At 37.5% G+C, this 72,089-nt stretch overlaps 3 protein-coding genes across 3 annotated transcripts; all 3 read right to left on the reverse strand.

Moving 5' to 3' along the window:
* Nucleotides 1-20,588: 20,588 nt before the first annotated feature.
* On the reverse strand, nucleotides 20,589-21,850 carry LOC113293689. Its single transcript, XM_026542246.1, has 4 exons — nucleotides 21,760-21,850; nucleotides 21,323-21,423; nucleotides 21,132-21,224; nucleotides 20,589-21,044 (listed from the first exon to the last, which is right to left on the reverse strand). Exons 2-4 carry the CDS (start codon nucleotides 21,404-21,406, stop codon nucleotides 20,856-20,858), a joined length of 366 nt encoding a protein of 121 aa, XP_026398031.1. The 5' UTR covers nucleotides 21,407-21,423; nucleotides 21,760-21,850; the 3' UTR covers nucleotides 20,589-20,855.
* A 1,215-nt stretch (nucleotides 21,851-23,065) lies between these two features.
* Nucleotides 23,066-24,299, reverse strand: LOC113293690. Its single transcript, XM_026542247.1, has 3 exons — nucleotides 23,995-24,299; nucleotides 23,800-23,899; nucleotides 23,066-23,604 (listed from the first exon to the last, which is right to left on the reverse strand). The coding sequence occupies exons 1-3, from the start codon at nucleotides 24,297-24,299 to the stop codon at nucleotides 23,122-23,124; spliced, it is 888 nt and encodes a 295-aa protein (XP_026398032.1). The 3' UTR covers nucleotides 23,066-23,121.
* On the reverse strand, nucleotides 24,299-25,311 carry LOC113296444. Its single transcript, XM_026544752.1, has 2 exons — nucleotides 24,394-25,311; nucleotides 24,299-24,321 (listed from the first exon to the last, which is right to left on the reverse strand). Exons 1-2 carry the CDS (start codon nucleotides 25,253-25,255, stop codon nucleotides 24,299-24,301), a joined length of 885 nt encoding a protein of 294 aa, XP_026400537.1. The 5' UTR covers nucleotides 25,256-25,311.
* Between the last annotated feature and the right edge of the window lie 46,778 nt (nucleotides 25,312-72,089).

Genomic DNA, 72,089 nt, shown 5'->3' on the forward strand with positions numbered 1-72,089 from the left:
TTATGTGAATATTAGTTGTGGGACCGTTGATCTATCGGCACTCACAATTTGGCGCTAAAAACAGAGACATCTAGTCTCAGTAAAAGATTTATCTTTCCTTTTTACACCTTGTTTTCGACAACCATATATTTTAAGAGGACAAATATATGGACGTTGGTGCCTCCTATATATTTACAGATCAACTTCCTAGTTGGACCCTGTGAATAGATCGTATGGATCAACGCCCCTTTTCAAACACACAATGAAAGTAGACATAATGTTTGAAGTGTAGTCTGAACTCGGATGTGCACCCCCTTGAAAAGTCGACAAAATCCATGAAGATCTTCCATAAAACTAAGAGACATTGTCACTTTCATTCCAGCGCATTTTTCAAAACACCTACACCACAAAAACTTCATTCTGATTAGAGAACCCTTTCATACTTTCATTCGAGTGATGGAAAATACAGAAAATCTAATCACATTTTTCAAAAAAAAACTGGAATCAAATGATTATACCCCTACGTTTAATCTGCATTTTTAAAGAAAATTACATACTTTAAACTTCATTATCAAACCTTTGGGTTTAATAGACGGTGGGAAAACTATACCAAACATAAAACATGATTCATTCCAAACACTACTAGTGCGAATCACCTTTGGGAAGGTTCGCACTTGCAACATTCAAAATAAGTCACAAGCAAACCTTTTTATAAGCAAAAAGATGAAGAATCTTTGTAGCTCTGGTTTCGTGATCTAAACTACGAGCATCTTCATCTCTTAGTCAACCCAGCCACATGTATTCAGAGTCTTATATTGCAGCATTTTACACATTCATTATCCATGACTGACTGGTTGTCAGCCGACAAATATAATTTCACTTCCTTACTCAACTACAATAATGTAGAAAGTGGTAGGAAAGAGTTCGTATCCACAGAGAGGCTTTTGTTGTTATATAAATTTCAGTTTCTAAGATAACCAAGGGTGATTTTTGTTGTTTTAGTAAAAATAAAATAAAGCAAAGCAAAGCAAATAGTTGGAATAATCAATAAGGAGAAGATATTGGTCATGGGATGGTATCATTCACAAGCATGTATTTTTCATCATTGAATAGAATTGATAATTTAATCTCTTATTTATTGAAATTCCTAGAATACCTTGATCACAAGAATATCCCACTAATTCCCTAATTTCATCACAAGCACATTAAAAGATGCATATGTGAATTCTTCCTTGAAAGCAACCCAAAGTGTAAAAGCAAAATTAAGTTTAACTCCCTAAAAGCTTTAAGATTTATGGAATAAGACTAATCAAAGAAAACAAACGTGTAAAAGCACTAATTTGTTTTAACCAAGGTTATGATTCATATGTGACTAGTAGGATATATCACTACAAGCACTAACCACAATTATGCTACATAAAATCAGGGACAAACAACTTACGTATTGAAAATCCTAATATAGCTCTAGAGATGAAAGCAAATCGGATTGATTCCGGACTCAACTAATCAAACAATCAAATCATAAAACACTATAAACCATGAATCATAAATAATAAAGTTGAGACAAAACTATTCCATAGAATCAAATAACATGCATTGAGAAATCAACTCTTATCCCATAACCAATAAGTGTATTTAGTTACTCATAATAATGGAGTTCATCATCATCATAATCAATAAAATAATGAAAAAGATGAAAGCAAAGCATACCCTAGAAGTAGTTTTCTCCGAAGCTCCAAGAACAATAATAAAACGTGATGTCCCAAAAGTTGTATAAGTCTTCTTTTACAGTCCTTTGCTTTCCAAAATTAGGTCTTCAAAGCCCAAATTCCATTAGATGAAAATCCGCGTGGACCAAAAGTCATAAAAACCCGTGTAGAAACTCTGTCAATTTGGTAGCCGGAAAGTCGGTCGGAGATTTGCCGGAAAAAGCTCAGGTGAACGGCGAAGTCCGCCCAGTCAACGGTCAATGGGGTCAAATCGGTCGACTCAGTCAAACAGACCGAGTCAAGTGAGTCATCACTGGGTCACTTTGATTCATCTGGCTAGTCAGAGCATGAGTCAGCTGAAATCTAAGATGAATTGGCTGAATTGTTTAGGCCTGAACCATGTTGCAAACTTGCACATTTCAATTTCATTGTCAAGCAGCAATCAACATTCAATTCCACTGCAGCTCAGTCACCATCTCTCCCATACGACTGCACCTGCAACTCCTTATTGGCTGTAAACTTAGCCAACAACAATATCAGCTCAAATTCACCTGCGGTTTCAGTGCCACCAATTCTGCTCTGTGTTCATTTTACAGTCCCTTCTAGCCATCACCACTAACTCCATTTCACTTGTTTAGTTCACTGCATCTGTAACATTTCATAGCTTGCCACAAACACCAATTCCATTGCATCTCATCGAACCACCAGTGTCATAGCCTGCAATCCTCTCACAATCAACCAAGTCAACCACTTGCATCTTTCAGTTCTATCACAATACGTAGCTCAATCACATTGCTGCCAAGCTCAACTCCCTGCAGTTCACTGCCATATGCACCAGCAACTCAATTTCATTCAACTTCCCTGCTCAATTTTACAGATCCACCAGAGCCTGGAACATAGCCATCATCATCCACTTGCAATATAGACCTGCACATCCATTGTCTTCCATGCTCTGCAGCTGCTTCTTACCCATGTGGCTGCCATCTGCGACTGCAACGCCACCATCATTATTTCCATTTCAGCACCAGAGACTGCCATCAGCACATACCATCATCTGCAACCTGAGCCTACACCAAAATCATTTCCTGAATCTCTTCCAGTTGACAATGCTTGTAACTGCAACTGCCTAACTGCAGCCTTTGCACCAGCTTCTATTACACAAACCATCTCAACTTGCACTTTCTCATATCCATTTCTCTAGTTACATACTGCAACACCATAGTTCATACAAAGCCATGCTCCATAACCTGTTAGACATAACATTCATCTAGGTCTTCTCTGCAGCTCCATAACAAAGCCTAATTTCTCCATTGTTTCAACACACAAATCCCCTTTTCTCTTTTGCAACCCTAGCAACTTCAGACAACATCCATCCTTCATCTCTCTGCCTGCACCTGTAATTCTCAGTACCACCTACAACTGCAACTGCAACTCTTTCCTTGTACCAACAGCAACACCACATGCGATGCAGCATCTATACTGCCTTCAACATTAGCACCAGCTTCTCTGCTACTCTTTGCAGCATCACCTCAGCCCCTGCAATTAATTAACATAACCAGCACCCTCTTGCAGACTTCCATGACCTCACTTTGACAAACTGCTACTAGTTCTCAACCCTCGTTATTCACAGACATCTCCAATTGCAACTTAAGTCAGAGCTGACAACACTCCATCTCTGTATTTATAACCACCAACACTACTGTGTCTGTTTCAACTTCAATTTCATTTCTTGAATCTTAGAAAACCAACACACACATCTGTAACATCACTACCAAATCAGTTACCATCTTTTCCCTGAGTTCTTCATCTGCATCTGTGCTTGAATTCATCTTTTTGTGTTCTTGACTGCAACTGATTCAAACCTCCATCGATCTGTACCACATCTCAACCCATGAAACTCAACATATTCCACTCGGTCTTGTTACAGCGGCTACCAGATTCAAGACCCATTTAATTTCTTCTCGATCTTCTCAGCAACATCACAACAGCGAGATCGATCTTCCCAGTAACGACAACAACCTATCTCATCTCTGCAATTCTCGATCTGAGCATCAAATCTTCTCAGAAATTGAACCCAAAACTTCTCTTACTTTGCTGGAAATTCAAATTACAGTTAAACCCATCTTCTAGCTTCTTCATAAACTCTCAATTTCAACCTTATTTTATCTTGGATTCGAATTCAGAGGCAGCCGCGATGGCGTCTCTCAGTTTCAGATAGAAATAATTGAGAGATGATTACTCTCAATTCTAGGGTCTTGTAGGAATTTGTATTTACACACCACAGATGATAGGACCTGTTCAGAAATGGCTTGTCAGTTCCAGAAAACTGACAGTTCATTCTTCCATCCTCCTTGCATTTCTAGCTGGCTTCGTGTATCACTCGCCTGTGAATTGAACTTTTTGCGTTTTACGCTCCAAATGGACGATTTTTCCTTTTTTTGCTCCAAACGACTCCAAAGTACCTATAACACTCAAAAGCGAATATAAGATACATAATTTACAAGAAAATTTGCAAAGAAAGTATAAATACTAGATATAAAATTAGGTATTTTAGACACCTATAAGATTCCCCCACACTTAGACTTTGCTAGTCCTCGAGCAAATCAAACAAAACTTATTTTCAAAACGTACACACAACTCCGTCCCGTCGAGCCTACGGTCACTTTTAGCATAAATAAAAAAGGCTTTGAACCCCTAGGTGTCCCTAGTGGACGAGTTATAGTCTCGTGAAGGTTTACAAGAGGTATGCCTACAAAACCTACTTTTCCAACTTACTAGTTCTCCGTAATGATAGCATCCAACGCGCTAAGAATACATAGAAATTCTGAACATTAGCAATAAGAAGTTAGACACATAAATGAACACAATCGCATCCTTAAATGTTGAGAGAGAAATAACCATCCCTTCTCGAGAGAAAATCGGGTTCGGAGTGATCAAAAGTCTTGACTCTGCCTCACAATAAAGGGTTTTATGATATTGCTCTCAATAATAAATAGCTCTTTATGGGTCACACATGTGTCCAGGTAGGAATGAAGAGATAATCCTGCGACACTTTGAATGGTAGGAAGGTCAAAACCCTCCGAAGTGTTTTAAAAACCCACATCTTTTATCATTTTGAAAACCTTTTTTTTTCTGACGGTCTCTTAGAAAGGAAATCAACCACTTAACGAAGGTGGGAATATGTTTACTTACCTCGTTATTCGTTCGGCGTGCAGTTAGCACCACTCTCACAACATCCATAGAAACGTCTTCGGTCTTCAATCCTTGTCTTTATCTTCGTCTTCGGTCTTCAACACTTGATGATAATTCTTGAACTTCGTAGAATCTTAACAATGTGATTCTTTCCTCAATTCCTTGTCGCTTGAAACTTCATTATGGATATCTCTTCTTCCATTGGCTTTATTGAATAAATACAAAACCAAAAATGAACTAAACAAACCAAAATACATTACAAATGGATTTTTTTTTCAAATTTTTTTTTCCTTTTTTGTTTCAATTTTTTTTTTAACATAACACAAAAACAAAATAACTAATGATGAACCTAATAAATTATCTCTTGTTTTTTTTTTCTTTTTTTTAGACAAGAGAAAATAAGATACAAACTAACAAATAAAATTGCAAAACAAAGTCCATGGTGTAAGTAATTTACCACTCAATTCTTCACAACTTGTATATCTCGATATCATAAACTTCTCGAATTCTCATCTTGATAATCTTCACTCTTGTACAATAGTCTTCAACTTTTAATCGGAAATATGCTCTTTGTCTTGTTGCTATACTTGAATCTGAAATCTGCTCATTCCTGTACTGTTGCTCATAAACCTTGAACGTCTTCAACTTTCCTTCGAATTTGTGATGCTCCTCTTGTTAATGATGATGGTGTTTATATGGACCCGTTGGTGTAGAGAGAGATAAAGTGGATGGTGCTAACTGCGAACAAGAATACAAGTGGTATGTAAGTTAGCAATTCGATGTCACCATTCATGATTGATAAAAATAACACTCAAGAGATCAAAATAGTGCTTCTATTGTGGGAAGTTGGGTAGCTCACTATTCTACCCGGAGTTAACGTACGGTGACACACACTCTGAAAGCACATATTTAGACAGGTACAAAGAATTGAAGGTCGGTGCCTCTCATAATGTAACATAGGTAGTCTCCACTATAGGGGATCACAAATCTAATACCGAATTCAATCTGCACCTCATTTGCCACTGGGATGGTTAAATCCAACTTTAACTCTTATACAAGTAAGAAACGCGATCATGTTCTCTGTCATCTCTAAGTTCAATCACTATTATGAGATTCTCGATGTAATCTTAGCGACATGTATATTATGTGACTCTAAACTAACTACAAGTTGAAGTTTCTTATTCACTAATTTACAAAAAAGTTGAAAAATTGCATGAAAAAGGTACAAAGCAAAAGCTTAACCACTCCCCCACACTTAAACTTTACATTGTCCTCGATGTAAATTAATTTATCCAAAGTAAGTTAAGGTTGGAAATACAAGACAATAAAAAACTAAAAATAAGACAAAAGTACTTAAGAATAAACAGATAGGTAAAGATACAAAACCGGTGGGTTTCCTCCCACTTAGTGCTTGGTTTAAAGTCGTCAGCCCGACTATCTCCTTGCTTTCTATGACTCCTCCAGAGGGAGTGCATCCACAAAATTAACTCCTGCCACCACTTCGGAAGAGAAGTTCTCATAGTATGGTTTCAACCAGTGCCCATTAACTTTAAACTCCTTGCCTGTAGCAATACTACGGATTTCGACTGCACCATGAGAAAACACATTAGTAACAATAAAAGGTCCAATCCAACATGGCCTTAATTTACCCGGAAATAATTACAAGCGAGAATTAAACAAAAGTACTTTCTGTCCAACACAAAATTGTTTTCTAGAAACCATAGTATCATGAAAGGCCTTAGTTTTCTCCTTGTAAATGCGTGAACTTTCAAATGCATCGTTGTGAAGCTCCTCTAGCTCTTGGAGTTGTAACTTCCTTTGATTTCCAGCCCCATCCATATCCATATTGCATTGCTTGATAGCCCAAAACGCCTTATGCTCAATCTCCACGGGTAAGTGACAAGGTTTACCATACACAAGCCTAAAAGGAGACATCCCAATAGGTGTCTTGTATTCGGTTCTATAAGCCCACAAAGCATCATTAAGTCGCATGCTCCAATCCTTCCTTGTTGGTTTCACCGTCTTTTCAAGTATGGACTTCACCTCTCGGTTGGAAACCTCGGCTTGTCCATTCGTTTGTGGATGATAAGGTGTTGCAATCTTATGCGACACATTGTACTTCCTTAGCAAGCTTTGCAAGAACCTGTTTTTGAAATGTGAACCTCCATCGCCAATTAAGGCCCTTGGAATTCCAAATCTTGCAAAAATATTTGCTTGAAAAAAATCTGAAACCACTTTAGAATATTTAGTTGGGGTGGCCTTAGCTTCCACCCATTTCGACACATAATCAACAACAAGTAAGATGTAAAAATTTCCACGAGAGTTGACAAAAGGACCCATAAAATCAATACCCCATACATCAAAAACTTCAATAAATTGAATAAAAGTTTGTGGCATTTGATTTCGAGCACCTAGATTGCCTGTTCTTTGGCACCTATCACAAGTTGTGCAAAATTTATGTGCATCCTTAAACAAGGTTGTCCAATAGAAACCGCTTGCAAGCACCTTGTGAGCGGTTCTCTTACTCCCAAAATGTCCTCCGCAAGCATAAGAGTGGCAAAAAGACAATATAGAGTTAAATTCAGATTCGGGAATGCACCTACGTAATACTTGGTCACTACCTTGTTTCCACAAATAAGGATCATCCTATATGTATTGGTTACCTAACCTTTTAAGTTTGTCCCTCTCAGCACGAGACAAGTCCTTTCGGATTTGTTTAGAAACTAAGTAATTAACAATATCCACATACCATGGTTCTCCAAGGGAAATTGAGAATAGTTGCTCATCCGGGAAGCTTTCACGCAATGGGATAACTTCCTTGTCCACAACAAGTCGACTCAAATGATCCGCAACAGTATTCTCAATTCCTTTCTTGTCTTTGATTTCAAGATCAAACTCTTTCAAGAGAAAAATCCATCTTATGAGCCTCGGTTTCGCTTCTTTATTCATTAGCAAGTACCTAAGTGCTGCATGATCAGAAAAGACAACAACTTTTGTACCAATTAGATAAGAACGAAACTTTTCTAAAGCAAAAACAATGGCTAATAACTCTTTTTCAGTGGTTGTGTAGTTTTGTTGGGCCTCATTTAACGTTCTAGAAGCATAATAAATGGCATGAGGAATCTTCCCCACACGCTGCCCAAGCACTGCACCAACCGCATAGTCACTTGCATCACACATGAGCTCAAAAGGCTTGCTCCAATCCGGTGGTTTAATGATAGGGGCTGAAATCAAAAGCTATTTCAAGCGATTGAATGCCTCCATACACTTTTCATCAAAGTTAAAAACCACATCTTTTTGCAATAAATTACAAAGTGGTGATGCTATCTTGGAAAAATCCTTGATGAACCTACGATAAAAACCTGCGTGTCCAATAAAAGAACGTATCTCCCTCACCGTAGTGGGAGGGGTTAGAGGACGAATAAGGTCAATCTTAGATTTATCGACTTCCAAGCCTTTAAAAGATATTATATGGCCTAAAACTATGCCATGAGTTACCATGAAATGGCACTTCTCCCAATTCAGCACAAGGTTTGTTTCAACACATCGTTCAAGGATTAAAGACAAGTTGTTCAAACAAAGGTCAAATGAATCACCAAAGACACTAAAATCGTCCATGAACACTTCGATTATGTTTTCAACATACTCTGAAAAGATACTCACCATACACCTTTGATAAGTAGCTGGAGCATTGCACAATCCAAAAGGCATCCTTCTACAAGCAAAAGTACCAAATGGACAAGTGAAAGTGGTTTTCTCTTGGTCTTTCGGTGCTATTGCAATCTGATTATAACCTGAATAACCATCAAGAAAGCAATAGTAAGAGTGTCCAGCTAAACGTTCAAGCATTTGACCAATAAAAGGTAATAGAAAGTGGTATTTTCTAGTGGTAGAATTCAATTTTCTATAATCAATACAAACCCTCCAACCGGTTTGCACACGAGTTGGGACGAGTTCATTCTTATCATTCTCCACCACCGTAACACCTGATTTCTTTGGTACTACCTGTACCGGGATTACCCACTTGTTGTCGTATATGGGGTATATAACACCCACTTCCAAAAGATTGAGTATCTCCTTTTTCACAACTTCCATCATGGGAGGGTTTAAACGACGCTGCGCTTCCCTTGTAGGATTTGCATCGTCCTCCAAACGAATCTTATGCATACAAACGGCAGGGCTTATACCCTTGATATCAGCGATTGTCCATCCAATGGCCGTCTTGTATTTCCTTAGCACCCGTAGAAGTTTTTTCTCTTGTAATTCACTAAGCTCGTTAGAAACAATCACAGGTAACTCTTCATTGTCAAGTACAAGTACTTTAAGTGACTTGGAAGAGGTTTCAATTCCAACTTTGTAGATTTAACAGTAGATGGTACAAGCTGTTCATCATTGCACGGTAAAGAAATAAAAGATATATTATGAGTTTCCGTGCATCCTTGTAGTGAATTAAGATCACCAAGGGCTTCCTTGACTTCATTACCACACTCTACACCATTATCTATGGATGTAGTTAACACGGTTTCCAAAGCATCACCCCCATTCAATTCAAACATTTGTTGCACCAAAGTATCCAACACATCAATGGAGAAACAAGAGTGGACATCACTAGGATATCTCATCGTCTTGAAAATGTTGAAACGTATTGTTTCTCCATCAAACTCCATAGTTAGCGTTCCCTTGTCTACATCAATAATGGTTTTCTCCGTTTTCATGAAGGGACGCCTAAGTAGCAATGGAAGAGATGAGTCCGGTGAAGCTTCATTCATCTCTAACACGCAAAAGTCAGCTGGAAACGCAAGTTGATTAACCTGCACAAGAACATCCTCCACAATACCCATTGGGTAAAAATTAGTATGATCGGCTAATTGCAACACAATATTGGCCTTTTTCAAAGGACCTATATCAAGTGAATTATATATGGACGCAGGCATAACATTAACGGATGCACCTAAATCCAACATTGCTTTGTTAAATGTAGTGTTACCAATAGTGACGGGAATGTCAAAGCTACCCGGATCCTTGCATTTCAGTGGGAGTTTGTGTTGTAAGATTTCCGAAGCATTCTCCCACACACTTAGCACTTCATTACCTTGGAGCTTTTTCTTATTGGTACACAAGTCCTTTAACTCCTTTGCATACTTTGGCATTTGCTTTATAGCATATATGAGTGGTATGTTCACATGAATCTTCCTTAACACGTCCAAAATCTCCTTTTCTAGTTCCTCCATCTTGGACTTTGCAAATCCGCGAGGGAAAGGTAAAGGAGGAACATAAGTAGGAATAGGAGTTTTAGTGTTAGGAATCGGTACCTCGGGTGTTTGGGGAATTTCATCCCTCTTTTCCTCCAACACCGTCTCCTTGGGTGTTTCCACCTTGCACGAATCAGTAGCTTCGGGTTGCACAAGTTGTGTACCACTTCTCAACGTAATTGCATTGACACCCTCTGTTGGGTTAATAGGTTGAGAAGGAAGTTTCCCACCATTTTGTGCTTTCAATTTTTTTATCTCACTCGCCATGGATCTCATTTGTGTCTGCAACTCCTTGATAGCGCTCTTAGTCTCTTGTTGGCTTTCTTTAAACATGGTACCAATGCCTTGCATCATCTTTTGAAGCTTTGCATCAATATCCGAACCTTGACCTTGCATTGATTGTTGTGGTTGCTGAACTTGTTTTTATTGCGGCTGGAATTGCTGTTGTTGTGGTTGAAATCCACTTGGACGGTTGAACATAGGTTGTTGGACCGCTCCTTGCTTGTTGGCATAGCTAAAATTGGGGTGATCTGTCCATCCGGATTGTAAGTGTTGGAGTAGGGATCATATCGTCTTTGTTGATTTGGAAAGACCGCATTAGCTTGCTCATTGGAATTTTCATACCCTTGAGGAGACATTGATATCACCGCGTCTGCAACTTGTTGCAACATTGCTGTCATGTTACCCATTTGTTGACGAAGTTCCTCCACCTCGCTCACTTCAGTTACTCTCCTTAGAAGCACGTCCGAACCACGACTCAAGAATTGTTGGGAGTTTGCTGCCATGTTCTCAATCAACTCTCTAGCTTGTTCCACCATTTTGTTCACTAGTGCACCACCACCCGCAGCGTCAAGAAGACTCCTATCACTTGAGTTAAGTCCTTCATAGAAGTATTGAATGATCATTGCATCACTGAATTGATGGTGAGGAAATCTTACCACCAATATTTTGTATCGCTCCCAACATTCATATAAGGATTCTCCCACATTTTGCTTCATCCCGCAAATCTCCTTGCGAATTTGAGTATCCTTGGATGCTGGAAAATACCTCTCTAAAAAGAGTTTCTTCAACCCATTCTATGTTGTGATACTTCCGGGAGGTAAATAACACAACCAATCCTTAGCATTATCCATCAACGAGAATCTAAAAACTTTCAACATTGCACCATCCACATTGGTATCCGCTGGAAGCATGGCCGTGACAATGGTGTGGAAGTCCATAAGATGCTTGTTTGGATCTTCATTCACCATGTCATGGAACTTAGGCAATTCTCTTAGCAACCCCGGCTTGATCTCAAAAGTAGAATTGGATTGAATACACCCATGTTGTGTAGAAGCCAAGTCCTTGAGTGTACGATTTGCGTCACCCATTGCTTCTTCTTCTTCTTCTTCAAAAGGTGGTCCTTGTTCAACCGGTTCCTCTTGTTCTACAACTTCGTGTTGTAACTCTTCTTCCACTGCTAGCTCTTGTTCTTCCGTTGTACCTCGACTTGGTTGGAGTATTGTACCTCTTCGAGTGGATATTCCGCATCTTGGATAGTTCCAATCTTTAGAAGCCAGGGATTAGGTACCTGAAAACAATTCTCACAAACAAATAAGTAACAAGACAAGAAACAAAAAAAAAACAAGTATGGAAGCAAAAATACTGAAAAGAAACTAAAAACTTAATAACAAGTCGATGCTTCCCCGGCAGCGGCGCCAAAATTTGACCGGTTGTCAGCCGACAAATATAATTTCACTTCCTTACTCAACTACAATAATGTAGAAAGTGGTAGGAAAGAGTTCGTATCCACAGAGAGGCTTTTGTTGTTATATAAATTTCAGTTTCTAAGATAACCAAGGGTGATTTTTGTTGTTTTAGTAAAAATAAAATAAAGCAAAGCAAAGCAAATAGTTGGAATAATCAATAAGGAGAAGATATTGGTCATGGGATGGTATCATTCACAAGCATGTATTTTTCATCATTGAATAGAATTGATAATTTAATCTCTTATTTATTAAAATTCCTAGAATACCTTGATCACAAGAATATCCCGCTAATTCCCTAATTTCATCAACCACATTAAAAGTTGCATATGTGAATTCTTCCTTGAAAGCAACCCAAAGTGTAAAAGCAAAATTAAGTTTAACTCCCTAAAAGCTTTAAGATTTATGGAATAAGACTAATCAAAGAAAACAAACGTGTAAAAGCACTAATTTGTTTTAACCAAGGTTATGATTCATATGTGACTAGTAGGATATATCACTACAAGCACTAACCACAATTATGCTACATAAAATCAGGGACAAACAATTTACGTATTGAAAATCCTAACATAGCTCTAGAGATGAAAGCAAATCGGATTGATTCCGGACTCAACCAATCAAACAATCAAATCATAAAACACTATAAACCATGAATCATAAATAATAAAGTTGAGACAAAACTATTCCATAGAATCAAATAACATGCATTGAGAAATCAACTCTTATCCCATAACCAATAAGTGTATTTAGTTACTCATAATAATGGAGTTCATCATCATCATAATCAATAAAGTAATGAAAAAGATGAAAGCAAAGCATACACTAGAAGTAGTTTTCTCCGAAGCTCCAAGAACAATAATAAAACGTGATGTCCCAAAAATTGTAGAAGTCTTCTTTTACAGTCCTTTGCTTTCCAAAATTAGGTCTTCAAAGCCCAAATTCCATTAGATGAAAATCCGCGTGGACCAAAAGTCATAAAACCCCGTGTAGAAACTCTGTCAATTTGGTAGCCGGAAAGTCGGTCGGAGATTAGCCGGAAAAAGCTCGGGTGACCGGCGAAGTCCGCCCAGTCAACGGTCAATGGGGTCAAATCGGTCGACTCAGTCAAACAGACCGAGTCAAGTGAGTCATCACTGGGTCACTTTGATTCATCTGGCTAGTCAGAGCATGAGTCAGCTGAAATCTAAGATGAATTGGCTGAATTGTTTAGGCCTGAGCCATGTTGCAAACTTGCACATTTCAATTTCATTGGCAAGCAGCAATCAACATTCAATTCCCCTGCAGCTCAGTCACCATCTCTCCCATACGACTGCACCTGCAACCAACAGCAATGTCAGCTCAAGTTTACCTGCGGTTTCAGTGCCACCAATTCTGCTCTGTGTTCATTTTACAGTCCCTTCTAGCCATCACTACTAACTCCATTGCACCTGTCCAGTTCACTGCATCTGCAACATTTCATAGCTTGCGATAAACACCAATTCCATTGCATCTCATCGAACCACCAGTGTCATAGCCTGCAATCCTCTCACAATCAACCAAGTCAACCACTTGCATCTTTCAGTTCTATCACAATACGTAGCTCAATCACATTGCTGCCAAGCTCAACTCCCTGCAGTTCACTGCCATATGCACCAGCAACTCAATTTCATTCAACTTCCCTGCTCAATTTTACAGATCCACCAGAGCCTGGAACATAGCCATCATCATCCACTTGCAATTCAGACCTGCACATCCATTGTCTTCCCTGCTCTGCAGCTGCTTCTTACCCATGTGGCTGCCATCTGCGACTGCAACGCCACCATCATTATTTCCGTTTCAGCACCAGAGACTGCCATCAGCACATACCATCATCTGCAACCCGAGCCTACACCAGAATCATTTCCTGAATCTCTTCCAGTTTCCAATGCTTGTAACTGCAACTGCCTAACTGCAGCCTTTGCACCAGCTTCTATCACACAAACCATCTCAACTTGCACTTTCTCATATCCATTGCTCTAGTTCCATACTGCAACACCATAGTTCATACAAAGCCATGCTCCATAACCTGTTAGACATAACATTCATCTAGGTCTTCTATGCAGCTCCATAACAAACCCTAATTTCTCCATTGTTTCAATACACAGATCCCCTTTTCTCCTTTGCAACCCTAGCAACTTCAGACAACATCCATCCTTCATCTCTCTGCCTGCACCTGTAATTCTCAGTACCACCTACAACTGCAGCTGCAACTCTTTCCTTGGACCAACAACAACACCACCTGCGATGCAGCATCTACACTGAATTCAACATTAGCACCAGCTTCTCTGCTACTCTTTGCAACATTATCTCAGCCCCTTCAATTAGTTAACATAACCAGCACCCTCTTGCAGTCTTCCATGGCCTCACTGTAAAAAATTGCTACCAGTTCTCAACCCTCGTTATTCACAGCCATCTCCTATTGCAACTTAAGTCAGGGCTGACAACACTCCATCTCTGTATTCATAACCACCAACACTACTGTGTCTGTTTCAACTTCAATTTCATTTCCTGAATCTTAGCAAACCAACACACACATCTGTAACATCACTACCAAATCAGTTACCATCTTTTCCCTGAGTTCTTCATCTGCATCTGTGCTTGAATTCATCTTTTTGTGTTCTTGACTGCAACTGATTCAAACCTCCATCGATCTGTACCACAGATCAACCCATGAAACTCAACATCTTCCACTCGACCTTGTTACAGCGGCTACCAGATTCAAGACCCATTTAATTTCTTCTCGATCTTCTCAGCAACATCACAACAGCGAGATCGATCTTCCCAGTAACGACAGCAACCTATCTCATCTCTGCAATTCTCGATCTGAGCTTCAAATCTTCTCAGAAATTGAACTCAAAACTTCTCTTACTCTGCTGGAACTTCAAATTCCAGTTAAACCCATCTTCTAGCTTCTTCATGAACTCTCAATTTCAACCTTATTTTATCTTGGATTCGAGTTCAGAGGCAGCCGCCATGGCGTCTCTCGGTTTCAGATAGAAATAATTGAGAGATGATTACTCTCAATTCTAGGGTCTCGTAGGAATTTGGATTTACACACCCCAGATGATAGGATAAGGGCCACCTGTTCAGAAATGGCTTGTCAGTTCCAGAAAACTGACAGTTCATTCTTTGCTCCTCCTTGCACTTCTAGCTGGCTCCGTGTATCACTCGCCTGTGAATTGACCTTTTTGCGTTTTACGCTCCTAATGGACGATTTTTCCTTCTTTTGCACCAAACGACTCCAAAGTACCTATAACACTCAAAGACTGAGCCACAAAACTTCATTTTTCATCAGAACACTTTCATTACTCTCAAAGTATTACTTTGGCAATACTTAGTCGAGTAGTGAAAAATAAAGAAAATAACTATAATCACAATTTTGAAGACTGAAAAAACATCAATAACTCAGTTGCAATGCACTGGTATACTTTGAATTCCAAGTTTGCATCTTAAGAAAACACATACCTTAAACTTGACTACTAAACCTTTAGGCATAATGGAAAGGTTAAACGACAAAGTAGTTAACTTCTTCTTTGTTAATGCTCAATCTCCAAGGTTCTTGCAGACAACTAATTTTTCATTTACTGTTGTGATGAATACTTTCGCTCCATACTTTTTAACCATTTAGAGTAATTTCCTACTCCTACAGCGGCTTAAGCTTTATTCTCCGTGTCAGCTGAAAAATAGTCCTTATGAGGAAACTTCAACCTGTAAAACAGAATGGTGTTATCCCCTTTATTAGTACAAGTACAAATAAACGCATGCGAATAATTCAAGCAGTCCACTATAACCTAGACTTTGATGACTTCCGTAAACCCTATACAAGTTCTGAGCAGACAAAGAACTTCTGCTCCCACTGAAATAGGGAAGTACTTGGATACTTGCATCAATTATTTGCTCGACTTGACCACTTGTTTAAATACGAATCATCAGACCCTTAAAATCCAAGAACATAAGATGGGACCATAGATAAAACTTCCTTTACACCCAAGTTGAGTGCAAAAAATCGCTCTTCTCCACAATAGATCCCAAAGCCTGTTAATATATCTGATCAATGCGTTCCTATTCCTGGTAATTTCTAAACGCAACAGCCTGATACAAAATACTTCACTCTCTGATCTACTCATCTACTATTGCGGAGGAAAAAATCCGCAACAACCCATGCAGCTTTTCTTGGTCACAAATTCTGCATGTCGAAGAAGATACGATACAGATCCAATGATAATCCATGTAACAACAAAATTTTAGGATTCTCTAGATCCGAATGGAAAAATCACTATGAAGTGGAATTTCATGAGCTGGACTCCAGATGAACACATTCTTTGATAAGTGCTGATTATATATGCCACATACACTTACTCTTTGGTAGAGGTGGATGCCAGAACAAATAAACTCGCCACGATAAGCTATCCTTAATGACTTCAGAACCTTGTGAGCCATATATTTTTGCCTTAGATCTAACTACCTTTCCAAGAGAATTTCAAGTACCTGACAATGGATTTTAAGCTTCCGTGTTTCCCGAGTCTTCAACACCAACAACTTAAGAAGTAGAACAAACTTTCCACATTCATTGTCAGAAAGACATTTGTTTTGTAACGCTTCCAGATAAACAAGTCCACCGTGAATCCCTGATACTTGAAACAAAAACACTATTTGAACCACTTTTCTCCAAATGTAATGCGTCTCAGCATACACGGAAACTGACCCATCACATGGATCTTTAATCCATAAGCTGCAATATCATCTATGATCAAATCAAATAGAAGATACTACTCTTTCACGTAGTACTCTGATCCGGTTCAAGAGTCATTACAGGCTTGCTATGTAATTACAAAATAGTAGTCTTAACCACCAATAGTCAAAACACCATGTTAAACAGTATATAGACTTGAACATATGATATATACTCAAACCATATGCTTAAACAATATATGCAATAGCTGATTCTTATATGTGGGCAGCTCAACTGAGGTCAGATTATACCTCATGCCATCAGCAACAAATTCCATAAGCAACTTCACCACAACAGATCTGTGCATATACCTAGTTCAAGAACATGAAATAACTAGGGGAAATAGAAGTAGACTGTTGGAATTTCAGCTTATTAATCATCATACTTTATGCTTAAACAAAATTATAAGAACCCTTATGCTGAAAACAGACATAACCCTAGTCTTATCATGCTTTATAATATCTTTATGGCTACACAGAACAATCAAGTTAGAGCTTCAATTAGATGAACATATCTCTATCATTAGCATAACATTAGGATACTCATTAATAGCATGATACAGAGCAATACATGTTCAGAAGTTAGAAGTAAAATATATCAAGCAGAAAACATAAACATGACTTAGCTTCTACTTCTTTTTCCTCTCAATCCTTGGATGGATGAATTACTGAAAAAAGATGTGTATAAGAGGCTAGAAGAGAGCTTAGACATAGACTATGTGTCAACCAACCTGTCCATCATTAGTTGGTTGACACCTCACTAGGTGAGTCATAGGACAGCAAGCAGCTGAACTGTAATCCTTCTTAATATTAAACAAAACAGGATTAGCTTAACCAAAACAGAATTACCTTAAATAAACCAAAATTTGTTGCTAAACCAACATTAAGTCTAACAACCTCTACCAAAGAACGAATCTGGAAAGAACACCAACGAGTAACTGAAGCAGAATCGGCACGAGATGATTCGGCAAACCAAGGATTCGACGGCGTCAAGACAAAAGGTTTTGTTTCCAAAAAAGTTAAGAACTAAGAAACAAGAAAAAGAAGTCAGGAGAACTGAGAAGAACATGGAATATTGGAAGATAAAAGGATTTAAAATTAGAAGCAATAGGTCTTAACTCCTTGAAGCATATATATTTGGGAACTTGAAAAGAAATTGACGTGGGAATTTAGGAGCAGTTATTGCACTTAGTGGTGGTTGAGGGAGATATTTCCTTCTCATCTTATCCTCGTAAGAAGAAGAAGAAAATAGGGGAAATTGTGAGTACACAACAATCACCACCATGCACGTGTCCCACGTGGGGACCTTACAAAGAAAGGACATCATAGGGGCAGGGACACGAGTCACCAACAAGGTCTTAGTGTATCATCATCAGACCAATATTCATCCAACGGACAGAAGACTCCGAGGCGCGATTGTTATACCATCTATGAAGTACCTTAACGTTCCAGAATATATAATTTGAACATATCTACCTTTACGTTCCAGAATATCTAATTTACCATATCCCGAGATATGTTCAAATTGGATATCCAGGATTTAGTCCAACTGACGAAGAAAAGACATCACATGTAATGACCGAGTACACACGTGGAAACCTTATCTACCCACATTTAATACCCCTGGCAATAGGATACGTGTCACGTTGTGTATGGACCCAACTAGAGGTGGAACGTTGGTACAACATGTGACCGTTGAGGAGTCATCATAGCAATCCGAAGACTATCAGCGGGTGGAGCTAGGGCTGAACATGGTATCGGTTAACCGTTGGAAACCGACCGAATCAGACCAATAAGCAAGAAACCGAACCAAACCATTTAGATTTGGATTGGTTTGGTAAAAGAAGTTGAAAAACCGACATTACTGGTTTGGTTTTGGTTTGACCTGAAAACCGAACCAAAAACCATTGGGGAACCGATTAATTTTTAAACTTAGTTTCTACCGTCGATTTAAAAGTATTAGATTCTACCCATTGATTTAGAGGATAAATAGAAACCCTAAATCTAATATTTCATTATGATACTCTCCCTCTTTCTCTTTCTCCTTCTCTCAGCCGCCTCCCTTCTCCACCCCCAACAACAGCTGCTGCTACTCGACTTTTTTCTTCCCGTCTTCCTTCTTTTTTATTTGTCAATATCTAAATTAAGATATATTATATATCTTCTTTTGATCTCTAGAATTACAGTAAGCTTTAACTATTCTTGATTTATTTATTTTGTCTGTGTATTTGTGTAAACCAATACTATCGGCAACTACGATTTTTTTATCTGTAAATTTGTGTATTTTTTTTTTGGTTTGACATAATTATTGGTTAACCAAAAACCACTGGGACAAACCGAAACCAACTGGAACCATTTGGAAACCGAACCAATGGTTAATGGATTGGTTTGGTTTAGATTTTTAGAAACCAATAATATTGGTTTCGGTTTTGGTTTGGCTAGAAACCGAACCAAAACCGACCATGAACAGTCCTAGGTGGAGCACGATCTCCAAGAAAATAGATAACAGCTGTGACAGACGAGGGGACCAACTTGTTTATCTATAAATAAGGCGTATCAATAGAGAATGAGGGGTCGGCAAATCGTAGAAATAGTGGAATGCTAGTAGAGAGAGAAAGTAAAGTAGGAGATGAGATTCATACTTGTTACCTTACCCGAAGTCAATTCAACTATATCATGTAACCCATAAAACATATACACTCAAAATTGTATCTCAATTATTATATATGAAACCTTGTCTCCCTGTAAAACCACGATTTTATTACAGCTTATGGGAGAGAAGAATGATTTCTTAGGTGCGTAGGATTCATGAGAAAGAAAGAGGAGTAGAAGAGATTGATCTTAGTACGAAAGAGAAAAAAGAAAAGAAGATACACTATATACGGGCTTAATTAGCCCTATACAGAATCGGCCGATCTCTGCCACAGGATCGCATCTGTGCGGCCACGAATTACTCCATCTGCCGTTTTATTCCAGGCCACAGGATCCTCGATCCTACGGTCAGCTTTTTCCTCTCCAAATATACCCTGGACGCAGGCCTAAGCGAACCACGTATATACGTGTCCTTTAATTTTTGAACTTTGATTTACTTTATTTTCAGACACTTCTTATCTTATTTTTGTTAGAAGATTATTACTCACCCTCATGAGGTAATCTTCGTACACTAAGTTAGCCGGCACCAACGGTTGGCTGTATTTATGTTTGACATCTTAAATACCTTTATTTATACATTTAACTTTTATGCGAATATTAGTTGTGGGACCATTGATCTCTGCGTGATCTATCGGCGCTCACAAGTATAAACAGCATTTGAACAATTAAAACCTCAGTTGATTTTAGCCTGTAGGTCCCTCGGTTTGTTACTTCCACTTAGGTCGGTTGTAGTATCTTTCGCAGTTGATTTAGGTATTCAGGACCATCCAGTTTGTTAAATTCTACCTTGGAAGCAAAATCACGAATCTCTGGGTACACTTAGACAAGAACTTCTGGTTTCTAGATTATGTCATGGAAATTTTAAAAGTGAAGGCTCTTAGAGAGCAGTTCAGATTTTTTTGACAAAGGGAATAGTGTATTGGCCGTTATCCCCAAATTTTTTCTACATCCTACAAAGATGCAAATGACACTCTACATTCTTTTCAACAAAATTCTTTTCTTCTCCTGTTTCATTTCGCAAAATCATACCAATGCATTGTAATGGGATAAGGAAAACCAACATGCCAAAATTCTTTTAAAGTTTCAAAGAAAATAAATCTACTTTCTGGCTTAAAAGGGAGCTGGTAACTTCATACTGCTCTACACATAGCAGTACAAGCGATCTAAGCATATAAGATGGAAACAAATAAAAGTCAGAAAGGGTTTGAAAACTTACCTCTTTCTTGACCAAAGTAGATCAGTCTTCTTCATTGCTCATCCCATCAACAGGATTTCATCAGAACTCTTAGAAAAACACTAATTAAGCTGGAATAATTAACGACTCTAATATATATAGATATAGATAATGGGAGCATCAATAGTTTAAAAGGAGCACACCATGCGTACATAGATACAGAAGTTAAAGTTAGGAGATGTGTAACCCCAACATTACATGCAACTTATATGGTCAGAGGTTCCGGTGAATACTTCATCTAGCTAATAATAATAAACTCACATAACTTAGAGTAAGCCCATGCCAGACAAATTAAGTAGTCTCCAGGTACAAAAGTACGGAGAGATAACTTAGCGCCCATATCTTATGCTGCTAAAGCTGGCAATCGTAACTCTTGCTTTTCGGCACTGCGAGCTGACAACTGGGATTCTTTATCTTTGATGGCATTTCTACTTTTCATGATTTCTTCAAACTGCTGAACTACGTTAAAACCAACACTGAGAATGAACGATGACCATATGATTCGATCCCTGGTCACCGCCCTTTTTAGGGCCTGCGAAAGAAACATAATAATCAGTGTAGTCCAATTAGTAGAAAGAGCAAAAGGAAATAAAGACGGGGATGGAAGGAAGGGGCTTACAAAGATAGCATGGAATTCATCAGTGAGTTGGTTTACTTCTGCAATATCCTGCTTAAGGTGTGCATAAAGACTTCGCAAGTTTTCATCCGTAATCTGATAGAATGTTAAACACATACAAGTAAGAAGGTCAGTTTTGACAAGTTGTTAAAAGATGAATAAATCCAAATCCAATAATGAAATAACATTGTTACATGTTTGCTGGTCTCGGTTCCTCCTCTAGTGCCCCCGGGAAACAACCTCTGGGATAACATTTTTGTGACACTTTTTAGTGCCATCTGATCTTTCTTCTTCCCTAACAACAAGCAATGACAGCATTCAACATCAATAGAAGATCACCAGCCATACATTACAAGCAACTACTATGATGTCACTGAAAAGCCCTAATTTTCAAAAAACAAATAGGAAAAGTCGAAAAAACCCTAATTTTTAATAGGAAAATTGAAATAGACCTAATTTTTCAAACAAAAACCTAATTCACCAAACAAATAAACCAACCCACCCCTGAGAAATTAAAATGAACCTCGACTATGATGAAATCAAATTGCTTCAAAAAAACAAATGATGAAATCAAATGATAAAATCCGAACAAAAGAAACAAACCCTAATCAAATCAATATTATCTTCTTACTGGTCTGGCTGCCTGCCTGCGTTCCTTCAAATGGTGATGAGATGTGCGCCGATGGAGGGAGGGAGGGAGGAGAGTTAGCGATGATTATTTTGTTTTGTTGTTTCGACAAAAACCAAGTCTTGTTTTTAGGGGATTTTAATAAAGTGCCACACTTCCAATATGCAGTTTCTGAAAATGCCACCGTTTTTTTGAGAGTTTATTAAATGCCATACTCTTGACTTTTATCATCCCGTTTTTTTGAGATAACGGTTAACGGCTGTTAGTCTTTGTTAGTACATACGTGGCATTAAATAACCCGTCCAAAATTACATAGAAGCCCCTGAATCAGTTAACAGGGATTGAGTTAATCAGTTCACTGGGATTGAGTTAACCGGCTATAGAGTAGTGAGTTAACTCGCGACTCCGTGCACGTGAGAAAAACGTGCAAGATTTGCTAACGGTCGGAATACACGTGGGATCAATCTAAGAGAAAAAATCGACGATCCATATTTTACCTGGATTTATAACGGTCTTATTCATCATCTTGAAGCTCTATATATACTAATGAAGATCCCAAACTCTTCATTAGTCAATTTCTTCAGAAGTTCAACACATAAAAATGAGCCAAAAGGTTATAAACTCTCCAGGTAGTAACAGTTGCAGTAGTAGTAGCAAGAGCAGCAGCAGCAGCAAATTTAGACAGCAAACTACCCCAGATCTATGTCCAACATGTGAACAAGGAAGTCATGAGTCTAAGGTTTGTCCCTGGATGTACTCTAGATGCAAACATATACCTTGTAATGGTATAAGACAACTACTAAGATCCAGCACAAGAGAAACAGATGGAGAAATGTTCTTGAAGTGTTCAAATCCTACCTGCACCTACTTTGAATGGTTTGATTCTGCCAGTCATCCACTCAAATCCAAGAATATCAAGCTACCCAAAGAGAATTGTTGTTGTGCTTGTGGAGAAGAGACCCACTGTTACAAAGAATGCCCACTGCATAAGCAAGAATGCTACAAAGAGCAATGCAAGTCAATAATGCAGCTGAGAAGATGCAAAAATGAACACAATAGAAACATTGCTTACCTGATCTGCACAGATTGTGAAGCATTTAGATGGGTATCAGACCACCTTTTCATTGCAGCAAAAAATAGGGTTATCCATTCAAGTTTCAATCTCAATGCCATATGTAAGGAACTTCAAAAGACTATTAACATGTAATTAGTTCTTAACTAATATCATTTCCATTCATAAAGTAAGATTATCCATCAAAATAAAACTGAATTCAGGTACATAAAAAAAAACAGATCTAACACTATGATATCAGTGTCTAAAGCAAAAAAAAAAGATCTAACACAACAAGAAGCACACACACACTTCTACTTCTTCTTAGCCTTGCTTTGCTTTCCCTTTGTGACAGGAATATGTTGACTAACAGATCCAATACCAGTAAAGTTCTGACTGAAATTCAGAACATCTTGTGTAGATCCATGGGTGCTAGGTTCTGTTGGTGCTCTTCCAAAGTTTTTAGGTCCTGTTGACTCACCAACAAATGAAGATGTACCTCTGGATTTGTTCACCTTTGCTTTACCCCTTGCACTGCTACTTTCAGGATGATCTCTACTAGTGAAGGTGCAGTTTGCAGCATCATACTCGGTGCTTGGCATGAATCCAGTTGGGTTTTTACCAACATCACCACCAGCACAGGTTCTCTTATTATGACCAGCAGTAGATCCACACTTTCCACATTTCCTTTTCTTCACCACAGTTTCAGGTTCATCATAGCTCCTCTTCCTCTTCTTTGCTGGTCTTCCAGTTTTTCTTTGATAAGGAGGAGGCTTTAAGTTGATGTCCATGGATGCCTGCCAATTAAGATAAGAAGAAGAGAAAAGGAATGAGAAAGTTAAAGTAAAGAAATGAAACCCTAACCCTAAAAGAAATGAGAAATAAGGATATAATAAAGTAGAGAAAAAAGTAGAGAAAAATAAGGATATAATAAAGTAGAGAAAATGTGAATGTATCACATTCAATAATATATTTAATGCTGAAAAAAGTACCTTATCTTCCCAGTTCCATTCACTTATGTCTTCTAGTGGATTTACAGCATCTGCATATATGGTCCTATAATATTCCACAGAGTAGTAAGGAGCACAATAACTGTTCAACCAATCAAACAAATGTGTCAGTTTACAGAAACAAAAGTAATAGCATATTACAACCCAAAAGTAATAGCATATTACAAAATTTCTTACTCTTTCCAGTTTGGCCTGAGCAGTTTCAATGCACATACAGCATGTTGACAAGGGAATCCCCTTAGCTGCCATTGCAAACAAGTGCATTGTTTGTCTACAATGTTCACTGTGAAAATTTTCTTGGTAGACACATTAGTTACCAAATAAACCTGTCCAACCACACTTCCTTCTGTATCAAACTTCCCAACCAAGTCAAGCATCTTATTTATCAACTTAACAGCAGCAGGGACCAAATCATTTTGATTCCACTTAGCAGATTCTTCCCTTCTCTTAAATAACAAACCCATTACTAACTGACCATACATCATGCCTTGTCATCATTAGAAACTGCAATCAACATCAAAGTGTTAGTACATGTAAAAAATAAACAAAAAATTATAAACACTAAAGGGTCCATACCTTCTTCATTGTCTTCTTCACTACTGCTTGAATCACTGCTTTCATCTCCAACTTTGTATGTCTTGACAATATCTTCATAATCAATATCATTTTCTTCATCACTGTCAAAGATTGGTGGAGCATTTGGGTCTTCAATGGGGTGACATTCATCTACAGTAGTGTTCTCTAGCACCACATTGTCCTCATCATCACCATCACTATTGTCCCCTGCATCAGTCTTATCCCCTGTATCAGTCTTATCCCCTGCATTAGCCTTATCCCCTGCATCAGTCTTATCCCCTGCATCAGTGTTATCCCCTGCAGCAGTGTTGTTTACTTCATCAACCCAGTAATCATGATTAAAGCTATCAACTGGTGTACTGCTAGAACCAACAACAGTGGCTTGACTTAGGCAAGAAAAACCCTGAGATTCCACTTCATTTAACAGATCCATGAACAACAACTTCCTAGATGCTCCTCCATTTGAGTTTTCATTCTTTGATTGAGCATGCAACCTTGGTGATCTCCTTGTAGGTGATATCTTTACTGACTTTTCCTTTGAAACTGGCTTCTTAGCAATCCTCTTAGGTGCCTTCTTAGGAGTCTCATCAATTGTTACTACTGGTTGTTCCATTGCATCCTTAATGAAGTCATTGTCATTCCTAAATTCTGAATTCATTACACTCATTTGTAAACATATGAACCCTTTATCATCAGGTACAGCATGCTCCCAAAACTTAAACAAGTCTTCATTTGTAACCAAATACTCAGGCAGACATGGGTCTATGGTCCAATATAAATTTGGAATTTCTGTTTCATCAAGATGCAACTTAACACGCAACATCTTCTCAAATTCCTTAAGGTCAATTCTATCTCTATCCATGTGAGGGAATAGCAAATTAAGTTTACTATTCACAACAAACACACTGATATCTCTATATGGATAATATGTATAGTCACTGTAAATGAACAAACAAAATAAAATTCATCAAATTCCACACTTCACACAGAAAAGCCCTAAAATAAAATTCATCAATTCATCAAACACACGAAATTAGGGTTTTAAAAATTCCACACTTCACACAGAAAACTCCTAAAATAAAACTCATCAAACACACGAAATTAGGGTTTGAAATCGTACCATATCCGCTGCTTGTGCTTCCCCTTATTCTTCTTCATCTTCAGCTCCCCAACCCTTTACTCAGACACTAAACCTAAGCAAAATCCCGCTGAAAACTGACCCAAACCCTAATTTCTTCCACTAGAGAACAGAGCGGACATAGAGCAAGAGAAAAAAAGTACAAGAAAGAGAAACAAAAACCTAAGAGAAAACCCCTAATTCAACTCAGAAAAACGAAATTAGGGTTTGCAATCATACCATATCTGCTGCTTGTCCTTCCCCTTCTTTTTCTGAATCTCGATCGCTCCCCAACCCTTTACTCAGACACTAAACCTAAGCAAAATCCCGCTGAAAACTGACCCAAACCCTAATTTCTTCCACTAGAGAACAGAGCGGACAGAGAGAACGAGCAAACCCTAGAAAAAAAATGAAACGATACAAAGTTGCAAACTGTTTTCAATCCCACGAAGGATAAAATAGTCATTTAGCCTGTGCTACGTGTAATAATCTCATGCTCGACATCTTGAGCCGTCCACATAAGACACGTGTAAGTAATCTGGACAAAGTCAAAAAAGTTTGACCAATCATGTGGGTCCAAGACGTTAGTGCTAACGGTTGTGGCATTAAATAAACTCTGAAAAAAACGGTGGCAGTTTCTTGAATCGGGATTTGCAAGTGTGGCAGTTTGTTAAAATTCCCTTGTTTTTATACTTCTACTAGTATACTGCACGTGCTATGCACGTGCCTCCCCTTGTACCCAGCGCACGCATAATCGTTCAAAAATCAGTATTGCCTTGATGAGACCCTGTCAGTGTGTCCCGCTCTATTCTTACTTCTTAGTCTTTAATTCTGTATTTTTTTTTGTCTTTTACCGTTTTATCCTTATTTAATTTTTAAAACATTTTGGACAAAGCTATAAAATGAAGGGTAAAATTGGGATTCCAAATTTTACAGCTTCACTTACTGAGTTACTGTTCACTTACTGTAGCAATTAGAGTTCCCTTTATATATAGTAATAGATATTGCCCTAGAAACATTCCCGTCTGATTAGGGGTCTGACTCGTCCCAAGTCAGACTTACACCCTTCTCTTTTCGTTTTTGTTTTAGGCTTATCTATCCCTATTAGCCCAATTCATAATTCATATGCACATGCCAAACAATTTCGCCACGTTGGCATAAACATATCTCCCTATATGTCAACCATAACATATAGCCATATACGACAGATTTTTCAGCGAGCGATAGATAGTCCATTGCTAGATGATTCCGCTCATTGGTCTTTCCAGCGTCAGCGATGGTCATACCTCGCTTGACGAATTGATTATCACTCGCTAGTTCCTCATCCAACGGCTATAATTTCCCCTCTCTATAAATACTCAATTTCAAACTCATTCCAACTCACAACGGAGTTTCTAAACCTCTCTAGAATTTCTCAATCTCTCAATCTTCTTCAAATCTAAAACAATTACACCTTTTCTGCAATTCTTAATTTCTTGTAATATGGATTCACAATCTCAAAGTCAAGGCAAAAGTAAAATAACCAAAATTCATGGTGCAAAATACAACCTCACAGAAGGTGCATGCATTTGTCGTAATTATTATGTTTTTTACCCAAGATTGTATCGATGGTGCACAACAACATAGTAACACCATGTGGGAAAACATATTTCATAAATATGAAGCAAAAACCATGAACATCAATTGTCGTGATGCAAAATAGTTGGCAGAATGCTTCATTGTAATCAATAAGGAAGTCGCCTCTTATATTGGATTGATAATGCAAGCCAAGAAGGTCAAGAGAGTGGTCTTGTGGATGGTGATGTTAAAAGACGGGTTCGTACAGATTTGCAGCGAAAACATGGCGAACATTTCTCTTTCAAAAGTTGTTATCATATTTTTAAGGTCTTGAACGAATATATATAATCCAGCATTCCTAGCAGCCAATCAACTAGTACCTGAAAGATCACCATACAATTCTTCTCCCTCAACACCAAATTCTTCACCATTTTCAACTGGTCCATCAAATTCTTCCCCAGATACCCAAGAAATTCAAATGTCAACTTAGTTCTCAATAATGATGATGCTAATAAAAAACTTCTAAGAACAAATGGAGTAAGAATTGCTAGAAAATCAGCTAAAAAAGGTGGAAGCTCTGATGGATTTACAAGGGGTAGTCAAACAAGATTTCTGTGGACTTTCATAGATTTTTAATTTGAGTGACTTCTAGAGATTCTTTGAGAGAATTTTAGAGAGTCTTTCTGACTTGTAGAGACAAAAAATAAGATTTGTAGGGACAAAAAAATGTGACTTGTAGAAAGTTTATGAGATTTGTAGAAGACAAAATTGTGTAATATCCCCTGATTAACTCACAACATTACCGATTTTTTTATTATTCACGTTACAATAATAATAAAAAGTACCATGACCACCTAATGAAATATGTGTTCGTTGTCAAAATAAATCTCATTGTTATCCTATGCCTAAATTTTCACTCACTTTATTCCACTCGCCCCACATTTTATTTTCTATGCGGAGAAAAAAATTATAACTTTTAAAATCGATATATATCACAAAGACTCACATAGCCGATTTTAAAATATATATTCTCTAATTTAAAAAATCACATTATTCCATATTTTGTCTTGATTACCCCTTTCCAAGTGGCCCTAAACTGTATTAAGGCACAAGGAGAGAAAAAAATGGTACACTCCCAAAAACAAAAAATCTCCAAATTTCCAAGTCTCCAGAAATATCACCTCTTGAGGAGAGATTTCTACCATGCCTATTTTTAAGAAAAAGTCTCTCCAAATCTCTGAAAACAATAAATCAATGACTTTCAATTCTCCTTCGAATAACAGGAGCGTTGGAGTAACTCTTATGAAATCCTAATCCAATAACATGGAGTTTCAGAAAATTTAAATGACTTGAAAAAAGTCTCTAACCAATAACAAGAGATTTTAAGAGACTCTCCAAAAGTCTCTATGAACTAACAGTAGATTTTCGAACTCCCCAGAAGTCATTCAAAATCTCATTTGACTAACCCCTGTTAACATGGTAGAGTTTATGGAATATCATACGACCGTTGAGAAGCAAAGAGCGGAATCTATACCCATGTTTTAAAACCAACTCATAAATAATTCTCTCATGGTAAACATCAATGAAAACTGACCCATCAAACCACTTTCCACGGTCAAATATGGGACGAGTAAAATCAAGATAGAGATAAAGACAATTCTTACGATTCAAATCAAGGTGAGTAATGAAATCCTTTGAGCTATCCATTTTATTATAATTAATCTTGTCAAGTTTAACTGGATTTAACTTGGAGGATCAATTGGTGTTTCAACTTCTTTAAATGGTAAACTCCTACCAGTAAGTGAATCAACATCTTCAAAATCAACAAAGAAATATTGAGGAATCAACTACAATTCAAGAGAATCATCGCTTTCTTTTTCTTCTAACGGGGTTGACGATTTTCGGCTAAAACATCCAACTCTGAGTTAGTTGATTCTTCTACAAATTCTTCGATGTCAACTACATCCTCTATCTTTGTTGTTTCTGCACCCTCAGCAACTTCGGCTGAAGTTTCCTCTGATGTTGGTACATGATTTGGTTTTCTAGTGTGAAGAATTGAATCTAGCTTCCTCTTTCCGTGATTGATGAGGTCTAACAAATTCATGAGATTTTGGTTTCGATTTGGTGAATTCTCCCCCAATTGAATTAAGTTATCCAATCAAAGACTAATTACTCCAACCTTGCACTCGCCTCTTCCCGTGTCACCAACGAATCCCCCATGGATCGTGGCTGCTCTGATACCATTTGCAGTGATCTACACTACACATGAGTAATCAAACTCAATCCAACAAGATCTACGCTGCAGAAGTTCAAGATAAACCTCAATTGAGGGATGAAAAAACACAAAAATAATTCTATTCCATAGCTTCAAAGAGGAATACATACTCCTTAATAACTAGGGAAACAACTCTTAAGACGTGCCAAACACACGAGCTAGAATGCCAACAATTCCAAGTGTGCCCCTAACCCGGTGGTTGCCCTTTAAGTACTATATGGGACATGACGCCACCCATTGTGTCTCTGCATGATTTTCATCTTAGTTTAAAACAGCGGTCCATATAGAACCACTGTAAAAATAAAAGAATGAGCAAAGCACAAAGGGTAAGGATGCAGTCTTTATGAAACTAGGTGATCTCTCTCTTGGCTTGGTAAATCAGGTATGCAGGCGATTAAAATTTATCTCTATTTTGCATCTCGTTTGGTTTATAATTTTTTTTTCTTAGTCGGTTATTAGTTTTTTTTCGTTATGTTTTAGAGATTATTATGGTTTGTTCTAAAACCTTTTAGGAATTTGTGTGTTCTTACGGCTTAAATTTTTGATGTTGGTATCAAGTTCCGTCATGACCTTGCCCGTAATGTAATTGTGGATGTTTGCTACAAAGCTAGTGTGTCGGTATGCAAAGAAGTTGATTTGGGCTTTCAGTCAGACACTAACAAGGACTTACGTCCCGCAGATATTCTTGTCCTTAACTGGGAAAATGGTCAAGATGTGTGTATGGACGTCACTGGAGTATCTCCATTTACTGGGGAGGGAGTCCGTACTTTCGTTCCAGGTCAAGCCATCTCTAAGGCTATCGCGCGCAAACGCACTAAATATTTGGAGGTTTGTGCTTCACACGGTTATGGTTTGGGTGTTCTAGCCTTCACTACCTTGGGAGAGCTTGGTGATGATACTATTTGTTTTTTTAAGCATTTGATGAATTGTTTAGCTAGCAACGATGCTGGTAGTGGTTTTTGTAATTTTATTTTTCATAGATTAGGTGTTGCTATTCAAAAGGAAATTGGTTCCCAGCTTGTTGCTCGGTTACCAACTAAAGCATTGTACGATTATTAAATCGATTATATATAGTTTCTTTAATTAAAAAAAAAAGTATAAATTTTATATTTTGTTGTTTTACAGACGACCGATCGAGAAGAGCAGTAGTGGAAAAGATGATCCATGCAAGTAACATCTATAAGACGGCGGTCTATGACTTGAGATGCGATACACTCAATCAACGTCTACTGAAGTGCGCACACAAATATGAAGTCCACTATGTAATTTCTTGAAACCTTAGCTAAACCTGCATTTTCTTGTTCTTATTTTCTTAGAATAAAGATGGTTATACCATAATCTCATCATATTACTCGTTGTTGATTGTGTTCATCAAGGAAGAATTTATCAAATTCACAGCTGACTCCAGTAGTGGACACTACACCAAATTTAGTGGTCAGCAACGGTAACTGGCAGTTGCAAAGTGGGGTCGCAACAGTTCTGCTCTACTGCGATAGTCGATGTTGCAGTTTTTCGCAACGGCTTAATTTCCGTTGCAAATGTTTGGTCGCAACAGTTAAATCTGTTGCAACTTCAAAGAGTCGCAACTGTTTGCGAAATTAGATGGTCGCAACTGTTTGAAACTGTTGCGAAATTAGATGGTCGTAACAGTTTTTGACAGTTGCGAAATTTTTGCAACATCATAAAAATAGTGGTTTTGACCGGTCAAAACCACCAGTTCCCCTATAAAAAAATCAAATTTAACCTGCTCATTTGGAAATCAAATTTATCCTGTTCATTTGGAAATCAAATTCAAGTTCCCTTCATTCTGTGCCTAGTAACAAAACAATGACAAGTATATAAACATTTTTTAAGTTTTTAGAACATACAAATTCTGCAGTTCGAATGTTTGAGTGTAATAGACCAGCTCAACATCATTCATTACCTACATGCTCAAATAAATATAGTTTCTTGTTGCTTCATAAACAGCCTTGTAAGTAGTAGCACTTATTGCTCATATCTGTGGAATCATCTTCGACCTCAACAACCTCTTTTTCATGTTTTCCCTGTTCTTCATGTTTCTCGAACAAGGTAGGGTACTCCTCAGGTTCAGCTAAAGATTACACAGCTTTCTGGTTAACCTGTAAAAAGCCATGGCATGTAAAGAGAAAGTCAATCTAAATAGTATAGCATATAACAAAACACAAGGTATTTCAGTTCATGAATTTTGTCAAATGGTAAAGGCGCGACTTAAGAATTTGTGTACCTATAAATTATGGATGCACAAGAGGAAAAAGAAGTACGGGGTGATCTGTTCAGGGAGTATACCCACATAAATAACAATTACACCCTTGAGACTAAGTTATCATAAGCGTACAGATAGAAAAATCCACATCAATCCACTTAATACTTAAAACTCTAATACGCCATACTTTCAGAGACTAAAACATCGAATCACACACTGAATATCTTAAAAACATGGTAAAACAAAGATCCAGAAAGATGGGTAGCACACAATGTTAAGTAGTAATGACAGCGTGGACACATAAGTAGTGTTTGAGAAAAATCCTAGTCGGCTAAATTCAGCTCTAGACGCAAGCATGCTATTTTACAAAAATTCCAAGTCTTCTTTAAACAAAAAGTTACCTCTTCGTTTCATATGATCTTGTCTTCCTTGACACTTTCAGAAAGAAAACACTACATAATTTTAGAAAGAAGTGGAGTGTAATTTGGATAATCCGACTGCAAAAATAAAAATAAAAAGTAGAGACCCCGTTGAAATTACTGGCAATACAAGTAAACGGATTCGATTTTTTTGTAACACAGTTGTCATTGAGGACTTGAGGCCTGCTAATTTCACTCTCAATTACTGATCCAACAAAAATTAATGTGTCATACCAATGCCCATCAAATGAATTGCTTCAATAGAGTTATGTTGGGTAGAGCTTTATATTGTTGGAAGGTTCCAACACACAATATGTCATACCAATGCCCATCAACTGAATTTCTCTCAGCTCACATGGCACCTCTCGCTCCTATCATTAATGTATCCATGGTCCACAGTTCACATTTTACAGTAGTGCAAAATTGTTGCAAAAGCGCAAAAGACAAAGGAACCAAAAAAAAAAAATGTAATGGTTAACAGGAAATTCCTTGATCATAAAATGCATTTATTTACATACGAAAAATTACAAATGTAACCATACATTTCGTAGTCAGATTCAGCAGCATCTGTTCCATATGTGAGAACTGCTATACAAAATTAGCATTATAAACCTTCCTAAGTAGGCATCTGTTAGTGCCCGAACTCATATACTAGTAATTACGTTTACAAAAGACCTAAAAGACTAAACAAACCAGAAAATAAGCCTGAACTGCACTTAAGAGATGACCAAGAGGTTCTTAAGTCTTGAAATTACTAGAAACTAGAAAGGGAAAACAGAAATTATTCCACAGAAAGAGATTCTTACCGATCTTCCAGCTGATCCACTTCAACACTAAAGAAGGAAAACATGAAATGAAGGAGCAGGAAGAGACGATGCCGACAAACCTGAGTTCTAGCCAGTGAAAGGCTCTTAACCCTGTGATAGCAACTGAACTTTCCCAGCAAAAAGTGAACAAGACAAGCACATTTGATGGAGCAGGATAACTGACTAATCTGATGATAGTAAATCACAGGGACAGCACCTTGGAGAATAAGTATGGTTGAATTTCCATTTGAATGTTATCAGCCACATCTGAAAGTCTCTGTAACGTATGGAAACCATGCAAATTATATCTTCCTTTTTTTTTGTACGATCCACATGGTCTCTGTAACACATTATCATGTTCCAAAGTTCAAAGTGACATCTACTTACATTGACGTGTTTCGAAGGGTGTAACATTCTAATGCGATGCAATGTCGGACAGGCAGTTTCTGTTCCTCGACTTTAGCTTTCGAGCTAATAATCTCTACATGTTGCAACCAAGCAAAAAAATATAAGTTCTGTTTCAAAAATCAATAGAAACAAGAACACGAAAACAACCCATTTAAATGAAATGCATACAAAAAGATCAAATAACAATGAAGGTCAGAATTCAGAAACGTAATAAGTTCCCAAACAAGTGACCTTGTTTAAATGATAGATGTATGACTGTATGTCACCATCAAGCATATCCGCAAGGGGACAGAATGTCCAAAGATAATATGTTCAACAGCCCAAATCTAGCTAAATCATTTTAAGGTCAATCTTGAGCAAAATAACTTCGACCAAGCTATATATGTCCTTAGGTCGTCCTTCACCTTCAAGTAGTGATAGTTTATTCACTGCCTCTCAGTTCTTCACGCAGTGCACATAACCATGACTACAATTATTAACTTTAATAATATATGGTAAGCAAAGAACAAAACAATGTACGCTAGAGAACTAGAGATATACCCGTTGTAGGAAATCTCTTATATTAGAATCTGTATTCATGCAGGAGCATTTTATGTTTCCTTAGGAATGTTTTTAATCTAGGAAAGTCCTACAAAATAGGGACGTTTTGATAGTTACTTCTATATTTACTTTAGGGTTTCTTTGTTTAGATTTACCTTTGCTAGTATAAATAGGTTATTAGGCCCTTCTTAGAAGGCAGACTTTGATTATATATTTTCTTAAGCTTTAATCTGCGGATTATAGAAGAGTAATGGGTTTTTAACCTAGACTCAATTATCTACGTTCTTATTATTATCAATCCTATGTTCTATTCAATGATCTTTGTTCTATTTACCTTAGTTTAGTATTCTGATTTCTAGAACTGTATCAGTTGGCGCTGAGAATTTTTCAACCTGGGGTGGTTGATGCAGGGGCATTATGTGACCCTTTAGAGTGTTTTTCTATTTAGGACGTTTGCTAGTTTATCTCTTAAGAAAGGGTGTTTATGTCCGTTAATTTTAGGGTTTTCTCTCTTTAGGTTATTTGCTAGTATAAATAGGTTATTATCCTTCTCTTAGAAGGTAGACTTTATTATTGATTTTATATGAAAATAATCGTTAGATTATCAATGAGTAATTTGGATGCTACCCCTAGACTCAATTTATCAACGTCTTGTTGAATTTCTATCATTCTATCCTTCAAGTTTTCTGTCTATTGTTAGTTTATGCCGTATGTTGCTAGCCTAACTTCATCAGTTGGCGCTAGAAACAAAACACACCAGCAAACCCTAGTTTCTACAATGGTAGGTAGAGATAGAGGTGGTGGTAGAGGTATTAAATACACAGATTCTACTGAGTCGAGAACCTTGGTTGAGGACATGTTGCGACAGAAGTTGTTGCGACAGGGACGTGCGAAAGCTCGAATGGAGATACAAGAGAGCCGACGCAAGCCTTTAGATTCACCGGAAGGAGTTTCTGAAGAAGATGAACGCACAAAGTTCGACGATAATCGTCGTTATGTTGTTCATGAGAATCCAGTATTCTCAAAACACAGCCCTTTGTATTCACCGGAAGGAGGATCAGAGGACGAACACAGGTTTAATGAAAATACTTTTCATAACCGTGTTGTTCGTATATCGCTTCATGGAAGGTTAGAAAACAGATTAATCAAAACCTATGACTTGAACACCAGACGGGTGAAAGTCGAAGTGGATGATATGTCTGGAAATATGCATGCTGAGGATTTTCTAGATTGGGAGGCCAGGGTAGAGAATTATTTTGAATGGCAGCCTATGACTGAAGCTCGTAAGTAAAGTTTGTCAAGTTAAATTTGAAGGGGTCAGCACTACAATGGTGGAAAAGGCTACAAGAACGGCGTAAGACGCAAGGCAAAGCGAAAATCAGCACTTGGGTTCACATGAAACAGAAGTTGCGCAAACAATTTCTGCCATCAGGTTACCAAGTGATGACGCATAAGAAGTTTCACTTGCGCCAACGTGACCTTGGTAAGAGCACAAAGGCAACCAACACATCAACAACAGCTGCTCGGATTGCAAACATAGTGCACAAGCAGGAAGTTCACTTCCTTGAGGCTAATACTGACAAAAGCAAGTCGAAGGAGCTGAAATATGATGAAGTCGTCAGTGAGGAGTCGATATACGACGAGTTTGAGAGCAAAGATGAACTCGTTGTTGTTCGTGAAGAAACACCATTTTCAGTAAGCGAGAGTGAAGAAGTTGTTGTTGATTGGGACTTACCACCAGTCTACGACTACATTAGCTACCCAGAAGTTGAAGAAGAAGTTATCCTTACATCAGGTCCTGTTGATACTCTTATCAGCGAAGCGACAAGCATTGTAAGTATACCAGTAAACCGGTATCATACTGTTTACAATAATCAGTCTTTGCATCCAGTAGACAGTATTCATTCGGAATCAGATTCTTATAAAGAAGAGTTTAATCATAAAGGAACTTGTAGAGAGAATTGTACCGGTAAAATTCGTGGGCGAATTTTCTCTAACAAGAGGAGGAGTATGATGATGGAAGAAGTATCAAACATAGTAAGTATTCCAAAATTATGTTATGATAATGAAACTCAAGTTCCATATGTGGCAGAAGCTATGAGTTCTGACTTGTATGTGAAGAAGTTCAGTCATAAGGAAACTTGGGCAGAAAACTATAAAAGTAGAATTCGAGGTCGAATTCTCTCTAAAAGTGAGAGGGATTCAGTGACTGAAGATTCCTTTACAAAGGACTTGCGCTACTCAAAAGAGCATGGAAAGCCTTGTGATCTGTTTGTGCCACACAATGAGATATATTCATGATAACAACTCATTCAGTTGCACTATTACTAAGGAATTAGGCCAGGCTTCTTATGGATATTATCCACAACAGGGCGATGATCCACTAGCACTCTTTTTGAACAAGCAAACTGGGGAGGAAGGAGAAGCTTATGGTTATCTTATAAGACGTTTCTATCACAAGGTATGCGCCACCATAAACAAGAAGAAAACAGTGGTGGAGGAAGTGCTTTCAATTGCAGGTAGAGATATGACTATTGAGGGAGCAGAAGCACTGTACAATACCTCGCTTTCAGGTAAATACGTTCACAATGAGAACTTCCATGAGATGTTGGATGGTTGGGATTTGATGACTGTTCTGGTAATGAAGATAGGTGATCTTAAAGTCAAATCAGAACTTAGTTACTTCATGCCGTGTTGCTTCCTAGCAGAGTGGGTTGTTAAGGTTAAGAACAGTCGATCAATACCTGACAGTTCTTGTAGAAAGCCTGATTGTGCCAAGTTTTGGTCTATATCTGGAGCTGCATTGCAGTAAGAAACTGGCTCAGTTAACTATTTTGAAAGCAACCATTAGAAAGATTACTGTGAACCACACAAGAGAAGCAAGTATTAACATGTGGCAGAAAGGATTACAAGATCGTGAAGAGAGAGCAATCCCCAACTTCATGTTAATAGCCCAGGAGTTATGGCAGTGTATTAGTTCTGTATACTTTGAAATACACAACGAGAAGGCACTGAAGGCTATTGTGTTTGCCGAAAATATTGCACTGGAGGCACTGAAGGTCTACAACTTTATGCAGCAGGGGAAGTTAGGGAATATCGGGACAAGCTTGGGTTCGTATGATGTGGTTATAGATTTGTCGGGAAGTATCGAAGGAAAGTACAGCCTAGTGCAGTCAAAGCAAGAGCATATTTCAACAAGCTTGTTGTACACGAAACAATGGTCTAGGTTACTGTTTAGTATCCTTGATAGTATGGTCACATTTTGGCTTATGTTTCTAGCTACAACTTTAAGAATGGAAGTTATTCAAGTAGTGCTCAATAGGGGGAAAGAGTTGCAAACTTGCAGCGTTAATAGGCTGGTTCAGATGAGTGTTCTGAATGCAACACTTCGTATGATGAATGTGCAGTATGCAAGCACAACAAATACCAAACAAATGGGCCAGGAGTTACCAGGAAGAAAAAGAAGAATTTGGTTGCTAGCTTGGAATTTTTCAATAGCTAGCTCAGACCAGAGATTAGTACGTGCTGAGTATCAAGACACAATGACAGAATCAATGCTTATTGACATACCTAAGTCGGGAATCAGAAATGAAGATTTGGGTTTCGTGTTTGATCGTGGAAAAGTAGTGGGGATATCCTACGACACAGACAACATTACTTGCTCATTGCATTTCAGGATCTCTAAAGTTTTGGGTTTCATTTTCGATTGTGGAAAGGTCGAAGTGACAACAAAGATATATGCAGAATTCATATAACATCTCATCGGAGCTGAGATTTCTTTCAACCTGGGGTGGTTGATGCAGGAGCATTTTATGTTTCCTTAGGAATATTTTTAATCTAGGAATGTCCTACAAAATAGGGACGTTTTGATAGTTACTTCTATATTTACTTTAGGGTTTCTTTGTTTATATTTACCTTTGCTAGTATAAATAGGTTATTAGGCCCTTCTTAGAAGGCAGACTTTGATTATATATTTTCTTAAGCTTTAATCTGCGGATTATAGAAGAGTAATGGGTTTTTAACCTAGACTCAATTATCTATGTTCTTATTGTTATCAATCCTATGTTCTATTCAATGATCTTTGTTCTATTTACCCTAGTTTAGTGTTCTGATTTCTAGAACTGCATCATGTATATAACGTCTTTTTTTTGTAGCCATGCTGGTTGTCATTCGAGTAATGACTTCCCTGCCATCATATGCTGGTATCGGACCAATCTTGATTCAAGGTATTAATCAGAACTGGATTCATTAACTCTAATAGATCAATAATGTAACTTGGTTTTTTGAGTGATAAAATGGTAAGAGGTACAAAGAGACTCACAGTGAATTCAACTTCTATGTAATCCTTATCTTTGTAAAGTATTGTAACCTGAGCAATGTAGTGATACCATCAGATAATTTTTCCAAGTTTAAGATAGTAAAACTGTAACTAGATGATAACGCGACAGACCTGATATACTCAAGAGCTGAATTATCGATGAACTTCGTGCACAAGCGGACCTAGCACAATCTTCAGAGGTACTACGCGTACGTAAATCCGCATAAAACTAGCTAATTCTCATTCTAAATAAAGTAACTTCAACTACCACGATCATTCTAAATAAAATAACTTCAACTACCCATAAATTCGAATAAAGCTAGTTAGTTTTCATGGATAAAGACAAAGAAGATGAAAAGAATCAAAAGACTCAATTAAAATGTAATACTTGCTAATAAAGTTGTGAGAGAACACTACAAAGTTTGGAGATATTACCAGAATCGGTTCAATTATGTTTCTAGGCTGCTCACATATTACTGGCACTCTTCTATGCCCTTTCTCCATCAGCATCAAGTAGCACCATAAACAGCTTCATACATCACCATCATCATCGTATACCACCAATTTTCCGCTCCTATTAACTCCAGATCAACTCCATCATCTTCACAGCCCCGTAACCCTAACTGTGGACTCAAAATTGGGTAAACCCAATCTCCTAAACCCATTAGAACTACCATTCATGCTTCAGTCACCTCCAGTGATGTACAAATTCAACACTAGCAAGGCTGTATTCTTCTTTGTTTGCATTAGAACTTTGCCACATAACTCGTACCACCATCATTCTACCAAATTCATAATCATCAACACAACTCCTCAATTACCTGTTGATTTAACTCAAAACCTATCTTAAATTTCTTCTCCTCCATCACCGATGTCATCTTCTTATCTTGATTTCTTGGCATCACAACAAACCCATCTAGGATTCCATCACAACATCTCCTTCTCATTTCTCTCTTCTTCAAAATCGAACCAGAACAAAACCCTAATTCTTGGCTTTCATTTTATATCCAAAAACCTATCTGATTCATCCACCTTTCTGCCGATTTCAAACTCGAATTGAACCCAATCTTCCCGACGACGGCCATTAGTTTTTGGGTTTGGGGAATCTGCGGACATAAAAGATATTTCTAGGGTTTCGAAAGAAAAGAGGGAAAAGGATTTGGGGGGTTATGATGTTGATGATAATGATGCTGGTGGTAGCAGAAAGAGGAAGAATGAATTTCAATGGTAGGGTTTCACAGGGGAAGCAGAAAGAGAGAATGAGGTAGATAAGATGATGAATGAATGATCGATAATAATAGAGATAAAGGACCGAGTCAGAATCCTAGTATCTGAATGAGCTGAATAGTGAGTCAGTTTTAAAGTGTAGGCAGCCACACTAGTTTTTCGCACGCGTACAAGTGGGTTTAGTTGCGAATCGCAACTCAAATAAACAGTTGCGAGTTTCGTAACTGTTTCAAACTGTTGCGAATTTTTTGCAACAAAAATTAGCAAGTGAAAATTCGCAACAGCTGCAAAGCTGTTGCTAATCTGAGTTGTTAATCCCATAATTTGGTGTAGTGGGAATTGTGACAGTTGTCCAAAGAATATAAGGAGGCCATGCAAATCCTTAAAGTGGGAAAAGAGTTTGGAACATAGGCTGACAAACTCTATCATGGTTATAAACATTTCAAGGTTTTTTTCTTCTTCTTCTCTGTTTTCATCACATCTTTTTTCAGTAATTGTTATTCATCAACTTGTTATTCTGTTGTTTTCTTCAGTTACATGAATAACCAAATCTCATCGTAGGAAATCTGTTTAGAGGTTATGTTTTACCATCTGCAGCAGCCATAACGCTTATTACGCTAATTGGGGAGATTGCATATAGGAAACAGTTGAAGGACAAGGAACAAGGCAAGTATATCATCCTTTTCCATTCCTAGGGAGTTAAGTTGAATTCATTTCCGCATAACTATTATTATGTTTAAGTAATAATGTACCTCTTTTTGTATTGCAGCACTTGTGAAGGAACTGTCAGCTGAAAGTGCTAATTAAATAGCTTCAAGGCTAACTTCCGTAAATTAAACAAAACAGACAAATCACTTGAGAATACTGTGACGATCCTCTTGGATATATTGTTTGTTATGTGGGAATTGATCTTATAACTTTATGGCTTGTTTTGAGTGGTTTAGGATTATAAACCTATAGTTATAAACTTATAGTTATTAACTAGACCTGTTAACATTGTTCACACGTGAATCAACTGACTATAATTATTTCCAATTTGGCTAAAAATAATCAACGACCTTTATTCACATCTTAGCCAGCAGTGTCCTGACACTTTTGTCGATAATTCTTCCATTAATTGGGGTCAAGAATGAAAACGTGCTCAGCTTGCATGTTGGAATGCTGACTGTTGCTTTCACCAATTGCGCTTTTTATGTCTAATTTATAAACTTTTCATGTTGGAATACTGAATGCAAAGTGCATTTACAACCAAATCTACTGAGCCTCTGCATCCACAGTTTATAAACTTTTCAAGCTTTTGTAGATTGGCATAAATCCAGGTTAACTTAGGGTTTATTGTTGCCCAAAAGCCGAATGAAGCAGAAAAACAATGTCAGGTGACCACAAACGGAGTCGGTCAAACTTCAAGGTGCCTAACAACATTCCATGAAGAAGATGGAATTTCTTTTTATATATAATGGATATGGATATATCATCACATCGACAAAATTTCATCCCAACACTTAGAAAAACAATAGTTAACTTGGAATAATTACGCATTCTAAGATAATGGGAGCATTAATAGTTCAAAAATGAGCACACCATGCGTCATAGATGCAAAACACTATATGCAACTTATATCGTCAGAGGTCACCTAGCTAAACTCACATAACTTCTTAAAGTAAAATTAAGTAGTCTCGGGTACATGGCGCAGCGTATCAACGGTAACTCAGCTCAATCTAGAAATTTATGTTAAAATTTCCAGAGACCTGACTTCTTGAATCGAAGAATTGAATCAGATTCGATGCAAGGCTCTCAAATTGATGACAGAATCAAATCAATGCAAGGCTTTAGAGAAAAACTCTAGTTTATTATCTCTTAAAAACTGAATGACAAAAACTATCTTACAATCCCTTATTTATAATAACCTAACTTTCCTAAAAATAGAGCATCTAAAAAAAGGAAATCATAAAAGAAAAGGAAATCTAAAAAAAGGCCAAAATTAGGAAAGGTATCAAGATGCTGCATTAGGTTCCGCCGGGGTAGAAGGATTCGACCACGAATCTGGAACTGGGTCTGGTGGAACAAAACGTGATAAATAACGAACATTGAAGACATCCGAAGTGTTGATGTTTGCTGGAAGTTGTAGGCGATAAGCATTGTCATTAATTCGTTCCACGACCGTGAGAGGACCTATTTTATTTGCCTTGAGTTTATTATAAGCATGAGCCGGCATTCGATCTTTAGCGAGAAATACCCAAACTTTATCACCTACTTCGAAGAGAACACGACGGCGACGAGAATCAGACGCAGCTTTGTACTTTGAGGAGGATGATTCGAGATTGGAAATAACCTACGTATGAACCTTATGAATGTTGTCTACAAAATCATTAGCTACACCATGAAGACGTGTACGGTCTGGAAGAGTAGATAAATCCAAAGGACCACGAGGGAGAATACCATAAACGACCTGAAATGGACTGAACCCCGAACTTCTATTTAGTGAATGATTATGAGAAAACTCTGCTTGAGGAAGTTTTGAATCCCAAGTTTTAATAGAATCACCCACAAGGCAGCGAAGCAAATTCCCCAAAGATCTATTGGTCACTTCTGTTTGACCGTCTGTTTGAGGATGATAAGCGGAGCTCATGTCAAGGCTGGTTCCTAGTAATTTCCATAAAGACCTCCAAAAATGACCTAAGAACCGAGAATCCCGATCAGAAACGATGGAAGTTGGCAATCCATGGAGTCTGTAAACCTCTCGAAAGAAAAGTGTTGCGACTTGGACTGCATCTGTTGTCTTTTTACATGGAATGAAGTGTACCATCTTGGAGAAACGATCAACAATGACAAAGATTGAATCGAAACCCTTTTGTGTACGAGGAAGACCCATCACAAAGTCCATACTGATGTCTGTCCATGGTTGTGTTGGAATAGGGAGAGGAAGGTAGAGACCGGCATTCGTGGCATGACCTTTTGATGTCTGACACACTGTACAGCGTTCGACAAAACGCTCAACATCACGTCTCAATGCAGGCCAAAAATAAGACTGAGAAAGTAAATGCAACGTCCGGTAGCGACCAATGTGACCTTCATTATGTGTTTCAGCAACAAGTTTAAGACGGATGCTGCAGTATGGAATGCAAAGACGACTATCTCGAAAAAGAAAGCCATCATGCATAGTGAAATCTCGAGAAATATTCTGAACGTCAAGAAGAACTCGACTAAAGAAATCATCAGACTCATACAAATCAGCAAAGGTGGAAAATCCCGGAACTGAATCATGAAGAACACTCAGCAAAGAATGGCGACGACTCAGGGCATCAGCAACTCGATTGGAAACACCTGACGTGTGTCTAATAACAAACGTAAATTGTTGCAAGTAAGATATCCATGATGCATGACGAGCTGAGACTTTATCTTGACTATTCAGGTGTTTTAAAGCATCATGATCTGTGTAGAGAACAACTTCTTTATGGAAAAGATAATGTCTTCAGTGTTTGATTGCTTGAACCACTGCATAAAATTCCACATCGTAAGTACTATAACGTAGACGAGCTCCAGCCAGCTTTTCACTGAAGAAGACGATAGGCCTGTTGTGTTGGCTCAAGACAGCACCAATGCCCAACTTAGAAGCATCACTATGTAGCTCAAAAACTTGAGTAAAATCTGGAAGAGCTAGTATAGGTGCTGATAACAATTTTGTTTTAATGATCTCAAAAGCTGTAGTTGCTTCGGTAATCCAAGTGGAGACACTATCATGACGAATACAATCAGTGATAGGTGCCATCAAACTGCTAAATTGCGGCACAAATCTTCGATAAAAAGATGCTATACCATGAAAACTTCGAGTTTCAGATAAAGTAGTAGGAGTAGGCCAAGATTTGATTGCTTCTACTTTGCCTGGGTCGACGGCTAGCCCTTCTGCTGAGACGATGTATCCAAGGAAGTGAACCTCAGAAGAGCCGAACTCACACTTCTTTAGTGTGGCAAATAGTTGATCTCGACGGAGAACAAGAAGTACTTCTCTCAAGTGTGCAAGATGTTCTGTTAAGGACTTACTAAATATGAGAATATCATCAAAATAAACGACTTACCTATGAAGGGCCGAAGAGATTGATTCATAACGCGCATGAAGGTGCTTGGTGTATTGGACAAGCCAAAGGGCATGGCAAGCCATTCAAAAAGTCCTTCTCGAGTTTTAAAAGCCGTCTTCCATTCATCTCCTGGACGGATTCGTATCTGATGATAACCACTTCGAAGATCCAGTTTAGAGAAAATCGTTGCAGCTCCAATTTGATCTAATAGATCGTCGAGACGGGGAATGGGAAATCTATAGCGTACTGTAATTTTATTTATAGCACGGCTATCGACACACATCCTCCAAGATCCATCCTTCTTTGGTATAAGCAAAGCTGGGACTGCACACGGACTCAGACTTTCACGTAAATATCCCTTCAACACAAGATCCTTAACTTGACGTCTAAGTTCTTCATGCTCACTCGGACTCATACGATAATGAGCTCGATTAGGAAGAACAACATCTGGAATTAGATCAATATGGTGTTGAATGTCTCTGAGGGGAGGAAGGCCGGGTGGTAACTCATTGGGAAAAACATCCTGAAACTCCTCCAATAGTCTTTGAAAGTGTTCTGGAGGTGATGGTAAAGGCTCTCTGACAACCTAATTGATCAATATTAGAACACATCCCTCTTCTCGAATTGTTTGTTCAAAAGCCTTTTGCTGCAAGAGAAGGACTGGAGCTGATGGTGTGTGCTGTTTCTCGGGCAAAGAAGGTTGTAGAGTGAAATTGCGATTATTTTAACGAAAACTGTAGGTATTACGAAAGCCATCGTGTTGTACTCGAAGATCAAATAACCAAGGGCGTCCTAAGAGTAGATGGCAAGCATCCATCGGAGCAACATCATAATGAATCTGATCCTTATATGAATCACCCACCGAAAAAGAAATCAATGCTCGTCGAGTTATGAGTATATCGGTTTTCCAATCCAGCCATGCCAACTTGTAAGGGTTAGGATGTAGTTCTGTTGATAATTGAAGCTTGTTTACAACTTCCTCAGCAATGACGTTTTCGCTACTTCCAGAGTCAATTATGAATTTGCACACCTTGCCTCCAATAGTACACTTTGAATGAAAAAGATTATGTCGTTGAGGGTTGATATCTATTCCACGCGGAGCTAAACACACACGTCGTAACATTAATGCTGGTCCACTATCAGCTGTAAGAACCTCCACTTCATCTTGTGGCTCCGCAGCTTCCTCATCGTAAATTACTTCAACGTCATTACCAGCAGTGTCAAGGAGGAGGCCTCTTCTGTTTCTAGTGGGGCAGTTAGACTGTCGGTGACCTATATCTCCACAAGAAAAGCAACGAAGTGAGTTTGGTCGAGTTTGACGATTTTCAAGAGCTGGAACAATGGGTGTGTCTGCTTTGACAGAAACAGCGTCATCTATCGCAGTCGGAGTTTGATTTGGTCGAGAAGAAAGAACAGTAGACCAGGATGAAAAGGATGATTTAGTTTGTGCCTCAATAGTTAAAGCTTGTTGATGTGCTTCTGACAGTGTCAATGTATGGAAGAGATTGATTGTGTGTTGAATCTGTTGTCGTAATCCTGCTGTAAACCGTGCTACCAGTTGACGTTCAGAGTCTTGTATATCAACTCGATTGAGAAGTAAAAAAAAATCAGTGGAGTAATCAGCCACAGATCGGGTGCCTTGGCGGATGGTATGGAGACGCTGAAACATAAGCTGGTCATAATTGTAAGGCAAGAATGTTTTCTTAAGTTTCGATGTAAGTTTATCCCATGACATGATCTTCGGTTTTCCGAGACGTGCACGAGTTGTCTTCAATTGTGTCCACCATGCAGCTGCTCTTCCACGAAAACGCATCGTTAAAACAGGAACACATCGATCCATTGGAGCTCGTTTGAACTCCAGAATTTCTTCCACCATGACTATCCAATCGAGCAGTTCTTCAGCCGAAGAATTTCCATGAAACTCTGGTATCTCGGTTTTGAATCCTGTTTCCCAATGATTATCCGCTGCTGCAATTTGGACATTGTCTTGTGTCAGGGGACGGTTGTTGCGTAGATTTGCAAAGGGGTTATCTATTTCTGAAAACGGGTTTTCTTCATTGTCACCATCGTTACTGTTATTATTATTTTCATGTTCAATATTTTCTCGAACTGGTGGTGGTTGTTGCTGAACAGCAAGGGCTTGGAGAGTGGTAGTGATCGTGTCCATCTGGGCTTGTAGCTCAGCAATAGCATCTCGGGTGATTTCTGCTTCAGTACGCAATGGTGCACGACGAGGTATTGGCATCGTGTTATCAAACAAGGAACGTAGTTGTCTCTGATACCAACCTGGCGCAGCGTATCAACGGTAACTCAGCTCAATCTAGAAATTTAGGTTAAAATTTCCAGAGACCTGACTTCTTGAATCGAAGAATTGAATCATATTCGATGCAAGGCTTTCGAATTGATGACAGAATCAAATCAATGCAAGGCTTTAGAGAAAAATCTAGTTTATTATCTCTTAAAAACTGAATGACAAAAACTATCTTACAATCCCTTATTTATAATAACCTAACTTTCCTAAAAATCGAGCATCTAAAAAAGGAAATCATAAAAGAAAAGGAAATCTAAAAAAAGGCCAAAATTAGGAAAGGTATCAAGATGCTGCATCAGTACAACAGTATGAAGAGATAAAATTTGCGCTCACATCTTATGTTGATAAAGCTGGGAATCCTAACTCTGTACGATGAGCTAACAACTGGGATTCTTTATCTTTGATGGCATTTTTATGCTTTAAGATTTCTTGGTACTGCTGAACTACGTTAATACCAACACCGAAAATGAACCTGTCTTATTATGATTGCCAAATCTTGATTGCCAATATAAAATCTAGAGTTCAATCATGGAAATATAAACATTTAGCTTTTACTGGTAGACTGACCTTGATTAAACATGTAATATCTGGCATGGTCTTCTTTTGGTTGTCCCATTTCAGCCTCCCTAAGAGAGCAATTAAGGAAATAACTAGTATCTTCAAGAGGTTTTTATGGGATGGTTGTGAACTAGGAAAGAAACATTGTCATATTAGTTGGTCTACTGTTTGTCTACCTTATAATAAGGGAGGTTTGGGGGTTAGAGATATTGAAGTTAATAATATGTCTGTTAATCTGTAACACTTATGGGAACTTGTCTCTGGGAAAGATTATATCTGGACTGATTGGGTTAAGAAGAATCTTATTAAAAATAAGTTGGTCCATGGATATTCCTTCTGATTCTTCCTAGTGTTGCAGAAGGGTTCAGAGACAAATATCTAGAGATATGGTCATTACAATTCTAGGTGATGATGAAAACACTAACTTCTACATGACAATTGGCACCCTAAGGGCAGAGTTACTTGGATTGATTCTTCTATTATACAAGAGTACTTTCCAAATGAAACTTGTAAAGTTTCAGATTTTGTTCATCATGATTATTGGCCTCTTCCTTCTTCTTCTGATCCTACTATTGCATCTATTTTCCCACAAGTAGCCTCAGCTGACTTATTCACTTCTGAAAAGGACAAGATTGTGTGGTCTGTTGGTAAGTCTGGTGATTTCTTTGTGAAAGGCACTTATTAATATTTATTGCCTCATTGTGAGAGAGTGAACTGGAGCACTCTTGTGTGGTTTAAACTTCATATACCTAGGCACTCCTTTATCACTTGGGTTACTTTACATGGTCGTTTAAAAACTAGAGATAAGCTTTTCAAATGGAAAATTATTACTTCTTCTTCTTGTTTGTTTTGTGATGCTACTGAAGAACATGAAGCACACTTGTTCCATGGTTGTGAATTTGCTAGAAAAATTTGGAGAGGGTTACTTATAAAAATGGGATATCATAGAGACCTCTGAAATACTTGGCAAGAGGAAATCCAGTGATGTATTGATTAGTTTAAAGGTTCTTCCTGTGTTACTTTGATTAAGAAGATGGTGCTTAATAGCTTCATTTATAATATTTGGAGGGAAAAAAAATTCCAGGATTTTTGAATCTAAGTATAATTCTTTGGAAACTGTGAGCTACATAATTGTTCAAGAACTCTAGCTCAAGTTGAGTGCTCATCATTTGAAAGATGCAGATTCTGCTGCTAATAGGCAATTCATGGAGAGATGGAGCGTCAACTGTGATTTTATTCTAAAACAACCAATCTTATGTGCTTGGCTTGCTCCAACTGGGTATGATGTTATGATCAATACTGATGGCTCAAAGTCTCATCTTGGTGCTAGATTTGGAGCTATTATTAGAGATCCCCTTGGAAACCAACTGATTGTTGCTACTGGTGGAAGCCATCCTAGCTATCTCTGTTGGGGCTCATGAAATGCAAGGAATGGAGTTGGGCTTGAAACTTGGAATTTTTATTGAATCTAAATGTATTCATTTTTACACCGATTCTCTATCTACCTGCCTGCTGCTAAAGAGTGATGATCCTAAGCCTCCCTGGGAGACTGTCCAGGTCTGGAGAAGAGTTAAAGTGCTGCTTGGTAAATTTAATTATGTGAAGATTAGTCATTGTTACAATGAGAGTAACAGAGCTGCTCATTACCTTGTTGGAATTCATCCTAGCTTCAACTATGTGAAGATTGCTGAAGAAGATCGTTCACACTGGAGTTTAGAGAAATTCTTGCTGCTGATAAATCAGGGAAAGTGTTTATTAGGCATTAGTTCCCTTTGTCGAAAAAAATATGAACTTCCCACTGAAAACCTTTAACTTTTAAATTAGTAAAAAGGTTGTCAATATTGTCCGTTGGAGCCAACTGACTAATGAGCTATTATTCCCTTTGTCAAAAAAAAAATCTGAACTACTCACTGAAAACCTTTAACTTTTAAAATTTCCATGAAGTAATCTAAGAGACAAGAAAACCAGAAGTTCTTCTCCAAATATACCCAGTAATCTGATAGTGCTCGAAAAAGACGCATCATCTTTTCATTATGCTTTCAAATTAAGGGTTTGATCCCTTAAACGAGAATGCAACTGTTATACATCAAATTAAGTGTCCGACCACTTTCAAATCAAGTGTCCAAATAGTTTCTTATCCTTCCATCACTTCCAAGTTCCAGTGACCTCAGAAGGAATGGTTGTACATGCAAAGTATGCAAAAAAAAACATGTTTACTAGGGTCTAATTAGCATACACGGACTAGACCTCTTTCAAAACAAACACAAGATATCTCTGTAAGTAAGTCCTACACTAGCACTTAGTCGATATGAAAATAGGTTTACAAACCTAAACCACAATAAACCACTTGAAATACGACATAAAGTTGTAAGCTCTGTAAAAAAGCTCTACATTAGCGATTAATAAATATAACTACAGGTTTATAATGAAGTTATAAGATCTCTGCCCACATAACAAGCAATTTATTTAAGAGAATCATCACAGTACTCTCAAGTGATTTGTCCGCTCTGTTTAACTTACAGAAGTTAGCCTTGAAGCTACTTAGCACTTCCAGTTGACAGTTCCTTTTATGAAATAAAGAAAGAGGTACATCGTTAAAAGAAACGAATGATAATTTATAATAAAAAAGAGAAGCTCTACCGACAATTCAGGTTGTTAAATTGTTATCAAGACTAACAGTTACATCAAGGCATGTGGTTTTGGACAGAGAAAAGTATAAACAGTTTCAATGTGTAAGAGATATGAAAAAAAAAAGTTTGAATTTGTGACGATGTCCATGATCTAAATGACAACAAGGCACCTGATTTATGGCAAGTAAATAGATATGCCAGGTGAAAATGCGGGGGTCTAACAACCACACCCAACAATTCGTTTGGCAATCTGAGAGGACTTACTCCAATACACTTTCTAGAGAATCAACTAGACGGTCAGACTCAATCTAGATTAAAGTATATCAAAGAGTATAATATCTCTAACTCTTAATTCAATCCGCAATCAGCAAATAGAAATATGTGATCCTGATTGAATATAAGAGGAGTTACTTGAACGGTGTCAAAGACCAATGTTCAAGTGTCAATCAATGTAATCAACAACCAAAGGTTGTATATTCTAATTGATTGATCTTAACGCACAACCTGTGATATTTCAATTATATAATGCGAAAAAGAAATAACACAGACACAAGAATTTTGTTAACGAGGAAACCGCAAATGCAGAAAAACCCCGGGACCTAGTCCAGATTGAACACCACACTATATTAAGTCGCTACAGACACTAGCCTACTACCAATTAACTTCGGACTGGACTGTAGTTGAACCCTAATCAATCTCACACAGATTCAAGATACAATTGCGCTACTTACGTCTCTGATCCTAGCAGGATACTACACACTTGATTCCCTTAGTTGATCTCACCCACAACCAAGAGTTGCTACGACCCAAAGTCAAAGACTTGATAGACAAATCTGTCTCACACAGAAAAGTCTATATGATTGAATAAATTGGTCTCCCACATAAATACCCAAGAGTTTTTGTTCTGTTTTTTGATAAATCAAGGTGAACAGGAACCAATTAATAAACGGGACTTATATTCCCGAAGAACAGCCTAGTATTACCAATCACCTCACAATAAACTTAATCGACTAGCGAAACAAGTTATTGTAGAATCACAAACGATGAGACGAAGTTTGTTTGTTATTACTTTTCTATCTTGCCTATCGGAGATATAAAATATCGAGCCAATTATTTCAATTGTACTCAACACGATAGAAACCGCAAGATTAGATCACGCAACTACAAAGATAATAGTTGGGTCTGGCTTCACAATCCCAATGAATTCTTCAAGTCATTAACCTACAGGGTCTCGAGAAGAAACCTAAGGTTAAAGTAGAATCGACTTTAGTTATGCAACTAGTAACACACAGGAGGTGTAAGAATTAGGTTTCCCAGTTGCTAGAGTTCTCCTTTATATAGTTTTCAAATAAGGATTTGCAATCCAAGTTACCTTGGTAACAAAGCATTCAATATTCACCGTTATATGAAAAACCTGAATCAACCAAGCTAATATCTTTCAACCGTTAGATCGAACTTAGATTGTTACACACAAATTAAATGTACTATCATTTAGGTTTATGTAACCGTACCTAAACGTGTACCCCATGTTGGTTCACAAATAGTTAACCGAGGTTAGCCATATGATTACACTCATATCAACCTGTTTATGGGTGAAAACTATTCCTGCTGGTTTTGGTAATTTGGGGTGTGTGTATGAGGAATGAACCTAAACCCTAAACAATGCACTGTACGGGAGTGCTTGTAGATTCGAGAAATCAATCTGTGCAAATCCGGCCTAAACCAAGAAATGGCCGTTCCAGACTTGTTTCAGTCATAAAGTGAAGGAGATGGGGTTGATCTTAGGGAGGGAAGCGAAGAAAGTGTTGAGATTGTGAAGGTGTTGGCTATGTATGACTTGTATCAGAAAGCTGAACTGGCTTGCAGGATGTAAGCTATCAGTTCCGGTGTTTGAATATGATTGTATCAACACTTGCTTCTGTTGTCTTGTCTTGTTCTATTGAAAATAGGGAGGAGAACCTATTTATAAAATTCATAAAGCACAAACCATGTTTCTCGTAGGAAGTGGAGAGTGGAATGATGGAGTAGTGGAGTTATGCTGGTAACTGTCACAGGATCAGGTGTAAGACCACTCCTCCCATCATCACTAACCGTCCATGACTTCTTGACACGTTCTTGTGATGGCGCGTTATGCGCTGCACGATGTAGCCAGACCTATACCCCAGCATGTATCCCCCAGTTTATGACATGATTGATGTCTCGAGTGTGCGGATCGTGGGACCCACTGAAAATAGCATGTGATGCTGCATTAAATAACCAAGTTATTTAAGAAATCGATACTTGTGAAGTATCGTGTGTTTTTTATGAAGGTACTGCATCGAATATATTCAGCATGTATGAAGCATCGCTGTTTGGGCATCTAAAAATAGCTTCATGTCCAGCCTACTTTATGTGATGGTTTGGAGGTTGCGCAAGCAAGTCCTCCCTTGACCGACCACATGGTGTGGTAGAGTGACGGGTGGTGATCACCATGACAACTTACTGACCAATTAACTCCTGACTAGGGTTGTATAACCAAGCCGGTGAAGTTGGACGGACGAGATGATCTCTGATACACTCATCTGCGACCGTTAGTGGAATTAGGGTTTTGTAAAGAGGTGTGCAAGCATCACTCTTTGGCTTGGTCGAATCCAAGCTTGGGACACGGTTTTGGTATGGCCGATTGGGTATGCGTGTAGACAGCATACCGGCGTACATGCCCATACCTCACTGTCTCGTGAAAGTGCGATCTAGGCCACTCAATTTGTCCGGTAAAGTTGAGTGGCTGAGATCAATTTGCGACAGAAGTTTGGTGCCGCAAAAGCCGCGCGTGATGCCAACTTCGGGCGCGTGTTTCGAGACGACCAAGCCTGGTCGGTCTTGGTCATTTGCTCCGGTATGTAGGTGGCGTGCTGGTGTACACGCCTATACCTGATTGTCCCATGGAAATGTGATCTAAGCCACTCAATTTGTCTGGTAAAGTTGAGTGGTCGAGATCAGTTTATGATTGGGAGGCATGACCACGCTAGTTTTGGGCGTGAGAATCGAGGTGGCCAGGCATGATATGCCTTGGCCGACCGGGTATGGAGATAGGTGGGCCCACAGTGGTCATGTTGGTACTCACTGGACCTGCTTAGTCTATTCCTGCACCCTTCATTCGATCAGGAGAAAACGGACGCTCGTGATCAATTCAAACCCTAATTAGGGTTTTTGCTGGCCGTGTGTGACACCTTGTTTGGGCGCACAAATTGGATGACCGATCATAGTTGGTCCTGACCGATTGTTCATGTGTGTAGCGGGCCCACGGTGAGTGTGTTTACATGCTCCGGACCCCCTGAATCCACATCTACACCCTCCATATATACCTGCGAAGATGGATGGTTGATACTGTTTTGCGACACATGTAATATGCCGCAAACCCTAATTTAGGGTTTCTCGTCCATACTGCTTTGGCTGGACGGTTTGTCAAGCTATGCTACCCTTTCGGGGAGGCCGACTATGCGGGGTTCGCGTTGGGTCGGTGGTGAATATTCCAATACCTGCTTGGGGGTTATGGATCCAATCCAAGTCATCCAATCATGCTGGTGAAATTAGATGGTCATGATTTTTCTGAGACTGATATGGTCAGTCCAGAAGCTCAATCGGGTTAGTATAACACACCGAGAGATGTATGCTCAATCGGGCTAGTATAACACACCGAGAGATGTATGTTCAATCGGGCTAGTATAACACACCGAGAGATGTAGTCTGTACGGGTATTTCGTACATGCTTCATTATTAATGCTTGGAGATTCGTGTTGCTCTGCTGAGAGCAACACTCAGTCGTCATGCCGCATCAATAATGAGAGTGGAGCAGTATGCTGCATCAATAATGAGAGTGGAGCAGTACAGGAAATACAAGGTTGGTCATGCATTAATTGATAATGCTATAAATTCACAGGGTACAAGGGATTGTTGCTACATGCTCCAACCTGGATGAATTTAGTAAAGTGGAGAAGTATTCTCTATTTTATCAGTGGCTTTATCCTTTGCAGGACGTTAGCGCATGATTTTGGCTTTTACAATTTTAGCCTTAAAATGAAAATCCACCATCAACACAACCTTATTCATCTTAACCATAACTGGTTCAAATGAAACTAGTTAAGAGTTGTTCAATTGTTTAGAAAACACAATTGAAATCAAATCGGTTTGATTCACTTGAATCAATCATGAACATTATAGCCACAGTTTGCAAAGATTGTATTCCTTATGATTTAAATGTTTAAGTTCATGGACTTGACCGATTTGACAAAGTAACCAGCTTAAGTATGTGTACTTATGCAACCGGTTTTTTGAGTTTGTAAAGTTCCCAAACTCAGCAGAAATTTTCGGTTCAAAAACTTCCGCCAGTATGCGTATGGGTACGCATACTTAAGGTGACTAGTTAAGAGTTTTGACAAAACCAAACTCAGCAGAAATTCTCGGTTCGAGAACTTCCGCCAGTATGTGTACGGGTACGCATACTTAACCTGTCTCCTTCACCAATTTCGTATACACACATATGCATACTCTTGGCTTCCGGTTTATGGACTTCTACACTAATGTGCGAATACACTATATATGCTTATATCCAAATAAGGTTACATCATCAACTCTTTATTTCAATCATTGAAACATTCTTCTATAATGTCAATAGACGTTTTCACACACTATTAGCATCAAAACAATTTTCAAGATATTGAAATAATCATTATTGAAACCTTCCAAGTCTTACACCAAATGATTGTATCACACAAACCATGTAAGATGTTACTCGGCAATTTTCTCATGATATAAGATGAACTTGGTCGAAGCGAAAGCTTGCCAACAAATATTTCGAGAAATATGTAAACGAGATATACTCAGCTCGAAATCTCAAATGTGTACAGAGAAAACTATATCGTAACACGACTTATGTCTCAATATAGGAGATAGTAAAAATAGACTTTCCAAGTGATAGATAAGTTCAAGTCTCCACATACCTTTTGTCGAAGAAGTTCCACAAGCTACCATTAGTAGTTTTTCGTCTTCAAGAGATGAACGTCAAGAGATTTAAGCTCAACTACAGTATCTATGTCCTAGTCCGAGACATTTACAAATAGGCTAGAAATCAAGACTTATAGTTTTGATCACTAACATTGACAAACATGCTTGAGATAGCAACGCATACGAGTTCGACCGAGCAATGATCCAACACCAGGCCATAGTGTTTACATGACATATTGAAGTGCTAAGTAATCACATGACACGTGGCATGATATGTTCAAGGCCTATTTGTGGCGTTAAAATAGCAAGTGACATTGTGGCCTAGAATAGCGCTAAGATTTGGCATGCCATAGCCTATAGTGGCATTAAGATCAACCTAGCAGGCTGAGATCCAAAAGATGACCGCTGCAACAATTGAAATCAGATCTCATTGTGGTTGTTGGCGTATCATGGCATGGAGCGGCCTATGCATTAGGGTTTGGCACGCCATGGACAAAAATAGCGGTAACGCTTATCCGCTACATCATTAAAGATCTATATTGGCGATTAATATATATATATATACTACAGGTGTATAATCCTAAACCACACAAAACATGCCATAAAGTTATAAGATCTGTGCCACATAACAAGCAATTTATCTACGAGGATCGTCACAGTACTCTCAAGTGGTTTGTCCGCTCTGTTTAACCTACAAAAGTTAGCCTTGAAGCTACTTAGCACTTCCAGTTGACAGTTCCTTTTCAGCAATAAAGAAAGAGGCACATCGTTAAAAGAAACGAATGATAATTTATACTAAAAAAGAAAAGCTCTACCGACAATTTAGGTCGTTAAATTGTTATCAGGGCTAACAGTTACAGCAAGGCATGTGGTTTTGGACAGAGAAAAGTATAAACAGTTTTAATGTGCAAGAGATATGAAAAAAAAAAGTTTGAATTTGTGACGATGTCCATGATCTAGATGACAACAAGGCACGTGATTTATGGCAAGTAAATATATATACTAGGCCATAGTCTTTACATGATATATTGAAGTGATAAGTAATCGCATGGCACGTGGCATGATATGTTCAAGGCCTATTTGTGGCTTTAAAATACCAAGTGACATTGTGGCCTAGAATAACGCTAAGATTTGGCATGCCATATCCTATAGTGGAATTAATATCAACCTAGCAGGCTGAGATCCAAAAGATGACCGATGCAACAATTGAAATCAGATCTCATTGAGGTTGTTGGCCTATCATGGCATGGAGCGGCCTATGCATTAGGGTTTGGCACGCCATGGTCTAAAATAGTGATAACGCTTGTCCGCTACATCATTAAAGCTCTACATCGGCGATATATATAGATACAGGTGTATAATCCTAAACCGCACAAAACATGCCATAAAGTTATAAGATCGGTGCCACATAACAAGCAATTTATCTACGAAGATCGTCACAATACTCTCAAGTGGTTTGTCTGCTCTGTTTAACTTACAGAAGTTAGCCTTGAAGATACTTAACACTTCCAATTGACAGTTCCTTTTGAAGTTCTGCAATAAAGAAAGAGGTACATCATTAAAGGAAAAAGAATGAAAATTTTTACTCAAAAAAGAATCTCTACTGACAATCTGAGGTTGTTAAATTGTTATCAAGGCTAGCAGTTACAGCAAGGCATGTGGTTTTGGATAGTAAAAAGTATAAACAATTTGAATGCGCAAGAGATATGAAAAAAAAATTTGAATTTGTGACGATGTCCATGATCTAGATAACAACAAGGCAAGTGATTTATGGCAAGTAAATTGATATGCCAGGCCATAGTCTTTACATGACATATTGAAGTGCTAAGTAATCACATGGCACGTGGCATGATATGTTCAAGGCCTATTTGCGGAGTTAAAATAACAAGTGACATTGTGGCCTAGAATAGCGCTAAGATTTGGCATGCCATAGCCTGTAGTGGCATTATGATCAACCTCGCAGGATGAGATCCAAAAGATGACCGCCTCAACAATTGAAATCGGATCTCATTGTAGCTGTTGGCATATCATGTCATGGAGCGGCATATGCATTAGGGTTTGGCACGCCATGGCCTACAATAGCGCTAGTGCTAACCTGGAAAGTTGCGGCTTTTAAAGTGGCTTGTCCGCTCCATCATTAAAAGAAAAGACTGAAAATTTGTACTCAAAAGAGAATCTCTACTGACAATTAAGATTGTTAAATATCAACAGTTTCAATGCGCATGGGGTATGAATAAAAAAATGTTAAATTTGGGACGATGTCCATGACCTAGAGACGGCTGAAACGAACCATTTAAGAACCCAATATAACTCTAATATAATGGCTCACTTCAGCTATCTCCATGTCGTGGCCACCCAAACAAAACTTATCATTCCCCTTGCGATCCGATTACTATACTAATCCTTCACTGAAAAACATGTGCAACACGCACATACCAGCACCAATATTGATAAGCTAAAAGCTGTCCACCAATCAAAACAAAATTAAAACAAAAACAGACTATATTTTGATGAAATGCACTATATATGTGAGATCGAGTTAGTAGACAAATGGGGACTGAAATAAACCCGTTAGCTTCAAGAAAAATGCATTATACGGTTGGCTGGCCGCTACCAGTTGAAAAAATCAATTGGTTTTCAATGTGTGCATCATTGGTATACACGAGAGGAAAGATAAAGCCTTTGCACTCAATAAACTAAATAAACACAATTTCAAAAACAAGAACAGACGCCACTGTTACCAAATTAATTAAAAAAAACAAATATCAATATCGATAAGCTAAAGACTCCTTACTAATCAAAACATAATAACAATGAAACCAGACTTATAGTCAATATAATGCATCACTGGGACTAAATTAAACTCGTTATCTGTGGATACCACATCCCTACGGTAACCTAAAGAATATGCTTCACAGAAGAACTTACATTGAGGAGAAGTACGCATAAAGTCGGCAGACGGAGCCTGTCCAGGTCTCCGTAGGATATTTGGCATTCCGAAGGGATTATGTACTTGAACCTGTGGAGCTTGTTTCCTTACAATATCTTCTATCCTCGCCAAACTATCCTTCATCATCTTCATGTCCTCGTTCAAGTCACTTTCTACCCTCAGCAAACCTTCCTTCATCATCTTCACGTCCTCTTTCATCTCGCTTTTAGACCTTTCTGTACAATCTTTTAAAGCTCTCACTTCATCTAATACATCTGTTAAGGATGTTGGTTAAACTTCAACATTAAGACTAAGATAATCTCTAACAAGTTGTTTAGGATAAGAAAAGGCAATTGATGTAATCCTAAGGGAATTAGAAGTCATCTAGTTATAAGAAAAGGAAAGACATGTAATAAGGTAATAGGACTAGGAAAAGGAATTCATAGTTCTATATATATATGATCACCAAAGTTTTGGTTGATCATATGAGCAAGATTAGAGCTTGTGTTTAGTTTTGAGAGATTTTCTAAACATCAATAAAGAGAGTTCTCTTTATATAAGCTAAATTTCATCTTGCAGTTGTCATTAATTGGTATCAGAGCTTGTTTCTAAGCCATGGAAAACGAAACCACCATTGTGGGTGCAAAACAGTTCACGCCACCATCAATACAAGTTCCAATCCTCAACGCCACAAACTACACAGTATGGGCCATGAGAATGAAGGTACTGATGAAAATCTACAAAGTTTGGGAAATAATTGATCCTGGTACATTGGACCCAGACAAAAACAATGTTGTCATTGGATTAATCTTTCAAGCAATACCAGAATGTCTTGTTCTACAAGTTGGTGAACAGGAAACTTCAAAGAAAATTTGGGATGAAATAAAGGCACGTAATCTCGGAGCTGATCGAGTTAAAGAAGCCCGTCTGCAAACCTTAATGTCTGAATTTGAAAGAGTGAATATGAAAGACACTGATACTATTGATAGCTTTGCAGGAAAGCTATCAGAGATAGCCTCAAAAGCTGCGTCACTTGGACAAACCATTGATGAAGATAAACTGGTAAAGAAGTTTCTCAATAGTTTACCAAGATCCAAGTATATTCATATCATAGCTTCTCTCGAACAAGTCTTAGATTTAAAGAAGACTAGCTATGAAGATATAATTGGAAGATTGAAAGCATATGAAGAGAGAATCCTTGATGAAGAAAACAATGGAGAAACTCAAGGAAAACTCTTGTACACAAACTCTTACCAACAAAACTCTGCGACAAGAGGAAGAGGTCGTGGAAGAGGTGGTAGAGTAAACAGAGGCCGAGGAAGGGGAGGAAGGTTTAACTCACAAGATAGAACAACAAGTCAGAATGATCAAAACCAAGGGAAAGAAAAGAAGGATAGATCAAACATTATTTGTTACAGATGTGATAAACCAGGACACTTCTCCTCTGTATGCCCTGAAAGAATACAAAAGATGGAAGAAGCAAACAAGAACGAAATAAGGGAAGCAGATACAATTCTTTTCATGCACGAAGTTGTATTCTTAAACGAAGGGAAACTAATACCAAAGAACTACGAATCAAAGGATGGAGAAGAAGAAATATGGTATTTAGATAATGGAGCCAGCAATCACATGACTGGTAAGAGACACTATTTTTCTGAACTCAATGAGAAAATCAAAGGACAAGTGAAGTTTGGGGATGAATCTTTTGTAGAAATTGAATGGAAAGGATCAATTTTATTTCAGAGCAAGACCGGAGAACAGAAGCTTGTCACAAACATCTACTTCATCCCAAACTTACAAAGCAACATTCTAAGTTTAGGACAAGCAACAGAAGTTGGATGTGATGTTAGAATGCGACAAGATTATCTAACAGTTCATGACCCAAGTGGAAGACTTTTAGTTAGAGTCTCACGCTCACAAAATAGACTCTACAAGATAAGTCTCATGATTGGAAGGCCATTGTGTCTGAATATGAGACTGGAAGATCATACATGGAAGTGGCACGCAAGGTTAGGACACATAAGTTTCAGAACCTTAAAGGCAATGTCTCAGAACAAGATGGTTCGAGGACTACCACAGATAAATGATGAAGCAAAAATATGTGAATCATGTTTAGTTTGGAAACAAACTCGTCAAGGTTTCCCAAGAGCAACAACACTCAGAGCCTCAAAGCCATTAGAGCTTCTTCATGCTGATTTATGTGGTCCTATTACACCACAAACCCTTGCAAATAACAAATACATATTTGCTATTATAGATGACTTCTCAAGATATATGTGGTCTATTCTTATGAAAGAAAAGAGTGAAGCATTTGACAGATTCAAAGCTTTCAAAAATCTAATAGAAAAAGAGTTAAAAGAGGAGGTAAAAATGCTTAGAACTGATAGAGGAGGAGAGTTCACTTCCTTAGAGTTCAACAAGTTCTGTGAGTCAAATGGAATCAAAAGGCAACTCATAGCACCATATACACCACAACAAAACGGAGTGGTGGAGAGGAGAAACAGGACTCTAATGAAGATGACAAGAAGTTCTTTAAAGGCTATGCATGTACCTAATTATCTATGGGGAGAAGTTGTACGACACTCCACATACCTAATAAACAGGATACCTACGAAAGCTTTGAAAGACATGACTCCATATGAAAGTTCGCGAAAGAGAAAACCATACATGGATCATTTAAGAGTGTTTGATTGCAAAGTATACGCAAAAGTTGATTCTGCAACTCTTAAGAAACTGGATGATCGATCTCAGACTCTTGTGCATCTAGGAATTGAGCATGGTTCCAAAGCTTACAGATTATTCAATCCAACAACGAAAAGAGTGATAGTGAGTCGAGATGTGGTATTCGATGAAAAGGCAAACTAGAACTGGAAAGAAACTAATGATGGACCAAGTAGGGATCCAGGAATGTTTCACATGAGATGGGGTCAAGTAATTGATGAAGGAGAAGGACCCATAATCATCAATACCAATGGAAACAATGATGTTAATCAAGAAGAAGAAGAGAATAATGAAACCACTGAGAATAACGAAGAAGTAGAAGAAGAAGAAGAGATCGATGAAATAACTCAACCCATTCCACTGCGAAAATCAACAAGACAGATACAAAAGCCACAATATCTGGAGGATTATGTTCTTCAAGCTGCAGAAGAATGTGAGATTATGCTACTTTCTATTAATGATGAACCAAGGAATTTTCAAGAAGCAAAGGTCTCGACTAAATGGACACAAGCATGTAGAGAAGAAATTATCTCAATCAACAGAAACAAGACTTGGTTTCTAGTTGATAAGCCAGGTGGGGTAAAAGTGATTGGTCTTAAGTGGATCTTCAAAATAAAACGGAATGTTGATGGTACTGTCAACAAATATAAGGCAAGACTTGTAGCTAAGGGATACGTTCAAGAATCAGGCATAGACTTTGATGAAGTTTTCACACCAGTTGCTAGACTAGAGACAATTCGTCTCTTAATAGCAGAAGAAGCATCAAACTCATGGGAAATTCACCACTTAGATGTTAAGACAACATTCTTACATGGTGAATTGCGAGAAGATGTGTATGTTGAACAACCAGAAGGTTTTGAAGTAAAAGGACAAGAGCATAAGGTTTATAAGTTATCAAAAGCTCTATATGGTCTAAGACAAGCTCCTCGAGCCTGGAATACAAAGTTAGATCAAATCTTAAGAGAAATCAGATTTATTAAGTTCTCTAAAGAAACATCAGTATACAGAAGAGAAGAAAAGGGAACGTTTCTTGTGATTGCAGTCTATGTAGATGATCTATTTTTGACTGGCAACTCCCTTAAGGTGATCAATGAGTTCAAGAGAGAAATGTCATCAAAGTTTGAGATGTCAGACCTCGGAAAACTCACTTATTACCTTGGCATAGAAGTCCATCAAGGAGTAGATGGGATTCAGATTAAACAAGAAGCTTATGCAAGGAGAATTCTGAAAGAAGCAGGACTTGAAACTTGTAATCCAACTAAGATACCAATGGAGTTTGGACTTAAAGTTTCAAAGGTACAAGAAGAAGCAGAAATTGATTCAACGAGTTATAGAAGAAATGTTGGATGCCTTAGATACTTATTACACACAAGACCATATTTGGCTTTCTCTGTGGGAGTAGCAAGCCGTTATATGCAGAGTCCACGCAAGTCTCAAAGTGATGTAATAAAGCAGATATTGAGATATCTAAGAGGAACAATCAGCTGTGGATTGAAGTATGGTCGAGGAGGATCAAAAGGAATTGTTGGGTATAGTGACAACAGTCATAATATTGACCAAGATGATGGAAAAGGTACAACTGGTCATATATTTTAGAGAAGCACCTATTACATGGTGTTCACAGAAGCAAGACATTGTAGCCCTCTCATCCTGAGAAGATGAGTTTATGGCCACAACAGAAGCAGCTAAACAATCAATATGGCTTCAAGAACTGTTGGGTGAAATCAAAGGAAGAGAACCTGAAAAAGTTCTCATCAAGATTTATAATAAGTCTGCAATTGCACTCACTAAAAATCCAGTGTTTCATGGGAAGACGAAACACATTCACAAAAGGTATCATTTCATACGAGAATGTATCGAGAAGGAGATCATCAACGTTGAACACATACCAGGAACTGAGCAGAAAGCAGATATATTGACAAAGGCATTAGCTGGGATCAAGTTTGAAGAAATGAGACAACTGATTAGAGTACAAGATATGTCACGGGTAAGGTTGAAGCTTAACGGGGAGAATGTTGGTTAAACTTCAACATTAAGCCTAAGATAATCTCTAACAAGTTGGTTAGGATAAGAAAAGGCAATTGATGTAATCCTAAGGGAATTAGAAGTCATCTAGTTCTAAGAAAAGGAAAGACATGTAATAAGGTAATAGGACTAGGAAAAGGAATTCATAGTTCTATATATATATATGATCACCAAAGTTGTGGTTGATCATATGAGCAAGATTAGAGCTTTTGTTTAGTTTTGAGAGATTTTCTAAACATCAATAAAGAGAGTTGTCTTTATATAAGCTAAGTTTCATCTTGCAGTTGCCATTAAAGGACACCTCCCCTATAAAGTATCCCCACAAATTTGTAATCAAGACCACAACCATACTAGCCGCCGTCGCACCCAAAGAAATAATACGATCTAGCTATGCCTTGAACCTAGAGCCGGATTGAGTTGCTTCATCAAATAATATTGCATAAATTGTAACTGCTTTTACGGTGTCATCGATGATTTTTTGGTGAGCTTCTGCACCAACTTGCTTCAACATTTGGAGGCTGAAATCTTTAGCTGGTGGCACATTAGCAGTTGCACTCTCCTGGTTTGGAATCTTAGCATTCTCCTTGAAAGCATAAGCTCCAATTGTTATTAACTATTTGTCATTCCCTTGTAATAGTAAAGTATCTGCAATTGCTAACAAAATATTTTAAGAAAAGTAGGTGAAAAATTATCCAATTCAATTTGTAATCTAGTCTAGCCGTAAACCTTGTTCCAGAGAGGCCTCACAGCATCACAACAAAACAATATATGCTAAGGTTTCCATGTCTTTATTCATAGAAAGCAACATGGATGATCAACAATACTTTTGAATGTAAAGATTTGTTGTTAGAGTAGAAACTATACTGCAGAAAAAAAAGACATTTTAAGATTACGTAACACTCTTATTTATTTATTTTAAAAAAATCAATAATTAGACATGCTAGATGTGTATAGGATTTTTTTTTTTTGAAAAAAAACATGACTAAAAATCGGTGATGTAACTTTATCATCTTAAACTATTTACTATTAACATTAATATATACTTACTTAATTATGAAAAATATTTTCATGTGTTAATGATTTTAATATTTATTTATCTTTGGAAGGATGAAAGAGTAGTGATGTAAGGACCCTCAAGATCGTCAACGCTATTAGACCAGTCAAGATACGATTTATCTGATAATGACGAGATTAGTTTAACACGAACGTTAATTAATAGGAAATAATCTAAGAACGATATAGATACGAAACTATTACCATTGGTTAGATCTCGAAAAGTTATGCGAAATGGACTATTCGAACGTGTGAAACAGATATCGGATGAAGAAGAAAACATCAAGACAATATGAAGGGCAAAATCGTCATTTCCGGAAAGATCGTTTTTGATGCAATAAGGCCACGTTTTGGCTTTCCTTTATCATATACTAAGGTTCCTTTAGCAATGTGGCTGGTCTTATCTCCTCAATCGAATCAAAGAGAGGTCATTATCTTTTCTTCTTCTTCTTTCTTCATTCGTCTATTTTTCCTTCTTCCTTCCTTCTTCTTATTCTTATTCCTCTTCTTCTTCTTCTCTACCTTTTCTCTGTGGAAATCGAGTGATGAGATTGAGAGTTGATTCAAGAGAGAGAGTAAATCGATAAGCTAGAGAAGTCGAACTTGAAGATGTTGCTGATGTTGATGAGAATTGTGATGCTGTTGTAAATTAGGAATTAGGGTTTGAGGATTTGATTATATCGTTCTAAAGTTTTAGGAGGATATAGAGATATGGATGTATGAAGAAAAAATGGGTTGGTGTTCAATTAACGCCGTGAGGTAGTATTGATAAATAATCAAGAGTTAGGGTTTCCTTGAAGATTTCAGAACAAAAATTAGAAGATGAAATTAAGGTGTAAATGAAAGATTGGAGATGGGTTGGTGTTAAATTGTTGTTGTGAAGTTGTTCTGACGATGAATTGGAAAAAGGTAAATTAGGGTTTATAGATTCAGAAGATGAAATTGATATTCTAGGATATCGTATTGAGATGGGTTATGAGTGATTGAAGGGATTAGAGCGGAGTTACAGATGAAGATTTGTTTTAGAGGATGAAATTGATGATGGTGGTTCATCAATTAGGGTTACAGTAGAATTGTGTTGATGAACCAGCAATTCAGAAGATGATACTGCTTGGATGAAGTGAAATGAATTGTAGCTGGAATTGAGTCATTGTTTATGGTTTAAGATGATGGTTTTCCGTGTGTTGAGAAGGAAGAATCCGACTCCAATTGCCTATGTGAGACTATTACAAGGTAATTGTTCTTTTAGGTTAATCTTGTTAAGTTATTCGTTCTGGTTATTGGGTATATGTGGTTAATGAAGCTAGTAATAAATGTTTAGTAATGAAACTGTAATGATAGTGGTGATATGAGTTGAACATAAAAGGGGAAGTTATTATATTGCAGGTGCAAGGAAACTGAGGTGATGAGTTTTGTTTTAGAAAGTGCAGTTGAGATATGTTCAACTGACATTGGTGGTATTGCAGGTTCTGTAAGAAGAGATGTGGTTTTGAATGAGCTATAAGGTATGATTGATATTAGCAAGATAGTTGGGAGTTTTAGTGGTGAACTGTATTGGTTGTTGTTGGGGATTGGATTTAGTAATGCCACAAACTGTTGGAGTTTGAATGAGAATTTGGGTTGGGAATGAGTTACAAGATATGACTGAGATTAGTTAGATTGATATGAGTTTTGGTGGTAGTGTTTGTTGCCAGTCACAGGGCATGGAAGAAGTATATAATGAAGTTTGGATGTATGGGGAATTGGCGAATGTTGAGCTGGTATTGCAAGGCTGTGAAGTTATAGGTGATGTTAGTACTAGAATGGAGGTGCAGGTGAATTTGTTAGTGGCTCGGGTCAAGAAGAAAGTTGGAATGGTGATTTAGAGGTGTAGCTAGTAGTGGTTGTGAAAGTTTGGAATAACTGCAATTGCAGGTAAACCTAGTTTGAAATTGTTATTGAAGTTCGAAGTTTTATTTAAGAATAATTTAATTATACATTGGCTTGTGTAGTTCTGTCAATAGGTGTGTTAGTATCTGTTTAGTTATGAAAAAGAATGGAAGTCTGTTATTCAATCATTGATTGAGACCTATTAGTCATCTCAGTCAGCTCAGCTGACTCAGTGTATCTGACTGAGTTAACTCAGTAATCAGATCTGACCTGTACTGACTCAGTGAACCTTGACTGAGTTGGTTCCTTTGACCATTTGACTTGGACCATGACTTGACTATGGACGTTGACTGTTAGTTGACCCTTGACTATCATTTTAACCGTTAGTGACCGTTAGTTGACTAAGTGGACTAGACATTAGACTAATGGGCTGAGTTTAGTAGACTTGGGCTTGGAGTTAGTTTACTTAGTTTGATATTTTGGACCCTCTATGGTCTGAATTTACCTTTGGTTTCTTCTATAAAGTTGTAGGTAGTTATAAGATTTATTTGGTGGACTATATAATCAATCTAATTGGATTAGTTAAACCTTTAGATATGCAAAAGATGTATATTGAAGAAGTGTAGAACCATAAATGGGCTTAGAGCAATTAGATAGATTTGTATGATTCTTGTATGAGCCATTTTGGCTAGAGTCTTAGATTTCTTGTTTGATTAACAGTTAGTCTATATTAACAACGATTGATTCAAAGGATGAACCAGTGGATCGTGGATCTCGAGGTAGGCGTGGCTTGTCGTCAAAAGAGATGGGAATACATTTGATTCTTTTGTAACCATTGTTGTTTCTTTTACAAAAGTTTATATTAACAAATCATGCATTGTCTGTCTATGCATTCCATGCTTTATTCAAATTGCATTATGATAATTCTGTTAATCTTTCCATGGTTTGCAAAGGACTTGAATTGTTTGTTTGTCATATGAATTGTTATGGGAAATGAGAATTTCCATGTGTGGTATATAGGATACGCTCCTTCACATTTATACCTATATTTTATTGCTTAGAGTGGGTCATCATGGTCTTGGTGATATCAATAGCTAATGAGTGTGGTTAGCACGAATATTTATACATTGTTTGGTGAAGGAGTTCGTCTATATACATGTTTGTTTATTTCAGTGCAGATTGCTCTTTCACATTTATACCTATATTTTATTGCTTAGAGTGGGTCATCATGGTCTTGGTGATATCAATAGCTAATTAGCGTGGTTAGCATGAATATTATACATTGTTTGAAGAAAGAGTTTGTCCATATTCATATTTGTGTATCTCAATGACTTGGTCACTATTTAATGTCTGGGAAGACATTATTGTTTTTTTTCTTAGTCTTGCTTATGATTACTTAGAAGTTAAATGTTAATTATTCCCACTTTCAGTTTTCAGAGACAGATCATAGTGCGCAGCGAAAACTTCAACGCTTGAGTTCGCTAATTGGTTAACTTCTTCTATGTTATTAAATTGTATGTTTTATTTGTAAACTCAATGACTATTGTAAGTATCATTTGAGAGGAATACTGGTATATATATATGTTTCTGAGCGGGGCTAGTTTTGAGTTAAATTTTGTAGCAGTTTTCTTAATTGAATGTTTAAGTATTTGAATTAGATTCGTGGTGCCTCTTTATTTAGTCAATCTCTTGGATTAGTCAGCTGCTAGCTTAGGGGGCGCTACAAGTGAGAACTAAACGACCAATGTAAACGAGGTTAGAAATTTCCAAAAAAACATCAAATTAAATTTTATGATACCTAATAAAGACTAATCGTTACGAAATACACTGAGCAGTTCAGTCTCCAAAATTACGTATAAAAATCCGAAGAAAAATCAAATTAAACGCATAAATAAAATGTTATCAATAGAGAGAATTCAAATCATTGCTCACTCGATCAAGTGATTGGAAATTTCTCGAATTGGTTAATAAATGGTTTTTTGAAACTGAAATCTTCGAAGAAAAGGTATTTTTAATATTTTAGTTGTTGGAGATTCAAAGTATTGATCAAACATATGAATGTCTCTTTAAGAGGAATATTCAAATTCTACATTTTTTTTTCACATTTGGAAATATTTCAAATTGGTAATTCAAACAGTATCATTTGTGATCAGAGGTAAGATTTCGAGTTACGGGATAAAGCAAGAGAGATTTAAAGATGAAATAAATAATTGTTGTTAAAATAAAAACTAGTGCAAACAAAAATAGACATGTTAAAATTATGTAATACTCTTATTTCAAAAATAAACAAATAACAACAATATATTTTAAGAATTGGGGATGCTTGATATATATAATAAAATATATATTAAAAAAAAAGCATGCCTAAACCTCGATGATGTAACTTTATCATCTTAACCAAACTATTTTCCATAAACACTAATATATACTTACTTAATAATGATTTTTTTTCCTGTCTTAACAAATTAAATACTTATTTATGTAGAAAATAAGGAATAACAATGGGATATGCAACTATACGACCAGTGCAAATGAGGTTAGCAATATCCAGTAAACACCAAATCATACTTTACGTTATCTGATAAAGACTAACCTTTAAAAAACTCACTAGGTAGTTCAGTCTCCAAACCTACGGATATAGATCCAAAGAAAAATCAACTCACGCTCAATTATTCAAATTAAACACCCAAATAAAATGCAACTGACAAAGAGAGTTTTGCTCATTCGATCAAGTGAGTGGACCTTTCTCGAATTAGTTAATGAGTGGTTTTCTTAAACAAACCCTTAACCTGTAACCGTTGTTGTTGCAACAAATTAAAAAATTACTAATGGAAAAAATAAATATTGTATCATGAAAAAGCTGAAAGAGAGAGAAGATGCAGGTTAAGCCATTCAAATGAATACTAAAATATGGTAGTAAACATTGTAAGGAAGAAAATATGCCCACCCGTAATTTGTTATTCCTTTTTAATCAAGTACACATATAAATAGTTTTCGTGACAAAAACCTGCTAGTGGGAAATGTCCAAAATTATCTCCGCAAGATGCATCAGATGCATTAACGATGATGAGATTCTTTCCTAAAGAACCGGTATTATGCACGATGGTATGCACCAAAAATGATCATGAAAAATGAAATACATATTTTATATTTAGAGTTATTATATCAAATTTAGAATAGTATGCTGGAAAACTATTAAACGTCATACTTACAAGTTATTTGTAGAAGAATATATTAACTTGGATTACAAAATTGTTACCGAGTTAATGGCAATCATAATTTCGAATGAATCTTATTAGATCACTAAGCATCGTTATAGTTGTATACATATCCATGATTAAGGTCTTTTATTATCTCCGACCTCAATGGACTAATTTTGGGTCTTAATCATGTTTAGTTGAGCATTGGACTCTGCAAACTTTTCATTTATATAAATGTCATGGATTTGTTTGGAAAAGTTCTCAACATAGTCCGCTACTTTATATATAGAAAAATATAGACTTGTCTTTCTTCCCGAAGTAAAAGATGGTAGAAAAACATACGGTGTTGGTCCTATAACTGATCCATGAAGTGTCATAGCGAGTTTTATAATTCCCGTGATTAAAACAAAATGATAGACCTTAAATCTTTTTTTATAACGACATAAATAAAAAGATATTATTACTATTGTGCCGAAAGGAAAAAAATTAACTCTCGAAGGTAGATTCCCTTTGAAGATCTTTTGACTCTGAATTTTGACAAATCCCTCTAGAAATTCTTTAGTAATATTGGTCCAAAGAATAATTATGGCGGTGAAACCTTAGCTACAATGGATATGTTATCTCCTATTGACATTTCACAAGTTTTTTTGCATGCTAATTAACAAAAGAGTTTGTTCTGAAAGCTAAGAATTTTGACATAGTGCGACAACAATTTACAAGTTTTATACAGAAAATATAGATGAAGGAGAATACATATTCATCTGAAAAGCTTGTTGGTCATCGATTTCAGTTTACATTCCTAAAGGTTGTTCACAACTAAACACAAACCAATAATAATTTATGTGCTATACCATAAAAAATGTTAACCATCAAATTATAAGATTTTATAGTCAGTATTTTCTTCAAATGGTTGGAACCTTTTGTTCATCGATCCTAACTCGTATTTAATAGTATTATAATTATGCAATTTTTTTAACGGAAACATAATACACGCTTTTGGTTGGTTGGGAGATGGAAAAGCCTAACTTGAAACCAACCTAAGAACTTACTAGATTTGTATAAATTTTCCACGTTTTCCAATATTTTGGATTCCACCATAGTCATTAACATAACTCTAAGAGCAAGCATTATGGTTGTGTTTTACTTTTTCCATGTCCTTGTGACGTGGAGAACGTCCACTATTATTGGAGTTATATAGCATCTTTCATGTGATTCTGTAGATATGTGATTCTGTAGATATATAACATCACATTTTAAAATTTATACTCGTGGAGACTCATTATCCTGCCTAGACGGAAAATAATACGACTAATAACATTTCAAGTCGTACTTTACTTTCATATTATTGATTTAAAGGATTGATATATACAATACTCAGTACACTATTCATTTATCGAGGTTAGACTATACTCAGTATCAGACCAAGGTCGGGTATTTAGAATCCGACCAGCTAAAGCCTAATACACTACCTCATCGGGATATAAATGTCTAACCCATAGCCAACCTAACCATATCCCATTCCCACCCACCAAATTCTTGTGGGTCATAACGGGTCCACCAAAAATTCAGCTTTTCTTGTGGAAAACAATCAATGAAGGGTTACCAACCTTATGTCTCGTTCATCACATCCATTTAACCAACTCAGACATTTGTCTTAGATGCAATATTGATCCGGAATCAACAACTCATCTACTAATACACTCTCCAACGACAATTACATCTTGGAACACTTTACTATCTCAACCCTCAACCACACCAAAATCCAACTATGCCCCCGTTTTTACCTTAACGCCTTATATAGCCATCTTCCAAATCCTACAACAACCAACACCAACATCTGTCATCTCCGCTTTTTCTTTTCTGGACCTAATGGTCAGCTAGGAATGAACTAATATACCGCCAAAAGCAAACAACAACAATAGAAATCTTAGTGTGGGCTCAAAAACAACAACAAGGATATTCGACGACGCTACAATCCTTACCTCCGGTCCTATCGGGAGATTCACCGACACTCAACCTCTCAAGAAGCACCAAAAGGATCTCAACAATCTCGGTAGGATGGTCTACTCCGAACATGAACTAGATTAAGATTAAAACTGAGGGAGCGGTCAGGGGTCATGCGGGTTTTGCAGGTGCATGTTTCATTTGCAGGGACTCCGACGCACGAACGGTAATGGCTCTAGCTCAACCTTTGAGAATTACGACTGTCTTAACTGCAAAAACTTGGGATCTGCCTTTGGCATCGAGAACATCAATGAAAGGAAGTGGCCAAAAGTTCTCTTCGATGATTGAGGAAATAAAGAATAAGATACTACAGATTCCGCAAGCTGCAGTACAACACAACTATAGAGAAGAAAATCAAGCAGCGGATGGTTTGGCGAATCATGCGACAGATGGAAGCCAAATGGAAAATTTGGGACCGGGCAATTCCAATTTTTATTAGTCAAACTGTTTATCTTGATTTCGTAGGTACCACAATACCAGCGCCAAATTGTAAAATAATAAAAAAAAAACAAAACTAGCCATAAAAAACCAAGGTGATACTCTTTGAGTTACACAAACACCAGCCATATTATTTGGGCTTAATGCAAACCATATCCAAGAAAAATGAAACAAAAACTCCATTTCAATTTAAAAATATTAAATTTAGTTTTCATTACTCTTTCAATTTCCAATCCTGCCCTTCACTGGTACGCATGTGCGTATAAATTTATCTTCTTCTCTCTTAATTCATTTTGTTTTCCTCCTTCCCTAACAGCGCCACCACCTCCAACCGTCGCACCACCATAAACCACCACCAGTTTCAGATCTAATACCAACCTTCTTTTTTCTGCTACTACCATTTACATCGTCACCAACAGTACCTCCGTGACCACCAACCAGTTACGACGTTCAGATATGACATCAACACCAGATTCACGGATCTCTTCCAGGTTAGTAACTTCATTCTACACATTCTTTTTTTTTTCCAGATTGATCTCAATTTTTTTCGATTGAAGTAATCAAGATTCTACAATAAAAACTAGGTTTTGATTTTGGTGTTTAAGAGGTTCGTCATTATTGAAAGAATATTTAGATCTGTTAATTTCAGTTTCAGTTTCGGATTAAATGTGGTGGAATTCGAGGTTTAATTTCCAGGGTTTTTAGATCTTTGAAATTGGATAAACACACAGAATTTGACTAACTTTAATTTCATCGCTTTGAGTGCCATTACTTGTATTATGTAATTTTGAAGATGATGTTAAAACATTGTTTATTGCCGGTCTTGGTGGATTAAATTTGGCTTCGAATCCTCCATCACCAAGGAATACAGTAGTGGTGGTGAATGGATCTCATGAGGGAAATGAACTAGTGATGGAGATTTAATTTGATCTGCTTGTGTTAGGGGAAATGATGAATTTTAGAATGGTAATTCGAAGTGGGTAAATAATTATAATCTTATTTTCATTGATTTTTCTATTATAGAATTTGTTTTGCCATTTTTTCCCAAACAACAATGGAAGCAATTCGTCCGTCTGTTCTGTTGAAAGACTCGTCAGTAACCGTCTCTATTGCAGATAATTGCTTTATAGGGGATGGCAATACCAAAGTAAGTTCCTTTTTCTTTTTTCATTTGATTTCATTTCATTTCATGGATCTCTCTTAGTCTAAAATGTTTTTTTTTATTCTGCAGATTTGTAAATTTCCTAATCAACATACAAAATTGAAGGATCGTCAATTTACCGCTATTCTCATGGAAACTTGGTGTTTATTTCTTCAATTTCTGCAGATATGTCGGCAAAATTCTAACAAACTTTAAAAATCAGTGATCTCAATGATTACATCGCACCATCACAAGCTTGCATAGTCTCTCTAAATGGGACTACGACTGCTAAGAAGCAGGAGACATCCCAGGTGGTGGTGACTTTAGTTTCAATAAGAATTTTATTGATTTCTAATTGTTATATCAAATGATTTTTTTTTGACTAATTCTTGTTTTTGTTTTTACAGAACCAAGTGGTGATTGCACCTATTTGCTTTTTCCAGGAGGTGACAAAGCGATAAAGCTATGCTTAGCCTATTTGCTTTTTCCAGGAGGTGACAAACGATAATTACAGTGCCAGAAAAGACATCACAAGCTTTGGAATCTGCATGTTGGCTAATGGGACCTGGTGGACTTATCAGCGTCATGGTTTACGTCGGACATCCTGGTGGAAGGTAATAGTTCTGCTACAGATATATGGTGTGCCTTTTTTCATAGCATTGTTAGCTCACATGGAAAAGCACACCCGTGTTGATTTTGTTGCCCTCTGGACTTGCTTAAGTCCACAAGTAAATCCAGGTAGAGGGTCAATGGTTTTTTTTTTCAAATATAAATTGGTTATTATTTGTGGAATAAAGTAAGAAGGGGCCATGTTAAGGTGACTGACCTCATTGCTGATCATGTCTTAGCACCTTAATTGTTGATCAA

This window comes from Papaver somniferum, chromosome 7 (genome assembly GCF_003573695.1).
Source record: "Papaver somniferum cultivar HN1 chromosome 7, ASM357369v1, whole genome shotgun sequence".
Classification (NCBI taxonomy): Eukaryota; Viridiplantae; Streptophyta; class Magnoliopsida; order Ranunculales; family Papaveraceae; genus Papaver; species Papaver somniferum.

Bases quoted from the DNA above. Each gene is read 5' to 3' on its own strand.
- LOC113296444 (XM_026544752.1), bottom strand. From the start codon at position 25,255: ATGGATAGAGATAGAATTGACCTTAAGGAATTTGAGAAGATGTTGCGT. The intron at 24,322-24,393 runs GTATGGACCCTT...TGTTGATTGCAG, and splicing joins TGAAGAAGACAATGAAGAAG to TTTCTAATGATGACAAGGCA.
- LOC113293689 (XM_026542246.1), bottom strand. From the start codon at position 21,406: ATGGCACTAAAAAGTGTCACAAAAATGTTATCCCAGAGGTTGTTTCCC. The intron at 21,225-21,322 runs GTAACAATGTTA...ACATTCTATCAG, and splicing joins GAACCGAGACCAGCAAACAT to ATTACGGATGAAAACTTGCG. The intron at 21,045-21,131 runs GTAAGCCCCTTC...TTTCTTTCGCAG, and splicing joins ATGAATTCCATGCTATCTTT to GCCCTAAAAAGGGCGGTGAC.
- LOC113293690 (XM_026542247.1), bottom strand. From the start codon at position 24,299: ATGTATGGTCAGTTAGTAATGGGTTTGTTATTTAAGAGAAGGGAAGAA. The intron at 23,900-23,994 runs GTAAGAAATTTT...TTGGTTGAACAG, and splicing joins CTCAGGCCAAACTGGAAAGA to TTATTGTGCTCCTTACTACT. The intron at 23,605-23,799 runs GTACTTTTTTCA...CTTAATTGGCAG, and splicing joins AATGGAACTGGGAAGATAAG to GCATCCATGGACATCAACTT.